Raw genomic sequence first — 71,497 nt, forward strand, 5'->3', positions numbered from 1 at the left:
TGCTGAGGAGGCAGGAGAGGCTCCCACCACCACCGCTGTACTGGCAGCCATCAGCCTGGCTTGTGGCTGAGCAGAGCTCCTCCAATGTGAGAGCGCCCTGACCACCAGAGGGCAGCTCCTGCATTGAGCGTCTTCCCCCTGGTGGTCAGTGTGTGTCATAGTGACCAGCCATTCCTAGGCCTGCTGTTAGGGTCAGTTTGCATATTACCCATTTACTGTATAGGATAGAGGCCTGGTGCACGGATGGAGGCCCGCTGGTTTGCCCTGAAGGGTGATCTGGATCAGGGTGGGGATCCCGCTTGGGTGCCTGGCCAGCCTGGGTGAGGGGATGATGGCTGTTTTCAGCTGGTCACACCCCCTTCAGGGTGGGGGTCCCCACTGGGGTGCCTGGCCAGCCTGGGTGAGGGGATGATGGCTATTTGCAGCTGGTCACACCCCCTTCAGGATGGGGGTCCCCACTGGGGTGCCTGGCCAGCCTGGATGAGGGGATGATGGCTATTTGCAGCTGGTCACACCCCCTTCAGGGTGGGGGTCCCCACTGGGGTGTCTGGCCAGTCTGGCGAGGGGCTGAGGGCTGTTTTCAGGCTGGAGGGTGACTGAAGCTCCCAACCTCTCCTTTTTATTTTTTTCTTTTTTATTCTGGGATTTACTTACCTTCTATGGCTGTCACTGGAACTGAGAGCCGGCTTTAGCTCTGAGGCTCTGCTCCAGCTCTGAGGCCTCGGCTACTGAAAGCAGGTATCTGGGTTTGTTTGGGTTCTATAATTGAAACACTGTTGCAACTCTAGCTCTGAGGCCCGGCTGGATGAAAGCAGGTTTCTGGGGTTTGTTTAGCTTCTATATTTGCAACATAGTTGCTTAGAGTGCAAGCTCAGAGGCCGGCAGTGGCAGGCAGGGAACCTTGGCTTCCTCCTTCACTGGAGCAAGCAATCCTCCTGTTCGCTTCAGCTGCCTGGCTGTCAGCCGTCATCTTGGTTGGCAGTTAATTTGCATTTCTCACTGATTAGCCAATGGGAAGGGTAGCGAAGTTACAGTTAATTACCATGTTTCTCTATTATTAGATAGGATGTCTCTATGGATTTGCCCATTCTGGACATTTCATAAAAATAGAATCATATAATATGTGTTTTTTTGAGACTGTCTTCTTTCACTGGGCATAATGATTTATTTCAAGGTTTGTCCATGTTGTAGCATATATCAGAATTTCATTCCTTTTTATTGCCAGATAAAATTCCATTATATAGATATACCACATTTTATTCATCCATTCCTCAGTTAATGCACATTTAGGTTGTATCTATTTTTAAACTGTTGTGAATAATGCAACTCGGAATATTTGTGTACAAGTTTTTGGGTGAATATGTATTTTAATTTCTCTTGAACCCTAGCCAGTTTTCTCAGTGGTTAGAGCATCAGCCCACAGATTGAAGGGTCATGGGTTTGATTCTAGCCTAGGGCACATACCTCTGCTGCAGGCTTGATCCCTGCCCCTGTTGGGGTGCATGGGAGAGGCAACCAATCTATGTCTCTCTCACATTGATGTTTCTCTCTCTCTCTGTCTCTCCCCCTCCCTTCCACTCTCTCTAAAAAAAAAAAAAAAGAAAAAGAAAAAAATATCTTCAGATGAAGATTAACAAAAAAATTTTTCTCTTGGGTATATACCTAGAAATGGAATTGCTGGATTGTATGGTAACTCTATGTTATTCTTGAGACACTGCCAAACTGTTTTCCAAAGTTGTTATACTATTTTACATTCACATTAGCAATGTACATATTTATATTTTCTCCACATCCTCTACAACATTTAATTTTAAAAGTCTCTCTTTTTTATTATAGCCATTCTAGTGGGTGTGAAGTGGTATTCTATTATGGATTTAATTTACACTTCCCTAATGACTAACAATGCTGAACATCTTTTCATGTGCTTATTGGCTACCTGTGTATCTTCTTTCAAGAAATGTCTCTTTTGATCCTTAGCCCATTTTAAAATTGAGCTGTCTTTTTATTATTTATATGAGTTGTTAGGGTTCATTATGTATTCTGGGCACAAATCTTTTATTAGATAGGCAATTTGCAAATATTTTCTCCCATTCAGTGGGTTTTCTTTTCATTTTCTTAATGGCACAAAAGTTTTTAATTGTGATGAAAACCAATTTATTTATTTTTCTTTTGCCTCTTGTGTTTTTGACGTTATATCTAAGAAGGCTTTGTGTAACCCAAGGTCACAAAGGTTTACTCCTATGTTTTCTTCCAAGAGTTTTATAATTTTAACTCTTACATTTAGGTTTTTTGAGTTGGTTTTTGCATATGGTGTGCATGTGGCTATTCAGCTGTTGTTGCATCATTTGTTGGAAAACTTCTTTCCTGGCCTGGCTGGTGTAACTCAGTTGGTTGGGCATTGTCCTGTGCACCAAAAGGTTGTTGGTTCCATTCCCAGTATGGGACATGCAGGAGGTAGCTGATCGATGTTTCCTTTTCACATCGATGTTACTCTCTCTCTCTCTCTCTCTCTCCCTCTCCCTTTGCCTTTCTCTAAAGAAAAGAAAGACTTCTTTCCTCAATTGAATGGCCTTGGCATCCTTGTTGAAAATCAATTGACTATAAATTCTCAATTCTATTCCCTTAATTTCTATGTCTATCCTTAATGCCAACCCACATTGTCTTGATGACTATAGCTCTGTAATTAGTTTTGAAATTGAAAAGTGTGAATCCTCCAACTTAGTCCTTCTTTTTCAAGATTCTCACTATTACAATTCCATATATTTTTAAAATATATTTTTTATTGATTTCAGAGAGAAAGGGAGAGGGAGAGAGAGATAGAAACATCAATGATGAGAGAGAATCATTGATTGGCTGCCTCCTGTACACCCACTATTGGGGATCGAGCCCGCAACCCCGTTATGTGCTCTTGACCAGAATTGAACCTGGAACCTTTCAGTCCCCAGGCTGACGCTCTATCCATTGAGTCAAACCAGCTAAGGCTGCAAATCCATATTAATTTTAGGGTCATCTTATCAATTTCTGCAAAAAAAAACCAAAAAAAGCTAGCTGAAATTTTGATAGAAATTGCATCATTTTTTAAATCCTCACCCAAGGATATGTTTTTCATTTATGAGAGAAAGAGAGGACGGGAGAGAGAAACATCAATTCGTTGCCTCACACAAGTGCCCTGACTAGAAATTGAACCCACAACCTGATTATGTGCCCTGACCAGGAATCCAACCCAAGACCCTTCGGTGCACAGTACGATGCTCCAACCACCGAGCCACACCAGCCAGAGCAATGCACTGAATCTCTAGATCAAGAGATTTAGAGCCAACTTAGCACTATTAAGTCTTCTGATCCATAAACATGGAATGTCTGTTTATTTATTTAGATCTTCTTTTATTTCTTTCAATAATGTATTGTAGTTTTCAATAGACAAGTTTTGCACACTTTTGTTAAATTCACCCTTAAGTATTTTAACTTTTTCAATATTACTGTGAATGAAACTTTTCTTAATTTTATTTCAGATTGTTCATTATTAATATATGAAAATACAATTGATTCTTGTATATTGATTTTATACCATGCAGCCTTGCTGAACTTGTTTATTAGTTCTAATAATTTTCTAGTTGGTTCCCTAAGATTTTCTATATACAAGATTGTATTCATCTACAAATAGAGGTAGTTTTGCTTCTTTCTAATTTGGATACCTTTTCTTTTATTTTCTTAACTGATTGCTTCGGTTTGAACCTCCAGTCCATTGTTGAGTAGAAGTGGCAAGAGCATGTCTTGTTCCTGCTCTTAGGAGAAAACATCTAGTCTTTTGCCAGTAAGTACGATGTTAGCTGTGGATTTTTTAGAGATGCCATTTATCAGGTAGACGACTCACCCATTTTTTAAGGCTTTCGCTTTGCTGTGTGAATCATTACCTTTTTACATGCCAATCATCCTTTGGGAATTCTCTTGGTAACATCTCCCAGTGGCAACTTGGGTCATTATGAAAGTGTAGCCTCCAGAAATAAACCTCTCCAGGTGAGTATTGCTCAGCTGGCGGAGGAGTAGGGGGGTGAGATATCTAGTTACAATATTGCTACTCATGCAACTTAACCTGGCTCTATGATGACTGTAATCATACTGTACATTCCTAAATGACTGGTTTTTAACCTTGTCAGTCCAAAGACTCCCACCTCCCAACAATTTTTTATTGAGGTAAAGCATTGTGTCAACTTGGCTGGGCCACACAGAAGGATGTGTTTTAGGTAGGATTAATATTTAACTTCCCATTGCAAGCTTTGAGAAGAGCAGATTACTCTCCAAGATATGCGTGGGTCTTTAACCAGTTGAAGGCCTAAGAGACAACTGACCTTTCCTAAGGGAGAACTCCACCAGCAAATGGCCTCAGATTCCAACTGCAGCATCAGCTCATCCCTGGGTCTCTAGCCTGCTGGTCTACCTGGCAGATTTGGGGACTTGGCAGCCTCTATAATTGTATGAGCCAATTCCTTAAAACACCCCCTCACACACACACACACACACACACACCTCCACTGCCCTGGCTTAGTTGGTTGGCGTGCCATTCCATGCACCAAAAGGTGGCAGGTTTGATTCCACTTCAGGGCACGTACCCAGGTTTCAGGTTTGATCCCTAGTCTTGGAGTGTGCAGGAGGCAACCGATCCATGTTTCTCTCTCACATCGATATTCTTTCTCCCCCGCCCCTTCTTCTCTAAAATCAATGTTTAAAATTACTTAAAAAAAATACCACCCATGGCCAAAACCGGTTTGGCTCAGGTGGATAGAGTGTCGGCCTGCAGACTGAAGGGTCCCAGGTTTGATTCGGGTCAAGGGCATGTACCTTGGTTGCAGGCACATCTCCAGTAGGAGGTGTGCAGGAAGCAGCTGGTCAATGTTTCTCTCTCATCAATGTTTCTAACTCTCTATCCCTCTCCCTTCCTCTCTGTAAAAAATCAATAAAAATATTTTTTAAAAATACCACCCATGTACATAGATATCTCGATATCTCTCTGTGAATATATATGTATATCCTATCAGTTCTGTTTCTCTGAAGAACTCTAATACAAGCATATACTCAGAAAGGTGCAATAAATGTACAGCTTGATGAGTTTTCACAAGCTAAACATGACAGATCAAGAAAAAGGACATGGCCATCGCCCCAGGAGTCCTTCCTCTGCCTCCATCCAATCACCAACCCTTGAGGTAACTGCTAGCCTGACTTCCAACAGCATGGTTTTAAAACCCTATAAAAATGGCATCATTCAGAGAGGCTAGATTAGCACCTCCTTAGATCCAAGAGCCAGTGTACCCAGTGGTCAGAGTGGGACCATCCAATTACAACTCCGCAGATCCATAAGGGACACATTCAGGGGCAGACTCAGTGAGCACCAAAGCCCCACTGAAGCAAGTCTTGCCCCAGAAGGGTGTCTTCAGCACAGAAGTTCTCCCACCGTAGACACAGCTGATTCTCACAGCCAATTGGCCTGGAGGTCAAATCCTCCCAGTGTTATCTACAACAATCAAGGCTTAACTACAACAAGACTGTGCACAAAGACCACAAGGGGGTGCACCAATAGTGTCTACCTCAGGTAATTGGGGAGGCTGAGCCACTGGGCCCTATAGGACACTTAGCACAGAAAGCCACTCTATCGACACAGTGAAGCATAAAAAATGCCGAGACAAAGAAACAGGACACAAATGACAGAAATGGAGGAAAGCAAACTCCTGGATATGGAGTTCAAAACCACACTTTTTAGGTTTTTCAAGAATTTTCTAGAAACCGCGATAAACTTAATGAGACCATCAATAAATCTAATGAGACCCTCGATGTTATGATAAAGGACCAACTAGAAATTAAGCATACACTGACTGAAATAAAGAATATTATACAGACTCCCAACAGCAAACCAGAGGATCGCAAGAATCAAGTCAAAGATTTGAAATACGAAGAGGCAAAAAACACCCAACTGGAAAAGCAAAATGAAAAAAGAATCCAAAAATACGAAGATAGTGTAAGGAGCCTCTGGGACAACTTCAAGCGTACCAACATCCGAATTATAGGGGTGCCACAAGAATAGAGAGAGCAAGATATTGAAAACCTATTTGAAGAAATAATGACAGAAAACTTCCCCTACCTGGTGAAAGAAATAGACTTACAAGTCCAGGAAGCGCAGAGAACCCCAAACAAAAGGAATCCAAAGAGGACCACACCAAGACACATCATAATTAAAATGCCAAGAGCAAAAGACAAAGAGAGAATCTTAAAAGCAGCAAGAGAAAGAAAGTCAGTTACCTACAAGGGAGTACCCATACGACTGTCAGCTGATTTCTCAACAGAAACTTTGCAGGCCGGAAGGGAGTGGCAAGAAATATTCAAAGTGATGAATACCAAGAACCTACAACCAAGATTACTTTATCCAGCAAAGCTATCATTCAGAATTGAAGGTTAGATAAAGAGCTTCACAGATAAGGAAAAGCTAAAGGAGTTCATTACCACCAAATCAGTATTATATGAAATGCTGAAAGGTGTCCTTTAAGAAGAGGAAAAAGAAGAAAAAGGGAAAGATACAAATTATGAACAACAAATACACATCTATCAACAAGTGAATCTAAAAATCAAGTGAATAAATAATCTGATGAACAAAATGAACTGGTGATTATAATAGAATCAGGGACATAGAAAGGGAATAGACTGACTATTCTTGGGGGGGAAAGGGATGTGGGAGATGCGGGAAGAGACTGGCCAAAAATCGTGCACCTATGGATGAGGACAGCGGGTGGGGAGTGAGGGCGGAGGGTGGGGTGGGAACTGGGTGGAGGGGAGTTATGGGGGGAAAAAAGAGGAACAAATGTAATAATTTGAACAATAAAGATTTAATAAAAAATAAAAATGGCATCATTCAACACGTACTCTTTTGTGTCTGGCTTCTTTCACTCAACTGCACGTGGGGTAAGATTCCCTGCATTGGTGCCTGTCGTAAAGAGCTCATCCTTCTTGCTGTGGAGTATTCTGTTGTGCGGCTCACCTCAGTTCATGGTCCATTCAGCTTTGATGGATATCCCACTGTCCCCAGTGCGGGAGGGTCGCAAATGTGCTGCTGTCAGCATGCTTGCACATGTGTCTTAGTGAACATGTGAAACATCCTATTTGGGGATGAACCCCAAAATGTAATTGTCAGAGCAGCCTTTTAATAGCAAATATTTTATGCTTCCTTTTATTTTAATTTTCTGAAATGAAATTCATGGATGATAATCTACCCACACACACATGTATGTCATTATCTTGCCCAGTCTGCAATATAAAGGAGATATAAATAAGATTCAATTTATAATAAAATCCTGTGTGTTTCAATGTGTGTGTGTTCAATTCTGTGTGTGTTCTCAGGCACAACTGCTCAAATTATAGTAACCAGTATCTACTCATAATGAATAATTTTGAATTCCAGAGACATAAACAGATCAGACCTTCTAATACACAAGTAGTGCAGGAAAATGATGGGGAGAAGGTGCAGGTGGAGAGTAAAATCAAAACAGGCCCGAGTTATCTGTGTGTGAAAAGAGAAAGAGAGCAGGAAGCTTTCCTGGGGCAGGGAGCATACAACACCCTTGCAGCCTGTCAAGGGCAAGAATAAGGAAACGGAGCCTCCGTGTGTAATGAAAATTCCCACTTTATGACGCTGGGCAGGGCAATGATGTGGTCACAGAGGAAACTCATCTTCCTTAGAATCCCCCTGCTCAACAGAGCGGCACATTTTGCCTTCAGAGGTAAAGGCGACCGCATCCCTCATTACACAGAGGTGAAGGTGACGGGGATGAATCACAAAGGAAGCTTTCCATCCACGCCAGGAAGAAACCACGTGTGCATCTATGAGGACAGTTACTGAGTAAAGTTGAGAAACAGCAGGCAACCCGCAAATAAATCATCTCAACATGTAATTTCCCAACATGGATTCAAAACAGTTATCCCTAAGGAAATTCGGTGAGATTTCTAGCATCTCTAATTTACTAATATTTGACTCTAATCCTATACAAATGGAGTTCCATATCTCCTCTATTAAATATTTACAGGTGGTTTCTCTGTTTTTCATTAACTGCATTCATGCTCTGAAACCCTTTCCCTCTAAATGTGTAGTTGGTGATGGCCCAGTACATTGACTAGATAGGCAGGGTAGAGAGAAACGTATTCAGTAACTGAGTTACTATCCTTATTGCATTATTGCTTCCCTGTCAATTACAACCTTTGCTTAAGTTACGTTTTTTATAGAACTTCTTGTAACAAAAACCTTTGAGTTTTGTGATGCAATAAAGCACAACCTATTCATATTTGTTGTGAGTTTTCATCAAGTGGACACTTGAAAGTTGTGAGGGTTGTAGGGCAACTTTCAACAGTGCGAGACTGTCTGTGCATTGTGGGATGCCCAGCACCCTTGGTCCTTGGCCTCTAAATGTCTCGAGAGCCCCCCAGTTGTAGTGAGAGCCAATAAAGACCCCATGAGTTTGTAAAATGACCCCTAGGGAACTCCTGACTTAAACCTGCTTCATCTCAACCCGGTCTTCCTCATCCCAAACTCAGTTGGTGGCATTCGGGTTCAAGTACAGGCGTTGACATTCACTTTTAATATATTCCATCTTCTTATATCAGGCCCATTGGCCCTGTCTCTGTAGGTCTTTGGCCATCCTGGTTCTGATATCCACTGTCTTATTGCCCTCCTGGCCACACTGTGAAAGGCCCTCTATCCCCCTTAAAGTGACCAATAGATGTGCTGGACAGGATGGGGCTGGGGACAGAATCCCATGACATTCCAACCTAGACCTTCGCTCGGCCAGCAGTGAGCTGGTCCTGGCATCTTCTGGCTTCTGGTTATTTATTTATTTTTTTGACATCGTAGGATGCAGCTCTAGTTTCATTGACTTGTTCTTGGAATGCTTAAATGTTAGAACTCCAATGGAGTGGAATGAGTGAAACTCTGAACAGAGAAGTGACTTGTCCAAGGAAACTTGGCAAATGAGAGTGAGAGCAGGCTGCCCTGGGGCTGACCCACCCCAGGCCCCAGGAGATTTAAATTCCTCTGATGGCTACTCAGAAGCCGAGTGGACTGTGCACTGCTCTGATCTGGCCTAAAAAGGGGTGGAATCCAAGGGCCGTTCCCAGCCAAGCCCACAGTGTCCACAAGCCCATTTCAGCATCTGGCTTGTCTCTGGAGAGTGGGCAGGGATCCAGTGCTCTGTGGAGAGGGTGGGGTGAGCAGTCCCATCTGATTAGACACCAGCAGCTGCCTGCTGAGGCATCTGGGACAGAGTGGTGGACAGAGCCCTGGAATGGGTGCCCTGCACTCCATCCAACCCCATGCACAAGCTCTCTATGCTCCAGTCCTCAGTTTCCCTAGCTGTAAAGTGAGCCAAAAGAAGAACCAGGCTGCTTTCTAGAATATTCCAAAGACATTGTCTTTTACCCTAAGATGAGAGTCATGGAAGGTGTTTGAGCAGAGGAGACAAGCCATCTCACTTAGGTTGTAATAGAATGTTCTGGATTCTATGTAGGGTATCAGTTAGACCGATGGGGGAGGCTCAGAGCCGATGGACAAGTGAAGGGGTCACTGCAATAATCCAGGCAGGAGACGATGTATTTCAATGTGGTGATGATGGTGATAGCAGGGGAGGTGGTGAGAAAGGGTCAGGTTCTGGATCTAGCCTGTAGGTAGCACAGTCGGATGTGCTAACTTATTGAATGTGAGTATGAGAGAGACACCCAAGATGATGGTGGGGGTTTTGCCCTAAGAAAGGAGGAACTTGTCATTTTCTGGGCAGGATGGCTGTGGGAGGAGCTGGTTTGATGAGCGAGAACAGAAGGTTAGCTCAGGGCCTACAAAGTTAGAGTTGCCTCAAACGTCCAACTGGGAATGTCAAGTGGAACATCATTAAATAAATAAACCCTGCTGCCTTTCTCCAAGGAGCACATGACTTCCACGGCACGCCCTGGACTTTCTGATGGTAGCCTGGTCAAAACTCGCTGTCTGCCCCGGGAGCGCCTAGCCCTCCACCACTCCTTCCTCTCCCACCGGCCTCTCCTTGTGCCTCAGTTTCAGCCACACTAAATGGTAGGTACTTTCTCCCTGAGATGCTCTGAGTAGACCTGGAAACCCCAAAATTCTGAGCACTCAAGGCGGCCTACATTTAAAGTGAGACCATCCCGGCATGTAAAAATCCATTCAGTTATGTTTGCATGATGTGGTAACAGTCTATTTTATTTAAGTGGATTCTTATGCTTACGGAGGGCTCCAGAACCCATCCCTATGGCGAAAGGAAAGGGATTATTACTGAGCCACTTAGTCTCTGATCCTGTTTCTTCATCTGTGAAATGGGCAGGTCTTTGCCTGGGTCGAAGGGAAGAGATAGAGTGAGGTTCAGAGCTGTCTTCCTGCCACTGGCTCTGAGTTTGACAGGCTCCTGGGTCAGTTTTCTGGGGTCCGGCCCCAACCACTGATTGTGTTGGAAGCAACTCCTCAAAACCAGATGGCTCTGGCTCCTGGCCTCCAAGAAACCAAGGGCTAGAAATGGGCAGTGGCTTTCCTGGGTCACAGAGCAATGCAGGTCTGAGCTGGGGCTGGGACCCAGGCTTTCCTGACCCCAGTCCAGGGCATTGTCTTCACTCCTCCCAACCCCAACCACATGCTCACACTCTCTGGAGCTATTGACCTAAAGCAGTCCATCCTCCCAGTCAGAGAAATAACACAGCTACCTACCCCATGTTCTACCTGCCCAGAGCCTCCCTCTCTTCTCTTTCCTCCCTCCCTGGACACTCTCCCTGTCTGTCCTGCTGCCCATGTGTTCGGCATTACATCAGAGAAGGGTCTGGACCTCTGGTTTCCCGCAGGTCCATGGACCTAAGTGCAAACTTATTATAGAGCATTGGCTGTGTTCAAATAATCTCATATCCAATCCTCTTAGCAACCCCAAGAGGTAGACACTATTATCTGTCCCATTTTACAGATGAGTAAACTGAGGCCCCAAAAAGTTTAAAGGCAAAACTGGGATTAAAAAGTGACCATCAGGCACTTCACCACCATGCTATGCTGACCAGAATTCTCGCCCTGGTCAATTCCTGTGGTCACTGTTCCAGGCAGCCCCCTCAGCCCTAACCACTGCTAGTCCCTGGTCCAGGAGAGCCAGGCCCCTGTAGGTGGCTTGCAGGAAAAATATGCCCTTGCTTTTTAAAGCAGGGAATGCCAAAGCGGGGCCAGGTCAGCATCAGGGCAAGAGACTGGGGCCAGGCCAGTCATTCCCTGGTACCTTCAACCCCAGGCTGAAGCCTGGCTGTGCCAGGGGCTGGGCTGAGCCCTACAAGCCAAGGAGGGGCTGCCCCCAGGGAAGGCCAGGCCCTGCAAAACAAGCCTCCTCCCTCTGCCAGCTCAGCCTGCCCAGCCCTGCTGGGGGCCTCGGTGGCAAAGCCATCCTCCTGGGACCCAGGCTGGGCTTCTCAGGACATTCAGCCCTAAGCGTGTGAGGCCCCCAGCTCTGCCCCCCCAGCTCCAGCCTTCTCTCCTGAAAGACACCCCTGTTCTCTCCTGACACATCTCTTGGCCCGTTATTTGTCCCAGGAGCAAGAGATTGAGAAAGGAGCCCCAGAATGCCTGCAGGGACTTCAAATTGTTCCCGTAACAACTGGGGAAACTAAGGCAGCAAGCAGGGACGTGACTTCCCCAAGGTCAGCTAGCTAGTAAAGTGACAGGCTTAAGACTCCAACTCAGATCTGCCTGACTCCGTCCAGCTCTCCACACACGCAGGGCCTCAGAGAGAAGGTGGGAGGAGGTGGCAGGGCACTGCGTGTGCTGGAGAAGAGGAGGGTGTCAGCAGCTCCCCAGCCCCTGCCAGATGTTCCTGTGATGTCAGGGCCCACACATTCCTGATAAGGACAGAGTTAGGAGAAGGCTCTTCAGGACTCAAATTATTTCCTTAGAGAATGGGGGTGCGGGGGGAGAGGGTATGAAACATAACCAGACAAGCCAAGGTGAACAGTTGCACCCATTCCCACCTTACTCCCAACACGTGAGCTAAAAACTTAGATGGGAAATCTGGAGTGTGTTCATCCATCCATCCATCCACCCATCCATCCATCCATCCATCCATCCATCCATCCATCCATCTATCCATCCACCCATCCACCCATCCATCCATCCATCCATCCATTTACCAAACATGTATAGGACCAGCTACTCTGTTCTAGGCCTAGTGCTGAGTGTTTCAGGCTCAATTGTGAGCAAACCAGTCCCAGTTCTCCTGGAGACAGACAAGTCAAGAAAAAGTAACAAAAATGCAGAAACATGGCCAGGTCTGTGTTGGGGCAAGGACAGGAGACATGGGTGCCCAGAGGAGGAGGAGCCTGGTCTCAGAAGGCTTCCAGGAGGAGGTGTTAGGTCGAAGCTGAGCTTTGAAGGATGTGTAGGAGGGAGCCAGGCATGTGCAAAGGCCTAGAGGAGCTGGAGAGTAGAACTCCCAAAGCAAGGCTTAGGGGAAGACGAAGCATGGGCCAGCCCACGGAGATCCTCCAGGGCCACCGCGCTCTGATGTCTGTGCTCCTGAGTTCCCTGGGACCTGCTCTGACCCAGACAAGTGTCAGGAAGATGCCAGGAGGTGCTGGGGACTGGGCCAAGGACACTCAGCAGGGATGGAATGCTGAAGGCCAGGCAGTTTCTTTGGAACTTTCTAGAATAGACCCCAGAGCTTTGGGTGAGGATTAATAAAAACAAAACAAAGCAAAAAAAATGCTGGTGGCGGTGATGAATACTTAACCTCACGGAGGGGACTGGCCTGGATCAGACCTTCACAGGTACCATTTCTAACTCTCATCGCACCCTCTTGCAGAGGTGGCTGGGGAGGTTGATGAAACTGCCGAGAGCCACACACCCAGTCAGAAGCAGAGTTGGAGTGAGACCCACGTGTGTGTCTGACTCCAGCTTTAGGCAGGCGTGACAGGCCTGAGTGAGATGACTGTGTTGGGGCCTCAGAAGCAGACCCTGAGACAGGATTTGCGCAAAAGTGGCTTATTAGGGAGCGTCTCCAGAAAAGATCAGGAGACCAGGGGAGAAGTGAGACAGGGCAGGGCAGGAGGTCAAGCAAGGGCCTTATCAGCCAGGTAGGTCCCCTGCTGTGTAGAATGTACAGAGACTGGGGTCTCCCTAGTACCCTGTACCCAGCCGACCTTGGTGAGGGCCAGGGGTGCAGCCCCCAGGAGTGGGCAGGGGCATCAGTTCCTAGGCACTTCGCAGCCCTGGGGCATAGGCTTAGGGGCTTCTGACGGCCTGAGCAGCCACCACAGGTGTGCAGGTGCAGGCTGCTAGAAATGAGCGCATCTCAGGAGCTGGTGTGCAGGAAGCCGGCAAGAGACCCGAGGTGAGGACAGAGCACAGCCTGGGCGCTTCTGCTTCAGGCACGGGGAAGCCAAGCTGCCGCCCAGTCCCCAGGCCAGTCCCTGAGGCGCCTCATCCACTGCACCAGCCCACCTCCGCGCGTTTGTACAGGTTCATTCAACCAATAGCCACCAAGGCCCGGCCATGACCCCACCACGGGCTAGGCTCTGGGAACAGGGTGCTGAATGGAACAGCCTTGCGTGGTCCCTGTCCTCATACAGCAAAGAGCCCGGCTGTGGACACAGATGCCAGATCATCACTATGAAGAGAGATGGGCTCTGAAGGGAAAGAATGATTCTCTGCGAAGAGAGGAACTTGACCTAAACCCAGAGTGTCAGGGCCGCTTCCCGGAGGCAGTGACGTCTGAGTGGGTGCAGAGAGGAAGAGGCTCATGCAGAGAGTGGGAACAGCCACGGAGGCTTCCTGGACTAGGCAGGTCTCAGCCCAGGAGCTACAGTGAGAGGCCGGCCCTGCTCCGGACAGGCGGACAAGCCACCTCCCTGGGCTGAGCCTGTTTCCTCATCTGTACGATGGTGCGGAAGAGGCTTGGACTTCCAGCTCTGACCTTCGGCTCCAAACATCCTCTGAGAAGTGGGAACCGCAGCCATCTCAGAACTCTCAGTGACCTCTGTCCCCATGACCCAGACCTTCCTGTCTGGGCCCTCCATAGCCAGCCAGTGACCTCAGGGCTTATCAGGGCCCTAACATATGACGAGCATGACGAGTATGACGTCTGTGTTGCAAAACAACTGCCTGTTCCCCAGAAGTCTGTCAGTTCAGTGCCCTCGGTCAGACAGCTCTTCTTACCTGCCGAGGAAATGCCAGGCTCTGGGGAAGCTGAGCTGGGCCTTTTCAGAAACAGCTCTATTTCTAGAAAAGCTTGACCTCACTTTGGTAGCAAACCTGCGTCCTGGGTTCAGAGCTGACAGTGCCTTGGAGTAAGTCCGTGGGCAGCCTGTGACCTTATGGCCATCCTGTCTAATCCTTCTGGGGCCTTTGGTTCTTCAATGCAAGCAAGCTCATTGATTCGATAAATATTTACTGAGGGCCTACTATGTGCCAGGCACTGTTCTAGGCACTAGGAGAGAGCAGTAGAAAAACACAAGCCCAAACCATCCTACCCTTGTGGAGCTTACATTCTGCTAAGGGAGTTGACAACGGACAAATAGACAAACGCACTACAGTGTCAGGTAGTGAAAAGTGTTTGGAAAAAAATGCAGAAGGATAGAAGCTCCTAAATAAGACAGGGAGGTCAAGGAAGTATTCTTTGAAGAGGTGATGTTTCAGTAAAGACCTGAAGGAAGTAAGAGAGGAAACGATGTGGTTGTCTGGAGCAAAGGTATACCAAAAAGAGGAACAGCAAGTGCAAAGGTCCTGAGGCATGAAAGTGCTTAATGTGTGAGAAATGTCAAGAAGGTCACAGATGGGAGAAGGAGAGTGTGTTTGGCAGTGGAGCTGCATTCAGGAGTGCTGTGTGTGTGTGTGTGTGTGTGTGTGTGTGTGTGTGAGAGAGAGAGAGAGAGAGAGAGAGAGAGAGAGAGAGAGAGAGACCTGAAGATTCATAGTCTTTCTTTTACTTTCCTCTCCCCATCTTGGCATCATCAAAATTAAGAGAGGAAAACTCACGGATGATTAAATGGTTTAAATGGACACGTAAAATAATACCTCAGTGAGCACATCATGTGCATCTATTCAATTAACATTGGAAACGAGGTGAAGCCCTAGGGCCTGGGAACTAATTTCTCTGGGGGCTCCAGCTCCGTTCTTGTCCTCCCCGCAGGCCAGAGGCTTCTCTGGGTGGAAGGGAGAGGAAGACGGACACTCACAGGGGTGAGTCAGAGCTTGTGCAGAGGGGCTTTCTCTGTTTACATCCTCCATCCTCCGGGCACCTGTCACAGGCAGGCACACTTATTGTCCTATTTTGCAGAAAAGGGAGAACTGGAAAGGAGAAGATTTGAAACCTGGGTCTAGTTGGGTCTCCTTACATCAAACTTAGAGTTTTTTTGCTAAAAATGTTCCCATGTTCACTTTCTGTAAAAGGCCAGGTAGTCACAAGGCAGGCCTGACAAGCTCAGTGACCAAAAGCGATCACACAGGATGAACTGATCACAAATTCCTCACTGGGCAGGTGACTGTGGGTGGTCACGTCCCAGGCTCACATCTTCCTTAGCAAAGGCCAAGCCTTACCGTAAGTGCGCTCTGCCTCAGGATAGCATACCTTTGAAATGTCAGTCATTTTCTTTTCCTGCCCTTAAAAGGCATAACCACCGGCACCAGAGCCCGAAACCACCAGAGCACGAAACCTTTAACCCCTCATTGCTATCTTATTCTCCCGCATACCATCTCTACGTGCTGTAACTGTTCACTGTAAACTCGCCTCTCCTCACCAATGTAAAAGAAGTATGTGTTTCAACGTTTTCTTTACACCCAACCCTAGAGATATCCCCACTTTGCTTTCTCCAGCCTCCTTAATCTACCACCACGGGGTTTCATCTTCTCCTTTGATTCTTATCTTGCATAAGATAAGCTGCAGAACTGTCATTATTTGGAGCAGTTGAGATCTTGCTCTTCGGCATATCTTGTCGGTTTGGCTCAAATACATTCATAAAAATTCTCTACAAGTTTGGACATTTCTTTCGTTTGAGGTTTTGTGGGCCATACTCAACTATGCCCTTGGAGTGGGAAAGCAGGTGACATGTAAATGATGGTGTGACTGTATTGTGATGGGGAAAGTTGGTGTCATCTTCCCCACTGAGCGCCGGGGGTGGAGTCCTTATGATATTTCCAGAAAAAGAGTTTTCTGAGACTCACTCAGGAGGATGAGTTATTTTTATTCATGTGAAATTACACCCTGGGTTTCCAAAATCCCATTTCCCTTAGTCCAGTCATAGAAGAAGTGTAGCGGGAGCTTCGGTAGAGCTAGAAGCAAAGCCAGGGTCCAGAGTTGCAGCCGGGTCCAGTCCAGCATCAGGCTGGTTACGGTCCGTTCGTCCATTGTGTGTGGGGTCCACTCATGGGTGAATGCCAGGAAGTGGAAGCATGAGAGCCCACAAGCCAGGAGCCAAGCACAGCACGCGAAGAGGAACCAAGAGCACAGAGGAGCTAGTTCCTTTGTTTAGGGAACTAAGTCTCCCAAATTCCTGTGTGCTTGCTGTGGCCACATGCATTCTGGCCAATGACCTGTTCCCGGGTATGACCGACAGACAAGTACCTTCCCAGTGTCATCCCAAATTTGCTGCACATGCGCCCACCCTCCTCCCTTCCCCGTTGCCCCTTTTCTGTTATTAGTAACTAGGTTAATTACAATGGTATCACAAAAGTAGGCAGCGGGCCCACCAGGAGGCTGTCTTGCTGATTGCTAGGGGACCTGGTTTCATCAGAGCTTCCCCTGAAACCTGGCAGCTAGTCATTAAAGGCCGTGCGACCCTGGGCACGTCCCTGGTCCCTCTGAGGGGATGTTCTGGGTGAGGTTCAGTGATGAGAGGGCATGCGATTGACAATGGTGAGGGAGGGTCAGAACTGCCGGTGGGGCAGCCCCCAGTAAGGCACACTGTTCTGGTTCCATCTCTGAGTCACAAACAGCCAAGAACTTTGTGGTGTAAAACAACCATTTTGTAATGGGCCCAGATCCTTCAGGTCAGGAATTCGGATCCAGAACAATTTGGGACAGTTTGTCCCGATCCATGATGTCAGTTGGGAATACTGGAAGGGTGACTCAGTGGCTGGAGGCTGCAAGCATCCTCACTTGGGGGGCTGGAGGCTGATGCTGGCTGTCTGAGGGGCTGTCTCCAGAACACCCCCATGTGATCCCAAGGGGTCCCTCTCCGTGTGGGCTAGATGGGCTTCCTTAAAGCACGGTGGCTGGGTTCTAAGAGAGCAAAGTAGAAGCGCATTTTTACATCCTACCTTTGGAAGCCACACAACGTCACTTAAGCCAGGCTCTGTTGGTCAAAGGAGGAGGAACATAGACCCCACTGCTCAATAGATGGAGACTTAGGGTCACATCATAAGAAAAGCATGTGAGTTTATTCCTTAGGTATTTTATTCTTTTTGTTGCAATTGTGAGAGGAATTGCTTTTTTCTGAAGTTTCATTGTTAGTATATAGGAATGCATTGGGGTTTTGTACGTTAATTTTGTATCCTGCAACTTAACTGTATTTGTTTATTGTTTCTGGTCATTTTTTGGTGGCGTTTTTAGGGTTTTCTATCTATAGAACCATGTCATCTGCAAAAAGTGACGCTTTTACTTCTTCATTCCCAATTTGGATTCTTTTTAGTTTTCTCTCTTGCCTGGCTGCTCTGGCTAAAATTTCCTGGACTATGTTGAATAGAAGTGGTAAGAGTGGACATCTTCTCTTATTCCTGATTTTATAGGAAAAGCTTTCAGTTTTTCACCAGCGAATATGATGTTAGCTGAGGGTTTGGCATATATGGCCTTTATTATGTTGAGGTTCTTTGCTTCTATACCGGTTTTATTGAGTGTTTTAATCATAAATGAATGTTGTACCTTATCAAATGCATTTTCTGCATCTGTTGATAAGAACATATGATTTACATCCTTTGTTTTGTTAATGTGGTTTACATGTGCATTGATCAATTTGCACATGTTGAACCATCCTTGTGCCCCTGGAATGAACACTTGATCGTGATATATTATTTTTAAATTTATTGGTGTATCTGATTTGCTAGTATTTTGTTGAAAATTTTTGCATCTGTATTCATCAGAGATATTGTTCTGTAGTTTTCTTTTTTGTGTTATCCTTGTCAGATTTTGGTGCCAGGTTTATGTTGGGCTCATAAAATATGTTAAGAAGTATTGCCTTTTCTTAAATTTTTCGGAGGGGTTGGAGAAGCATAGGTATCAAATCTTCTTTGAATGTTTGGTAGAATTCACTGGTGAAGCCATCAGGACCTGGACTTTTGTTTCAATTTCCTCACTGCTTATTGTTGTGTTTTTTTTTTTCCAATTTTCCAATTCTTCAGTCTAGAAAGGTTACATGTCTAGAAACTTATTCATTTCTTCTAGGTTATTGAATTTGGTGGCATATAGTTTTTCATATATTTTAGTATTTTTTTTTTGTATTTCTGTGATGCCTGTGGTAACTTTTCTTCTTTCATTTCTGATTTTGTTTACATGAGTCTTTTTAGTGAGTCTAGTGAGGGGTTTGTCAATTTTATTAATCTTCTCAAAGAACCAACTTTTTGTTGTATTAAATTTTTGTGTAGTCTTTTTGTTTTCTATTCCATTCAATTCTGCTCTAATTTTTATTATTTCTTTTCTTCTACTTACTTTGGGTTGTTTTTGTTCTTCTTTTTCCAGTTCTTTAAGGTGTAGTGTTATATTGTTTACTTGGGAATCCTCTTGTTTCTTGAGATAGGCCTGTAATGACATAAATTTCCCTTTTCTTACTGCTTTTGGTGCATTCCAGAAGTTTTAATGTCATATCGTCATTCTCATTTGTCTCTATATATCTTTTGATCTTACCTTATATTTCTTCTTTGACCCAATCATTTTTTAGTAGAAATAAACTTAACAAAGGATATGAAGGACCTATACACTGAAATCTACAAAGCATTATTAAAAGAGATTGAAAAAGACACAATGAAATGGAAAGATATTCTATGTTCATGAATGAGAAAAAGCAACATAGTTAAAATGTCCATATTACCTATAGCAATATAAAGATTTAATTCAATCCCTATAAAAATCCTCAATGTCATTTTTTAAAGAAATAGAACAAAAATGATCAGATTTATATTGAACCACAAAAGACTACAAATACCCAAAGCAATCCTGAGAAAGAAGAACAAAGACGTAGGTATCACACTACCTGACTTCAACTTATACTCTCTACAGAGCAAGCTCACCCCTTCCCCCATTTCCTTCCCCCAGGAGAGCTTTCCTGGCCTCTCTTCTTTCCTGAGCTCCAAGGGCCCTTTGTTTGCCTCTGTAACTTGTTTCCTGAGCCCATTTCTTTTATGGCTCACTTATTCTATCTCTGTGACTTTCAATCTTTTTCTTCTGTGTCTTTCTAAATAAAAGTTCTTTTATAGTTTGTGTCTTGGCTCTGAATTCTTTCTTAGCTAGAACTCAAGTACCGAGGTTGCTGAACTGAAGTCTGGTCTAACTTCACTCATCATTAATGCCTGGTTTTTCCGCCGCTAACACAACTAAGATGGCCGAGATGATGATCCTGTGATACTTCTAAATTAATTTTTTGTGTGCACTGTTAGAAAAAGCTGGCTATGAAATTAGGCAAAATAAATGGGAAACACATTTAATTGGCCTCCTGAAACTTCAAAGAGAAGATTTAGATAAATAGATCCTTCTATGATGTCATTTAGGTGTCAGTCCAATTCTTTGAAGCATTTAAAATAATGGTTGTCCTTATTTTACAAGGGCGAAGGCCATTTGGAATTTGACTTGTCAAGGACAAATATAAACTGTAAATGCCTCAGGACAAACATTGGATCTAATTGTTCTTTTAGAGACCTGCGAGCTCTTCTCATGGCTACAAGGCTTCTGTGGCTGTCTGTCTGTGTGTCTGTATATCTGTATGCCGTAAATGTGAGATAGCTTTCTGCCTCCTGATGGTTTTGTTAAAATTAATTTAAAGGCAAATGCCTGCTTGTAAGAATTAGATATTTGAAAATTCTCAGTAATTTTAGCAACCAACCTAAATGTTTTTTCAAGTTCATGTGATCTAAGATTAATCTTTCGTAATAAAAGCTAGCTTAAGTTTGTTGGTTCAAGTAAAACAGACATGTCTTTATTTTGTCTGGGTTTACAAAAGCAAGTTTATGTTAACAATTGACTTTTATGTTTTTAGAGGTTATAAAATATCCACACTAAAGTATGCTACTTGACTTCTTAGCTTTCAGTAGACTTTGAGGTTTTAAGGGTTAAAATCTTAATATATGTAGAAATGAATAACTTTGTAGTGTTTCAGAAGGGCCTCTGGAACACCTCAAAAGACTCAAAATTTCATGGGAAGCATTGTAAAACAAGTGATGCAAACTTCTAGGGCATATTGTGTGGGTAAACAATGGTTGTAAATTAAGTGAAGAGTCGGGGCTACAGAAACCCAAGACAGCAACTTGGTTCTTCCCTGCTCCCTGCCTCCCTATTTTTCAGTTTTTGCATTCTTTCATCACAGTGCATTTAAGCTCGACTTAGATGAAGAACCATATGAACCAACATTATTTTTGTTGTTGTTGTTAATCCTCACCTGAGGATATTTTTCCATTCATTTTTAGGGAGAGTAGGAGGGAGCAGGAGAGATAGAGAGAAAAACATGGATGTGAGAGACACATTGATTGGTTGCCTCTCGCACATGCCCTGACAGGGGCCAGGGATGGAGCCTGCAACTGAGGTAAGTGCTCTTGACAGAATTGAGCTTAGGACCCTTATTTTATTTTATTTTTTGAGAGAACCATGGGCCAGTATTTTAAAAAAATAAAGTTGTTGGGGTGACATTAGTTAATAACATTACATAGATTTAAAGTGTAGATTTCTATAACACGTGTTATAAAATAAAAGCATTGAGGAAAGAAAGAAAGAAAGAAAGAAAGAAAGAAAGAAAGAAAGAAAGAAAGAAAGAAGAAAGAAAGAAAGGAGAAAGAAAGAAAGGAAGAAAGACAAAGCATGTGAGGACCCCATCGTGAGTCTGGGCCCAGCGTCCTTGTTGGTTCCAAGGCAGCATCAGCGATGGATGTCCTGGGAGCCCGTACTGCCCAGACCCCTCCCTCAGACCCACTCAAGCCCTTTTTGGTCAAACCCAGCCCATGTTCAGTCCTGCAGTGGAAACATTCACAGTCGGCGTGGTTAAGCCTTTTTCTTACAAACAATGAAGGAAACAAAAGCAAACACCCCACCCATGCAGCTGCCCTGGTGACCCCACATTTGCAGGAAGATTAGCCAAGCAGATAGGGAAATGTTGAGACAAAACCTGCTGGGAATTGCCTCCCCAAGCCAGAGGATGTGATTATGTGTTGAGCGCTGGAGGGTGGCATGGCGGTCCTGGCTTGGACCCACATAGTGGAGAACCTCAGATGGTCAAAATTGGGCCCCTGAAAGAGACAGGGGCACACTAGCATCACATGCCCGTGAGCAGACTTCAGCGTGGAAGGACTCATTGAGATTGGGTTGCTGAGATCCTGAGGCGTGTGTGTGTGTGTGTGTGTGTGTGTGAGCCAGACCAGCCCCAGTTAGATTAACAACAGCTTCCTGATCCAGCTTTTTCCAGACTTCTACCTCCTCCTCTGTCTGATACTCACCCCAGCAATGGGAGGGGAAACCAGGGCTCAGAGAAGGGGAGGGGCTTGCCTGGGTTCTCCTAGTAAACCAGGGGCTGAGCTGGGACTGGAACCCCAGGCCCTGCCTCCTTCCACCAAGGCGATCAGGCAAGGGCCTCTTCTGGCTCAGGATCCCTTGTTTAAACTGGTCTAATCTATCCTATATAATAAAAGGGTAATATGCAAATTGACCCTAACAGCAGACCGACTGGGAATGACTGGTCACTATGACACACACTGACCACCAGGGGGCAGACGCTCAATGCAGGAGCTGCCCCCTGGTGGTCAGTGCGCTCCCACAGGGGGAGCTCTACTCAGCCACAAGCCAGGCTGACGGCTGCCAGCACAGTGGTGATGGCGGGAGCCTCTCCCGCCTCCTCAGCAGCACTAAGGATGTCCAACTGCGGCTTAGGCTTGCTCCCTACTGGCAAGTGGACATCCCCCGAGGGCTCCCGGGCTGCCAGAGTGATGTCTGACTGCCAGCTTAGGCCCAATCTCCCAGGGAGCAGGCCTAAGCCAGCAGATGGACATCCCCTGAGGGGTCCCAGACTGCGAGAGGGCACAGGCCAGGCTGAGGGACCCCCCCTCCCCCAAGTGCACAAATTTTTGTGCACCTTGCCTCTAGTATATATATAAAGCCCGTGGCCATGATGACCAGGATGACCAAACAACTGATCCATTCCCCTGGCCCTCAGGCTCTGATTGATCAGGGGATGGTTGATGGGGGGAATCGGGGTCCCTCAGACTCCAATCAATAGGTGGCAGCAGCGACTTGAGTGGCTGGAAGGCAGACCCCTTGGTCCCTCCTTCTGGAGTCCCTCAGACTCCAATCAATTGGTGGCAGTGGTGGGAGCCTCTCCTACCTCTGTGACAGCAATAAGAAGCAGTGAGCCGAGTGGTAAGGAGCAGTGAGCAGGTGGGCGGTAAGGAGCGAGGGGTCCCGGACTGCGAGAGGGTTTTCCAACTGTCAGCCTGCAGGCGGACATCCCCTGAGAGATCCCGAACTGCAAGAGGTTGCAGGCTGGCTGAGGGACCCCTCCCCCAGTGCATGCATTTCATGCACCGGGCCTCTAGTTATTAATAAAATAGTGCCACCACCCACTCCTGGCACTTCGTGTGCTGAGCATTTCTCACCCAGCTAACGACAAAGGTGCTGGCACCCACATTTTCCAGAGGAAGACATGTGACTGTACAGGGAATAAACGGTTGAGCTGGGATGGGACCCTAAGCCTAGCACTCACACTTAGGTGCACATCTACGGGGAGGGAATGGCCCCCCTGAGGACGCTGAGGATGCTGGGGATTTCCAGCGCTTGCTCAGGTGCATTGGAGCTTTCTGTCCAGGTCCTTGGCAACTAGAACTCCCAGGACCCCCAGCCAGCTGTGGCTATGTCAATAGGAGTTCCTTCAGGGTGTGGAAGTAGCTGGGCCCCATCTGAGAGAGGGATTGTTCCCCTGGCATCCTGGCAGTTAGAGCCAGGATAAATTCTCCTCGTTTTAATAGATGGGCAAACTGAGGCCGAGGGAGGAGACCAGGTCACCCCCACTTCTAGAGAACTTGAGGGTGAGGAGCAGAAGCTGCAGCTTGACCCTGGCTGACTCCCTACCCACGGCTCCTTCTCCAGGGCGAGTGGGATGCATGGGGATGATGTAGAAACAGGAGTGAGCCAGCAGCTTTCTACTTGCAGAGTCCAGCTGGTCAGACAGTCCTCATGACTCACCCCCACATCCTGGTGGCTCTGAGGCTGCTCTGGCTCACCCCCCCTGGCCCAGCCTTGTTCCTCAGAAGTAAGGAGGGCACCAGACCTGTTAATCCTACCCCCCTCAACCCATTCCCAGGAAGACACTGTTCTTTAGGGAAAGGCAGGGTGGGCAGGGCGACCATGTAATTTATTGTCCAAACCAAAACACTTTGGGGAGCTATTAATAATGATTTGGGGATAGTAGGCATTCACTAAGACCGTCCTAGGCAAACAGGGATGTCTGGTCACCCTAGTGATGGGTTGTTGCTTAACTTAAGTTATTAGAAGCACAAATGTCAGACACCGAGGCACCAGCTACAGGCTAGGGCCAGAGAGTTCTGAGGCAGGTAGATTTTTGAGAATTCCTCAAGTCATGGGGCAGCCCTCAGGGCATTCAAATCTATGTGTAGAGGTTTGCAACACACACTCTGAATGAAATGACACTCACTGGGTTCACAGCCTGGTTTTACCTCTTATGGCTGTGTGAGCTCAGGCCTGTTACCTAACTTCTCTGACTCTCAGTTTTCTCATTCATAAAACTAACCGACCCCTATAGGACAACTGTGAGGATGAAATTAGATAACCCAGAAATCTTCACAACAATGCTGGCATGGAATACATGCTCAGTAAACAAGAGGCCATTGTTATTTTGAGTTAGTTTTATTTGTTATTAATTAATTATGCCATGTACCAGGAGGGGCAGACCTGCAGACCTCACAAACAGCCCTCCCCTCCAGTTGTACACAGTCCTATGGGAGTGAGGGCCAGGTTAAGGGAGTGAGTGCTGAGCATGAAGAACAGACCAAGGGTTTTCTGACTTGGGTGGGGGCATCAAGGCAGGCTTCCTGGAGGAGGTGGCCTCTGGGCAGAGTTGTATTGTAGTCCAGGCTCTTTGGAAGATTAAGATCATAGCTCCTGTTTCTAAAGAGCTTCTGGTGCCTCCTTTGCTCAGTATGAGTACCAGAAAAAGAGAGCTCATTGAAGTTTGGCTTTTTATCTTCATAACCAACTTCCATGCTCTCTTTGAGATGTCAAATATCAAATTCTTTGCCCTCCAATGTTCTTTTGGAGTCCTTCAGCTCACAATGCATCTGCCTAATGTTTTGTCCTGGCTGCAAGGAACATAAGGCCCTAGAGTTTGCAGAAGCATGAAAGGAGGAGACAGGGTAAGATGGGGCAGGGTGCAGTGGTGAATGGAACCAGTGGTGAGCAGGGCAGCTTGACCTGATGTGGGGGGTGGGATTGCTGCCTCTGGGCCTCTTGAGTCCAGGTCTGGGCCCATCAGTTTTAGTCCTACCTCACCGAGGACTACTTTTGTGCTTTCTATGGACATGGCTGGACACAGTGGCCCTCTGCCGTGAGTCTACACTTGCTCAGTCCAGAAGCTGCCTAGCAAGAGTGATTTTCAAATCCGAGTGAGTGCTGAGCATGAAGGACAGACCAAGGGTTTTCTGACTTGGGTGGGGGCATCAAGGCAGGCTTCCTGGAGGAGGTGGCCTATTGAAAAGAATCCTATTGGTGATCCTGGGTCACATGTCTATGGCCTCATCAAGCCAGCATGTGGCCAACAGGCCTGTGATAAAACAGAAGCAGAGAAAACAATGGGTGGGGGCCTTGGACTCTTAGCAAAGGGTCTACGCTTTCAGGAGGAGGCCACAGCGTGGGCAAGGGCTGAGAGGTGGGGAATCTGAGGCTTTGTGTGGAGAACCTGAGTGGAGAACGTTTATGTCAGCCCTCTAGTGGCTGCTTGAAGGGTGGCTCCCCAAAATGGAAGTCACGAGTGAATCAGTAGCAGAACCAGAGCTCAAAACCCCTTTTCTCTCCCAGCCCACGCGTGAGTGTCTGAGGCATAGGAGGGAGTGGGGTTAGGGAGCTGGGAGAATGAAATCAAGAAATAACCACCTTCACAGGGGCGATAATGACATTTTAATTTGAAAATTGCAAGGAGACAGGGCTGTGGAGACATATGCAAATTTGTATGCAGATGAGATGTAAATGGGCCTGCCTGCTCTTGCTTGACACACCTGGATGTGGCTCAGTGACAAATCCTAATGGGCACTGCAAGGCTGTGTGATTGATGATCAAAGCCAGCTGGGATGACAACTGCACTCCTCTCCTGGGAGCTGGGAGAGAGAGAAGAGTGTTTCTAGAGCGCCCTCTGATGGGAGACCCTGAGGCGTGGCCCTATCTAGTGCAGGAATGGCAAGTTTGGGACACATCGATTACCTCTATCCCTGCTGGCATCCGTGGCAGACATGATCAATCAATCATAGAATTTTTTCTTACCAAGCCAACCAGGTGCTCTAGGCAGTCCCTACTTATTGATCAATGTTGGCATTCATTCATTCATTCATCCATCCATTCATCTCATAAATTTTGTTGAGTTTTTCCCCTGTGCTAAGGATACATTGAACAGGCAGATTCAATTCCTACTCTCATGAAAATCACAGTGTAGTAGGCAATATAAGCATTAATAAAATACTACAAAATGGCAATTGAGGTAAATACCATTGGAGTACATGGTTTTTATAGAAGTACATGAAGAAGAAGAAGAACATGTTTTTATAAGAGAGAGTTTTGACACATCCCGGGCAGCCCGGAAAGGTTGACCCTGTTGCTGATCTCAGAAGGCTAAGGAAGGCTTAACTGGTTGACCAGGGAGGAAGGGGGAGAAGGTTCCCAGCCTTGAGACCAGGGAGAGCTTGCAAGCAGACATTGTCTGTGCCACACCCAGATTCTCTATGATCACCTTTTGTTTCTTTGTATCTCTTCTCTGGCTTTAAGGAAAAAAAAACCCACAAAACACCTTTATAGTCCACATTACCACACAATTCACTCATTTAAAGTGTACAGTTCAATATTTTTAAGGTAGTCAACGATACATACAACCACCACCGTCACTTTTGAAACATTTTCATGACCTGCAAAAGAAATTCTTTCCCCTTTAGATATTCCTACCCTCCCACCCACACCTTAGCTCTGAGCCACTGCTAATCTGCGTTCTGTCTCTATAGATTTGCCTGTTCTGGACATTTTATAAAATGGACTCATACACTGTGTAATCTTTTCAGACTGGCCTCTGTCACTTAGCCTAAAGGTTATATGACTCATCCATGTTGTGTATGTGTCAATACTTTTATTTAAAAAAATTATTATGGTAAAATATCTGTAATATAAAATTTGCCATTTTAACCATTCTTAAGTATATAATTCAGTGGCATTAAGTATATTCACAATGTGCAACGATCATATCTATTTCCCAAACTTTTTCATCACCCCAAACAGAAACTCTGGTAATTATTGTTAATTATCATCCTATATAATAAAGAGCTAATATGCTAATTAGACCAAACAGCAGACAGATGAACTATCCGGACGACCTTCTGGTCGAAGCGGTGGCTGCGAGGGGCCGAGCCCCTTGCACGAATTTCATGCATCAGGCCTCTAGTTAAATGATAATTCCTCATTCTTCCCTCTTCCCAGACCCTGCCTGATAACCTCTAACCAATTAATGTCTCTATGAATTTGCAGACCTCACAAATTATAGATATTTCATATAACAGAATCATACAATATTGATCTATTTTGTCTTAATTCACTTAGCATAATGTTTTCAAGGATCATCCACATTGCAGCATGCATCAGAACTTCATCCCTTTTTATGGCTGGATAATATTCCCTTTTATGTAAATACCACATTTTGCTATCCATTCGTCTGCTGATGGACACTTGGGTTATTGCAACTTTTAGCTATCGTGAATAATGCTGCAATGAGCATTGGCATAGAAGTATCTGCTTGCATCTCTGTTTTCAATTCTTTGGGGTATGTACCCAGGAGTAGAATTGCTGGGCCATTCTCTGTTGACCTTTTAGAGGAACCGTCACACTTTTTCACAGCAGTTACACCACTTCACATTCCCACCAACATTGCACAAGGGTTCCAATTTCTCTACATCATCACCCACATTTGTTATTTTCCGCTGTTTTGATTGTAGCCATCCTAGTGGGTGTGAGGTAGTATCTCACTGCGGTTTAATTTGCATTTCCCTAATGACTAATTGCAGTAAGCATCTTTTCTTTTTTAAAAAAATATATATTTTATTGATTTTTTACAGAGAGGAAGGGAGAGGGATAGAGAGTTAGAAATATCATTGAGAGAGAAACATCAATTAGCTGCCTCCTGCACACTCCCCACTGGGGATGTGACCGCAACCAAGGTACATGCCCTTGACCAGAATTGAACCCGGGGCCCTTGAGTCCGCAGCCAACGCTCTATCCGCTGAGCCAAACGGGTCAGGGCAGTAAGCATCTTTTCATGTGCTTGCTGGCCATTTGAATATCTTCTTTGAAGAAATGTCTATTCAAGTTCTTTACACACCTTTTAATTGGACGTTTATCTTTTAGTTGTTGAATTGTAAGAGTTCCTCATATGTCCTAGATGTCAAACCCATATGATTTGCAGATATTTTCTCTCATTCCGTACATTGCCTTTTCTCTTTCCTGATAATGTCCTCTGATAGCCAAATGTTTCTCATTGTGATGAAGCCCAGCTGATCAATTTTTACTTTTGTTGCTCGTGCTTTGGTGTCACATTATTTTACATTTATTTGCAAAGGTCCCTCCAATTCCTGTGTGGAGGACAGATGAGCGGGGCCCAGGTGGCTGCAGGAAGACCATGGAGGATACTGAGATAGCCACCCACGGGAGAGGGGATGGAGGCTGGGATGAGGGTGGGGAAGGTGGACGGAGAGAGAAATGGAAGGTTAGAGAGCGATTGGGGGTCGATTTAGAGGCTCTGGGGCAATTCAGGGAAAACTTGCAGGTTTCCAGCCTGGGCGCTTGTATGGATGGTGCGTGAACAGAGAGGGAGGCAGGACTAAGAGGGAAGATCAGGAGTTCCACATGCAAGATGACCAATTTGCCATCATCCTTGGTCTGCTCCCATCCCTCCCCCACCCCCATTTCACAGATGGGGAAAGTGAGGCCTAAGGAAGTACAGTGGTCCCTCCAGGGGCCCCCATCACACCCTAGGCAGCAGGGAGTGAAACTATATATAGGAGCCCTCTACCAGCCGGAACACTTCCTCTGCGTGGGGTCACAGGCTCTGGCCTCAGAGAGCTATTTTTCAGCTGGGAGAGGGTGGGGTTTCAGGCCAGATGAGCTTGTCCTGGGCTGGTAGCCAGTTCACAGCCCCCAGAGAACAGAACAGCTCTGTTCCATGAGGGCTGCCTGTACCCTGACCCCGGCCAGCTGTCCTGTCTGGGTCTGATGTGGGCAACTTGAGGGTACAAGGGTGTGGGGTGCCTACCTCAAGAGGCTGACAAGATGGAGGCTCCTGGATTTGGCATTAGTCAGAACCAGGTCCAGATTCGGAGGCTTCCCCTTCTCCATCCCTTCCCTTGCCATGTGGCCTTGGGCAAGCCTCCGCCCCTCTTCAGGCTCCAGCCTTTTCGAATGTAAAATGGGGACTTCCTAGGGTATGACTCTTGGGCACTTCAAAGTTGCAGTAAACGTTGGAAGAGGAAATGGATGGAAGAAAAAGTCCTTTGAAAACTGTAAAGTGCCCACACTTCTGTTTGGACCCAGTCCTACTTGTGCTCCATGCCACTGCCCAGGGGACGTCTAAGGCTTTGCTCCTTCACAAGGCGGCCACCCTCTTTCTTTGGAGAAGGAAAAGATCTGGCGTGGAGCTCAGGGACCCAGAGCTCTTACTATCCTGGCCCAGCAGGCTTGACCAGCCCATTGGACAGATGGGGAAACTGCGGGGCAGCCATCTGCTCAGAGTCACCGGGCTGGTGAGCCTGGGTTCCAAGGTAGGGCTCTTTGAGTCCAAAGAGGAAAACTACCCTTATCCATTCAGTGTCCCCATTGGACGGGTAGGGTAAACTGAGAGCCAGAGCGGGGAAGCAGCAAGCCTGGGGTCACACAGGCAGTCGGAAACAGCGCAGACGCGGCACGTGAGGCCCTGAACCCCAGGCCGTGCTCCTTCTACCACCCCTTGCCCAGCCCCTAGAGCTTAAAAAGGGGCTCCTATCACTGGGATATTCATAGTTACTGGCAGAGCTGGGGCTCCTTGTCAGCCCATATTCCTCCCACCAGAACAGGCTGCAAACTTTCTCAAAAATTCCACAGAGACACACTCTACCCCCACATACTCTTTTTACAAATTTTTATTTATTGATTTGAGAGAGACATCAATTTGTGTTCCACGTATTGAAGCATTCATTGGCTGATTCTTGTTTGTGTCCTGACCAGGGATTGAACCTTGGCATATGGGACGACGCTCTGACCAGCTGAGCTTCCCGTCCAGGCTCAGAGCAGCCTCTCAGGGGCTGAGGCTTCACTGACGCAGAGCACTGTTGTCACTAGTGGGGAATATCGGGGGAGGTCCCCCCTGGGCCCCCACCATGGGCAGGTTAGGGCCAAAGTCAATAAACCAGGTCTCTTTGGACTTCAGGAGACAACTGGGGATCCAGAAAACTAATTAGGAAGTCTATACGATTCAAAGAGTGAAAAGCTCTTTGGGAATTTACTGGTGGCCTCTGGAGAAATTTATTCCTTAATTTGTCGGTAATGGAAGCAGGGACTGGCTGGGCTGATACCTAATTACAATACTAGATGCCATTTAATGAGCACTTACTATGTTCCAGGCACCTTTCTAAGGGCTTTCCGCATATTAACTCATTTAATACCTACAGCAAGCCTTTGAGGTCTGATTATTCTCGTTTTCCAGTGAGGGAAGCAAGGCCCAGAGAGGTAGCATAACTTGGCCACGATTCACAGCTTGTGAGTGGTGGAGCCTGGGCAGGAACCTGGTCCGTCCAAGTCCAGAGCCGTGTCACTGACCACTGGACCACACTGCCATGTGTGCTACAGGAAACCGAATATGAGTGCTGCCCAAAGGACCACGCCCAGCCCAGCCCAGCCAAGGCCCCTGGGGACAGGGCAGTGGCCAGGCACAGCAGGACTGCTGAGGGGACAAAGCCTGTGGCCACTGCAGACCCAGCAACCGGCCTCGGCTTGTCCACGGGTGAGTTAGAAGCATCAGTTGTATCAAGTCTCAGCTCTGCCACTCGCTGGGTGTCACTGGGCAAGGCCCCCCACATCTCTCTGAGTCTCCGTTTCCTCCTTATTAAAATGGGGTGAAGTTAGCATTGGCTTAGGATTGTTGTGAAAAATTCAACAGCCCTGGAAAGCTTTTAAAGGGCTTAGCAGTGAAATAAATCAGAGAAAGGCAAGTATCACATGATCTCACTCATATGTGGAATCTAAGTAACAAAATAAACTGATGAACAGAGAGGATCCAGAGACATGGAAGCATGGAACAGAGTGCGGAATCTCAGAGGGAAGATGGGGGTGGGTGGGCGGGAGGTAATGAACCAAAGACCTTGTATGCATATATGCATAACCCATGGACACAGACAATAGGGTGGTGAAGGCCTGGGGAGGGGGGTGGGGCAGGCTGTAAGGGGCCAATGGAGGAAAAAAGAGGACATATGTAATATTTTCAACAATAAAGAATTATTTAAAAAATAAAATAAAATAAAGGGCTTAGCAGCATGCTAGGCACAGAGAAAATGCAGATGAATGTTAGCTATTAGTGTTATTATTATTCATTCTTTTTTGTTATTATTATTACATTTCATTTCTGGACCCCTTTTCCCCAGGGGCTGACGTGAGTGAATAGGTTGTTCTTTTTGGAGACAACGGATGCACAAGATGGCTTTGGGGTCCCCCTCCCTCCCAAGGATTCTTGGATCACCCATCCCCCTCCTCAGCCCCCCTCATCTATCGCAGTAGCTCTAGTCTCTCCTCCGAAGTCAGTTTCTATCCTTGCACCCCAGGTACCCTGGCTCCCTGCCTGTGGTCCCCACTTGCTGGATGCTGTTGCTATGGCAACAGCACTTAAGAGCCTTTGGCCCCCCTCTGAGGTGACAGGCCTAGATGGAGATTGGCCGATCAAATGTCTCCTGCATTCTCAGGCCTGCCTGGATGGAAGACAGGAGAGAGGAACGTAAGAATGAGAGCTGGCTTGGGGTGGGGGGCTAACTCAGCCCTCAGCCCCCTGTGTGCAGACAGCAGCCCCCATTGCTCTGTGTCGCATCACAAACACCTGAGCAGTTGGTTACAAATGCAGATTCCAGCCACAGATGGCCCCAAGGGTCTGATTTTAATGATCAGGAGGGGGACCTCCCACCCCCTCCCCCCACCCCCGGCCAAGGAAGCTGCCTTAGATCAGCCCTGCTGCTGGCTCAGAGGCAGACAGGCCCCAAACCACACTTGAGTCTTGGAAGTCCTGCAGTCACTTTGGGCGTTGAGGTTTGTGTGGCTCTCTCTGCTGTGACAACTCCTGAGAAACCCATTTTGTCTTCCTGGGCCTGCTCCAGTCCTGCCTCCCTCCTTCCACAGCCTCATCTGTGGGAGGACATGTGCCGCACCCTCTTCCCACAGCCAGGAAAATTCCAGGCTAGGCTGGCAGAGGCCATGCTGTTATGCGTCCTGGGCAGAGACCGGGCCCACGCTCTCTCAGGACAGTGACATTCAGGGAAGGGTTGGCTTATTCTGGGCGGGTGGGAAGCTCACTGTCTTCTACGCTAAGATCAGACGTGTAAAGGCCTCTGCCTTTGTCCCCCATCCCTCGGCACCACCTGCTGGCGGGGCCATGCCTCCTACCCTTGTCCGGTCCCTACCGCCAGCAGAACCCAGGACTCTGGGCACCACAGGCTGTGCCTAAAGGCAGGTGAAGCCTTGGGGTGGAGGGTGGGGGGTGTGTCTGAGGAGACATGGTGGGGAGGAGAGAAGAGAAGACAGAGAACATCAGGGAGTCGGGGGTTCTCCCTGGAGGGCAAGGACCAGGCTGTGGGGGTCCTTGGATGTGAGGTCTGTGGCGGTTGGAGTTGCGGAGTGAGATGGAGAGCAGAGGTGCAGCAGGCATCCCCCCCTCCCCTCTCCCTTCCCCCTCCCCTACCTGAAACACTAACTGGTCTCCGGCAGGTCAACGGCCAAGGCCAATGGCACAATGAGTTGCGTGCAGTGATTTGCTTGACAGCACCCCCTTTATTCCTTTCCCAGGCTCATCTCCCAGTGGTTCCTGGGGTGACAATCAAACACACATGCACCTGGGGTCTGTTCAGTGGGATCCTAAGACCAGGAGCCACTCCCGAATCTCTCACTCATGGTTCCGTATGAGGGCAGCGATGCCCCTTGTGTCCCAAGGGGAAGCTGGGTGCCCCTGACATCCAGCTGGGCACGCGGCCTGCCTATGGCGGAGCCCTCTGGAAGGGTCTGTACTGGGGCGAGGGAGCCAACCCCACGCTCTGCCGCACCCTGCCCTGACCTCCCAGGGTCCGGACTTCTCAGAGGTTCCTGGTGCCGGTTCTTGGCCCCTCGGCACAGGCCACGCACACACCCAGTGCTCAGGAGCCGCGGCCTGATGGGCTTGGTCCCTCAGCAACAGGCCCAGCCCGCACCCCTGGAGCCTGGTACGGGGGTGGGGGGGTTCTGCTCCCAGCTAGAGGGAGGCAGGGGGGCTTGTCTGGGGCGAGTCCTCCAGAGACGTCCGTGAGTCTGTCCCCTCTGAGGAGGAGCTGCCCCCGGTGGGGTGGGGGACCTGCCTCTGCCTGGGGAGCCGCTGCCAGGAGAAGAGGGAGGTGAGAAGCCGCTCCGGGGCAGGATCCAGGGGCTCGCGAGGGCCCTTGCCTTCACCAGCCTCTGTGGCCTGGCCGGCGTCCAGGGGCAGAGGGCCTGCCTGGAGACGTCTGTTCTGCCCCCCTCTCTCGGCCCGAGGAGGCCAGCGGGGTTTTGGTGACCGATCCAGGCCTGGGTCCCGCCGTCCCTTGGAAGTGACTTCTCCATTCACGCCTTGGCCCTTGGCGGCGGTCCATTGTAGTTCCAGCTGTGCCGCGTGGGCACTGGGGCCCAGTGGGCACGGACAGCGGGCCAGTGCCTTCTTCAGGAGGGTCTGGATCTCCCCGTGTCTCACCCGGGCCTCCTCCCACAGGTCCTGGCCCAGGTCCTCCCGGCTCAGCGAGGCCACCTGCAGCCCCATGGCCGTGAGCTTCTCAGCAGGGAACTCGGACGACAGTCGTTGCAGGTAGCGGTGGAGGCGGCGCTGGCCCCCGGGGCTGGCCTTTGGGTCCTTGCCCAGCCTGAGCTGGGTCATCAGGTCCTGACAGTCCATGTGGAACCAGGCCATCTGGGAGACAAGAGAGGGAGGCGGGGTTCAGGCTGGGCGTGGGGCCAGGGGGGCTCCGTGAGGACAGGATGGGCCTCTCCGAGCAGAGAGAGGACTCGAAGGCTAAGCGTGGCTGGATTGGCTGGGTTACATTGGTAACACGCCCCCAAACGTCAGCCCCCTCAGGTGGCCGTGATTTCCTTTGCTGATGGTGATGACAGTGGTTCCCTCTCTTCCCCAGGCACACACCAGCCGCCGGGAAGAGTCCCCAGCACCCTGGGAACCTCAGGCACCCATGGGTCAGTGGGGACTTAGGCCTCCCTGGGACTCAGTTTCTCCTTCTGTAAAATGCAAGGTGTACTAGGTGATCATAAAAACCTTTATGAGAGCTGAATATTCAGGTTCTTGGATTGCATTAGCCCCTTAGGAGTGGTACTCTGGGAGGAGTCTGGCTAATGTTATTGAGCACGGCCAGGCTCTTTGTGTCTCCCGCTGATCACACGCAACTGTACCAACAGCCCATTTGCCAGAGGAAGAAACAGGCTCAGAGACGTGAAATCCTTTGCCCAGGTCACACTGCACGTCAGGGAGGAGCTGGGATTTGAACTCAAGTGAGTATCATCCAAGCATCTCCTTGCGCAGGAGAAACTGGCCCAGGCGCGAGATCATCAGCCAACCCAGGCCCAGCGGCCCCCTCGCTCCAGCCCCTCTGCCCCATTTTGGGGTTCTGCTGTCCCTGCTTCACCTGCAAAATGTCTGCAGGCTGCAAAGGGGCCAACATATTCCCAGCAGCTCGTGAAAAACATCATCTTTCTCTCCATTAATTTAGAAGCTGACAGCGAGCTGTTAGGCTGTGGGGATTGGAGAACCATTTTCTCCGAGGAAACCATCTTTCCGTGGATTAAGGGAACTTGTCTTTAGATAAATGGCTTCATATTCGCGGAAGCTCACGGAGCTCATGGCTGGGAAAGGGCTCCATAAATCTCCCTTAGCGGCGCAATCGTGTTATTATTATTTAGTGCCAAAGCTGCAGCACGCAGGCTCTCCGCCCAGGGCTGGGCCCAGCACTGAGCTGTCCTGTCTGTCTGTCTGTCTGTCTAGGACTCCATCTTCTAGGCCGAGCTGGACAGAGATGGATAACACCTCAGAAATCATCTCGCCCCAACCCTTGCTGTGCAGATTAAAATTCAGGGCCAGGGAGGAGAGGGGGCTTGCCCAGATCAAGCAGCGAGAGATGGCCATGGTGGGACTTCAGGTCAGCTGGACCTCATGTACGATTTCTAGTCCTGGGTCAGACGGCATGTTCCCACACACATCCACAGCCCTCCTCCTCTGCCACCTGGCCAGCCCCCCCAGAGTTCACCAAGCCCCCTGCTGGTCTTGCTCTGGGCACGGTGGACCAACCCGTGCTGCCTCCGGAGCTCACCTCACAGGTGGCAGACAAGAGAAGAGCAGGTGATGAAGTAACAGGATAATTTCAGATCACAAAGGGCCAGGAAGCAATAAGCACAAGGTGATGAGAGAGAATGGGGGGGGGGGGGCAGGTACAAGGAGGTCAGGAAGGGTCTCTGTGAGGAGAGGACAGTGAGCTGAGCACTGAAGAAAGACAAGAAGCCAGCCAGTCGAGGGGAAGAGCATTCCAGCTGAGGGAACAGCAAGTGCGAAGCCTCAGAGCTGGAGCATGTTCGGTTTCTCCAGGAAGGGCCAATGGGGCTGAAACTGACGAGCAAGGGAGAAGGTGTGGGGTTATTCACAGTCAATCTAATTCTCTCGGCAAGGAACCTGGCAAGGCTGGCACTAGAGCCAGATGATCGGGTTCGAATCTCAGCTCTGCCACTTCCTAGCTGTGTGACCCTGGGTGCTTTGACCTCTCTATGCTTCCTTGTGCACAAAATGGGCATAATAATAGTACCAGCCTCATTGGGTTAGTGTGACCATCCAACTATGTGCAAATGACTGAAACCAGGGCACATAAGAGCCACAGAAGCATTATTGTTACCATCGTCACTGTCATCGTCATCATCATCATTATCGACGAGGAGCTGAGGCCCAGAGCAGTGAGACCGTCTTTGAAGTCACACAGCCCATCTGTACATATAAAAACCTAAGCTACTGAATGACTGAACCACTGGTTGACTGGTCTCTATGACACACACTGACCACCAGGGGGCAGACGCTCAATGCAGGAACTGGCCCCCTGGTGGTCAGTGCACTCCTATAGTGGGAGTGCTACTCAGCTGACTAATCCATCCAGGTGGTCCACCAGCCCGGCGGCAGCCACTCCCTCCCTCAGTAGTCCTGCAGGTATAATCTCCGGAGAAGGGGCCAGGCACTGGCCTGCCTTCACAATCCCGACAGCACCGCTGGCCTCCTGGAAGTGGCCTTGGGTACTGCAGCTGCTTCCCCTCCCTAGACGCTCCACAAGGAAGAAAGGATATAAAAGAGGCCGCCAGGTGGCTCCCAGCAACTGGCGCAAAGGTCAGCGGGACAGATCCAGATCCTGGGCCAGCAAGGGCATCCCACTGCTCGCCCAGAGGGCCAATTGTGTCCCGCCTCCCCCCATCACCCCCCTCTCGGGACAGGCACCAGACGCAGGGCTCATGGCTGGCGAGCGCTGCTATGGCAGCCAAGCCTCTCCCAATCAGTACTGACTGGGCATGAGCCTGTGGCAGGCACAGTGGGGCCGGGATGAGTGGGAGCAGCAGGCGGCGTTGGACTTCCGGTTTCAGCCCAATCCCCGCAGGCCACACTGAGGGACCCCACCTGTGCACAAATTTGTGCACCAGGACTCTAGTACAAGCGTAAGCTGCCTCGCTCTCTAAAGTCTGTACAGCTGGGAGTAGGAGATTCCTTTGCTGTCATGGCCCACATCTGCCTCCCTTGCCTGCTGCCCCAGGGAGACAGAGAGTGGCCATCCTCCCAGACCCCCTGGCATGATTGACCGGAGTTCTTCCCACTGCCCTCAGAAACATCCTGTGTTCTCTGTCCCCGTGTGATGGGCAGGCCTGACAGCTGGGAGTCTGGGGTCAGGCTCTTCTCACGCTCTGTCCTCAGTGGTGAGGGGCAGCTGAGGTCACTGGGCCTGGGCCGGAGAGGGGGGTTCTTGTTCCAACTGGGTCACAGCTCTCCCAGGCTAACACCCATTCTCCTAGGCCTCAGTTTCCCCATCAGAAAATGGGGAACTTGGGAGAGATTTAGAAGAAGCGAGGGCTCTAAAGTCAAATCCTGCTTGACCATCAGCCCTCTGGGGGACCGTGAGCCAGCTACTTTCCTCTTTGGGCCTCAGCTTTCTCATCTGTAAAATGGAAACAACGTTGGCACCCCTCCCTCATAAAGATCTGGTGCGAATCAGTCAGGCAAGGTTCGTGCAGCTCTTACAGGAGGCTCTGGCATGAGTACACAGTCAACACGTAGACTATCCTCATAATAATCACCTAATCATCATCATCATCATCATCCTGGCTTAGACGTGGCTAATTGGTTGTCATTCTCCACCTACCTCCCCACCTTTGGAGAACAGAGAGCATGTTATAGGGCATGGACACATCTATGTTCACATTCCAGCTCTTCTTTTCTCCATCTATGTGGCTTTGGGCAAGGCCCTTTCCCTCTTTGGGCCTCAGTTTCCTCATCTGTAAAATGGGCTAATCAACCTTGCCACATTGGGTTGCCAAGAGATGATAGATGCAAAGTAATGGAGTTCCTCTTGCCTCTCACCCCGATACTCTGTGTTTGTCCCCACCCCCACCTGACCATGGTAGTCCTACCCTCTCCTCCACCCTCCTGGCCAAACTCCAGGTTCCCAGCTAGAACTGAGGCCCCTGTTCCGAACATGCCACCCTCAGCCAATGGTCCCTCCCTCCTCTGCTGGCGCCATCTGTGCAGGCAAGGCATGGGAGAGAGCACTATAATGGTGCCATGGGCTTGCTGTGTGATCTTGGCTAAGTGACAGCCCTTCTCTGATGCTGTTTCTCCAAATCTGCAACAGAGGGGTGAGATAAGATCAAGGTCACCCTCAGAAATCTGTGTGTGGGGAGAAAGCCTGTGCTGATTGGATTCTCAGAAATCCCTAGGCTCCTTTCCCTAATCCTAATGTTTAAGAAGCAGGTGAGCCCTAGGTGGTTTGGCTCAATGGGTAGAGCGTTGGCCTGCGGACTTAAGGGTCCCAGGTTTGATTCCGGTCAAGGGCACATGCCCGGGTTGCAGGTTCAATCCCCAAGTAGAGGGCGTGCAGGAGGCAGCCCATCCATGATTCATTGATGTTTCTATTTCTCTCTTCCTCTCCCTTCTTCTCTGAAATCAATTTAAAACATATATTTTTTAAAAAATAAGAAGCAGGTGATATGTGAGGGTCACTGGGAGGTTGCCTGGTGTAGTGGGTTAACTGGGTCGGGGACCAGCTGGACTTGGATTTAGGTGAGTGACTTGGCCTCTCGAGCTGTGCTTCCCAGCTGGAAAATGGAGGTGATGGATTGATGGAATGAGCGTGCAAAGAGCCTAGTGTGAGCCTGGGCTGCTCCCTGCCTCCCAGCTGGAGGGTGGGCCGTGCCGGTGGGCTGCAAGGCTCACCTTCTTGCAGAAGTGGTAGAGCTGGAGCAGCGTCTCCAGATCCGTGCGCTGCCGCTCAGCCGCCATGTAGAAGTGGGTCAGCTTAGCCTGGAAGGTCCGCTGCGTGGAGGCGAAGGCAGCCAGCTCCGGGGGCTCTGTTCCTCCCGCCTCGCGGGCCCCTCCCGCTGAGGCTCCCAGCTGGGCCGCCTGCTTGGACAGCTCCAGGCCTTGCCGGTACTGGGCCTGTGTGAGGAGGGGGCCATCGCTCAGCTCCTGCCTTAGCTGAGGCCTCCCACGGCCCCGCTGCTGAGCGATGAGGTTTCCCGTGCCTCAGTTTCCTCATCTATCCAACGGGGCCCCAGGCCTTTGCTGAGGCGGCACACTTCTCCTAGCTGGGACCCTGCTTAGAGTCACCCTCTTCTGGAAAGCTTCCCGGCCCCAGAGTCTTCGGGTCCCCACAATCTCCCCTTTGTCTGTTTCCCTGTTTGGCCCCCACCTCCATCCCCCACTGTTCTGGGAGTTCCCCAAGGGATTCTGAGATGAGTCGGCTTTGGACTTGGGGTCCCTGAAGCTTCCAGAGGAGATAGCATCTAAGCTGAACCCATTATATATCCAAGCCGGTCTCCTCACTGTCTCCGGAAGTCTTCACACACTTGCCCACCTCCACACCTTGGCTCTGGCGCGGCGCCCCCTCCCGCCCTCTCTCCGTCTGCTCCAGTCCTGCCCCTCAGTCTCAGGGACTCACTGCAGCCTGCAGGAAGAAGTCCTCAAATTCCAGGTGGGCTTTCTGCACTGTCTCCAGGCTCCCGTCCTTGGGGGTCAGCGCTTGCAGGCGCCGGCTTCCTTCCTGCTCCATCCAGTTGCTGACCTGGGGAGGGGAGGGAGGTTTGGATACGAGGGGCTCAGGTCCTTGCACCAGAGCAAGTGCCTGGCTGAGGCAGGGCCTGGAGCAGAAGCCCCCATGTCCCAGGCCGCCTCCCCTTTCACCTGGTGGATGGCAGCTTCCAGGCGGCCCATGCGGACACAGAGCTCGAGCCTCCCCAGGAGGTGATTAGATGTGGTGACCAGGACATGCAGCTGTTCGTCCACAAGGCTATAGAGGGCAGTGGCTTCAGCCAGATGGCTCCTGGGAGGCAGTGGAGGGTGAGAGAAGGCCCAAGATGTGCCCCCCACCCCAATACTCCTGCCCAGTATAGGCCTGCCTCGCCCCCCATCTTCCAGCGAGTCTGTGGCCCAGACCTGGGTATTCTAGCTGCTGATTTGCTGTGTGACCCTGGGCAGGTCCGAACACCTCTCTGGGCCTCGGCTTTGGTCTGCATGGGACTGGGAGGACCATCAAACACAGCAGACACCAAATGATACTCTCTTATCTAGGAGGGTATGAACCAAACTGAACAGATCTGGGTTCAAATCCCAGCCCTGCTACCCTGTAGTCATGGGACCTAGTGCACATTTCTCAAGCTTTCTGTGCCTCTGTTTTTTCATCTCTCAAAAGTGGAGACGACAGAATCCACGTCACAGACTGCTTGCAAGGGTTAGATGAACTAATTCCTAGACTCTCAACCCTGGCTACATATTAGAACCTGCCCTGGGAGCTTAAAAAATCGCGATGCCCAGGCCCATCCCAGGCCAACAGAGTCAGGTCTGAACGCAGCCTGGATCCCAGTGCTTCCTAAACCTCCCCAGGAGCCAGGCCTGAGAACCAGCTCTCCTGCATTCAAAGCACTTCACGCAGGGCTGGGCATACAGTGTTTGCTGGCACTTGTTATTTCTGCTGCAGTGAGAGTGAGTAGCTGTAACAGCCCCCCACCAGTCTCCATTTTACAGATGGGAAAACAGGTCCAGAGAGAGGGACTGACTCTCAGGTATGGCAGTCTGAATTGGAACCCAGTCCATGGCTTTTTCTGAACATTATTTTTAAAAACGGTCAAAGCCAGGAATACATAAATGGATTGCGGACGGGACCCAGGCTCGGTAACACTTGGGTAAAGGGAGGCTTTTCCGACACCCCTCAAATCCCACCCACCATCCTCTGCTCGCGGGTGGTGGGGGGTCGGGGAGGAGAGGGGTGTCTTACTTCAGAAGGAAAAGGAAAAAGGAGAGATGGAATGAAAGGAATGCCTGCTCGTCTCGCTCTGGGCCTCCCCATCTGACTGGTCCCTGCCCTTCCAGGTGAGGGCCCAGGCTGCGTGAACCTGATGGAAAATGCCAGCTTGCCAGGCGGAGGGAGGAGGGGGGGGCGGTAGGCGAGAGCTGCGGGGACCCAGCGGCAGAACAAACACGCACAGCGGCTCACACGGGACCACAGCGCCCCCTGGTGGACCTTCCAGTGGTCAACGGCCTGGAGGGGCCTCTGGTGACAATAGGGGCCTGGCGCTCAGCCAGTGAGATGGGATATTCTGGGAATCACAGCCCCACCAGGCCACGTGAGGGGCAGGGTGAAGACTCCACACCTGGTACCAGGGCCCTGCTGCCCAGTGCGCATATCAGCATGACTTTGCCTGTGGCACAGCTCAGGGTGGTGTGTTCAAATTTCTGGGCCAAGTTGCCTGGGCTCAAGCCCTGGCCCCACCACATCCCAGCTCTGTGACCCTGGGCAAGTCGCTTAGCCTCTCTGAGCCTCAGGCCCCTCCACTGTAAAATGAGAATACTGCTAGGTCCACCACATGGGTGGGAATTAAACGAGTTACTATTTGTAAAGCCTTTAAAACAATATTTGCTCATACTACGTGCTATTTAGGTGCTGGTTAAATAAACAAATTGTCCTTGAGTTTATGCAAACTTTGTGTTCCAACAGAGATAAAGAAATTTCCAATTACTGACTGATTTAATTACTGATTTGCCCCTACACCACCCCTAAATTTAAGAAAATTGGTACTTTCTAGCAATTGCTTTTGCTGTGGCTCTGAGACCTCACACACCGTGAGGTTCTCCTGGCCAGGCTCAGCTCAGTGTCTGGGTGAGAGAAAGTGCCTGGTCCATGAGTGTGACCGGAAACAGGCAAGGCTGTCCTCCAATGCCCACCCCGTCTGAAGATGACTGGGGCTGAAGGAGGGCAGCAGAGAAGGGACAGAATATGGGCCCTGCACACATCCCTATCCTGGGCACATCCCTATCCTGGGCATCTGCTGGGCCCACCCTATGTGTCCCCAGCTCCAAACCCCCATCCAGGAAGCAGGTGGGGTGGGAGAGGAAAAGATGGGCGTCCGTACCTGACATCTGGGTTGAAGTCCAGCCTGCTGGCCTCCTGCTGCAGCCTGGCCAGGGTGGCTCCACCTTCCCGCTGGAGGCCCAGCAGAACCGGGTCCCTCAGCACGGCCTCCATCAGCTCCTTGGACTTGTTCAGACACCTGGAGGCCTCCTGCCAGTGTAGGGAGGTGGCCTGAGACCCAGTCCCCACTCTCCCTCTACCACCTTCCAGGGCTGCCCACACCCTGGCCATGCCCAACTGCCCCAGTTTGGCATACAAAGTCCTACAGAAAGCCTATCCTTTATCTCTAAAACATCTCCTCAGGCCACTCTTCTCATTGCCATGGCAAGCTCACTGGTCCAAGTGCCATCATCTCTTGTTGGCACACCCATCCCAGACTCCTCACTGGTCTTCCTGTTACACTCTGGCTCCCCCTGCAGTCTATTCTCTACATAGCAGCTGGAAGGATCTCGGTGAAAATTTAAACATCCTTCTGCTTAAAATTCTCCAGTGGCTTCCCTGCCTGCTTAGAAGGACATCCCAATCCAACTCCTCCTTGATCCAGCCTCTATCCAGAAGATCTTCTAGTTTTCTCCTCCTCCCTTCCCCCAATCATTCTGTTCCACACCGGCCTCCATATTATTCCTGAACATACCAAGCATAATCCCACCTCAGGGCCTTTGCACATGCATGCCCTCCACCTGGACCCCAATCCCCCTCCTATTCCCATGCAAGCTCCTTCTCATCCTTCAGGTCTGAATTTAAATACCATCTCTTCAGGGAGGCCCTCCCTCCTTCCCCATTATTTTCAATCTTATTTTCATAGCATTTGGCATAATTTGTAGCTACATGTCCATTTCTTTGTTCACTTTTTAACAACTACTTCTACCGCTACACCATGCACCCCATGAGGGCGGGACAAATCAGTTTGCCCAGGCTGGGTCTCTGGGTGCACATAGTGAGTACCCAGTAAATATTAGTCAAATGAATGAATGAAAAACAGGGATGGGCCCAGCCAGCATGGCTCAGTGATTGAGCATCGACCTAGGAACCAGGAGGTCATGGTTCAATTCCTGGTCAGGACACACGTCCGAGTTGTGGGCTCAATCCCCAGTAGGGGACATGCAGGAGGTAATGATTCTCCCTCATCATTGATGTTTTTATCTTTCTTTCCTTCTCCCTTTCTCTCTGAAATCAGTAAAAACATTATTTTTTTAAAGTAAAACAGGGATGATCATGCCCAGCCTGTCTGTTCCCTTCATTGAGTCCTTGGTCTGAGGAATCTGGGGTGTGGTGAGAGTTTGCCACCCATGCCCCTGGCTCACCTGTGCCCCTCCAGGGGGATCACCCTTCTCAAACTCCTTGATGGATGCCTGTAGGAGGGAGGAGGCCTGGCGGAGGTCAGCAAGGAAAGGGTCTGACTGCTGCAGGACAGAAGTGGGGGTGTCAGCCTGAGCCAGTGAGGAGGGCACCTCCCCCACCCAGGAAGACACAGCAGGGGCCCGAGGTGGTGGTTCTCAAACTCCAGCTGCATCAGAACCACTGGAGAGCTCATTAGTGTCCATGCTGCTGGCCCCCCGTCCTGTGTTTCTGCCCTGTTCCCCTGGGTGGGGCCTGAGAACGTGAATTTGCAACAAGTTCCCAGGTGATGCTGACACTGCTGGTCCAGGGACCACACTTTGAGAACCACCGATGCAGGGAATGAGAGAGGGAGAAAAAAGACAGGTCTGCACTGTCCCAGGCCAGTGGGGATACCTTGGGGGAGGGGAAGGCAGGGGGAGAGAGTGGGCAGGGGAAAGGGGGACACCCTCTGCTGGGTCCCACTTGAGCCCAGCTCCACCACGTACTCGCTGTGAGGCCTTGGGCAAGTTACTTAACCTCTCTGTGCCTCCGCTTCTTCCTCTGTAACATGGGAGCACAGTAATTCCTGCCTTATAGGCTGCTGTGAGGATCAGCGTTAGTCTTCCTCTTTACCAGTTTTCTATCCTGGGTCTATAGGTAAGATTTCATTTAAAGGGAAGGTTTTAAAACAAAAATGTAGTTTGAAAGTCACTCGATTAATTGGAGAAGGGAACTGGGGCCCAGGGGATACTAGGAAAGGAGATTTTTCAGTACCCTGTGCCCCACTTGAATTTTAAACACACTGCCTATTTTTAAACAGACGTGATTTTTAAAAGAAGAGGACCGCATTGTAAGCTGTTCGTAGAGACCAGTGGCTCTCAGCGGGGAGTGATTTTGCCCCCTCGGCGACATTGGCAATGCCTGGAAACATTTTGGTTGTCATGGTCAAAGTGGGCAGAGGCCAGGGACGGTGCTCGTCATGCTACAATGCACAAGCCAGCTCTCAACAAAAAAATGATCCGGCCCCAAATGTGGACGGCGCTGAGATCGAGCAGCCCTGGTCTAGAGAACACCCTGGCGGACACTGCTGGGCGGGGTTCCAACGTGGCTTATGCTGGTAATCTTCTGCGTACTGCTGTGTGAGCCACCCTGTCCAGGGTGTTAATTTGGGCCAGAGGAGTTGAGCTCACACGGGAAAGGAGCCCCTCGCTGGCGGTTTCCTTATTTCCTCCCTCTTACAAAAGGGAACACGTCTGCTTTCCCCGTCAGACCCTGTGCTCCCGAGGTGTGGGTCCACAGAGCAGACATCTGTATTTATTTTCAGTTGATGCAGACAGCTCTTAGCATGTGCCAGACATTCTTCTAAACTCCTTACCCCCATTAACTCAATTACTGCTCACAACAACCCCCGACTATGATTACCCACCCCATTTTATAGACGAGGAAGTGGGCTCAGAGAAGGTGTATAAGTTACCCAAAGTCACACAGCCAAACTGGGATTGGAACCCGGGCAGTCGGGCCCCAGAGCCTGAGCTCTCAATCACTCCATACTGCACCTTCATTTTAAACTTTTGTCGAATGACTAGTTTTGAACCTGACAGTGTGGATGGATCCATGGGCAGGATAGTGAAGGGAGGAAGGGAAGGAGTGAGGGTACAGGACTAAAGGCTGTGACGGTAGACACCTGGAAGAATTGCACCCACTCGCTGTGGCAGTAGGGGAAGGAGCCTTCCAGGGCTGTGGGCATCTGGCTGGGGTCCACGTGGTGGCTGAGGGCCTTTAAGGAGGTCAGCACCTCCACCTGCAGACAAAAGAAGTGAGTCAGGAGGACCGGGGACTCAGTGTGGGGACAGATATTTGAGAAGGTCCTGTCCAGATCCCAGCCCCAGCACCATTCCACCTCGCACAGGTGAGTCTGCCCCTGGCTGTAAGAGTTGCTTTCTGGGCAATGGATTTTCTCTGGGAATTCTGAAAAATCAAAATTCAGAACCAGACCCCAGGTGAGGAATAGCAAATAAACAGCATTTGCCATACCCTTCTGCTGCCTTGTGCCCAAGGCGGACATCATTAATCAATCACAGCACTTGCTCCCTCTGAGCTCGGCTCTTGCCCAGCCCAGCTCTCCAGGCAATCAGACAAATTGACTGAAGCTGGCCCTAATTTCTTTGTAATCCTGTACCATTCTCTGGTGACCCACCAAGGTGCCATCTCCTTCTTGAGGCTGTCGCGAAAGGTCACCAAATCCTAGCAGCAACCCCTAAGACATGGAGAAGGGACTAAGTGACTGCTTCTCCCAGGCAGTGAAGTTGGAGGTTTATGCTGGGAACAGCTCCAGACACCTAAGCTTGGGGCTGGGCAGGTTTGTGGTTTGGGGCCCCACTAGTTATTGCTGGTCCTCCAAGTGTGGTCCACAGACCAGCAGCACCAGCACCACCTGGGAGCATGTTGCAGATGCAGAGTCCCAGGCCCCAAACAGAACGACTTCATTGGAAATTGCACTTGGACAAAATCCACCAGTGACTCGTAAGCACATTAGCTTGGAAGGCATTTCTGTAGCTCACAATGTGCCCGTCACGAACCAGGAGGGAGGGGCCCTTTAACACCATCTCCTGAAGCAGGGCAGAGCACTGTGACTGCGGTACCCCGCACTCTTTCCTGCAGAGTCCAAATCAGCTCTGCCCCTGAGGCTGAGATGCTCCGAGAAACTAGGGAGAGAACTACAGGAAAACCGGGAGGAAAGGACACCTCTGCCTCCAGCTTGCTGTGTGGCTGTGGGCCTCAGTTCCCCAGGTGCAAAGGAAGTGGGGAGGGTTTGGCTAGATTAAGCTTCTCAGAAAGGTATCCTGCATGTGCAGCTCCCGATCACGTGGTGGTGCCCACCAGGCATTGCGAGGATTGCCAGGGGCAGGGACCCAGAGTTGTAGCTCGTGGGCCTTGTGTGTATTGACCTTATTTCAGGGCCTCTCTTCGCTCGGGATGTCTGCAGTTCTTCAGCCCAGCTCAGTGCAAGCCCAACACCTCCTCTCTGCTCGGCTGACGCTGCCTGCCCCTCACCTGGACGTCAGGTAATGTCTCCAGCGGAAGAGCAGTCTCCTTCTCCCCCAGGAAGAGTATGACGTGGATGGAGGCTGGGTCCAGAGCCTGTACGAAAGAAGCATTTCGGGGCTGCTCTGCCCAGGCCTTCACGGAGCCCCTGAGCTTCCCCTCTAAGACACAAGCAAATAGGCCACAGGGCCAGGGAGGGGGAGGGGGGTTGTGCAAGGCTGGGACCCTTGTAGGGTATGTGTGGAGGGTGTCATTGGACGTCAAGAGGTCCAAGCTGGGTTGCAAACTTCCCAGATGATCCATCCCCTCTGGGCCTCAGTTTCCCCATCTATACAGTGAGGAGGAGGAGATCAGATCCTGAGGTAAGCTTAAGCCAAAATTCTATTTACTCTGCTGCCCATACCAGCTATGGAGGAATTTCCTCCCTCCCCTATTCTCAGTTCATGAGGTCCCTGTGACCTAAGTCTAAGCCAATCATTGTGTTGCATTTTCCTGACACCTGAGCCAATCAGGGTTAAGGAGACACAAAGCAACTTTTGCTGGGACTTCTGGGAAAAGGTTCTCTCACTCTTTCCTACTGGACTTGAATCCAAGACCATGTAAAGTCAGACCTTCTGGGAGCCAGATTGCCACGAAGAGAGGGGCCTGGCTGAGAAGGGCACCCTCCCAGGAGAACAGGGCCAGAAATGGAGAGAGAATATTTGAGTGACATATTTGAGTCCCCGAATCAAGCCATACTTGACGTTGGATCTAACTCCTGGACGATGGAGTCACGTGAACCAATGAAGAACCTTCCTCTCTCAGCCTGTTTGGGCTGGGGTTTCTGCTAGCTGCAACGAGGAGTCCCTGTCTGGGGGCCTGGACCCAACTCTGAGCTCCCAGACTCCATGCATGAATACCAGAAAGCCCTGGTGCTCCCAAGACTTTCTAGGTTGATGCTGTCCACCTCTCACTCACCTGGGTGGCTTCCAAGGCATTGACCAGGACAGGGTGTAGAGGCTGCTTCCTGGCATCTATCACCACCGCCAGCCCCTTGGTTTTATCTTCTGGCCTGTGGGTGGTAAACAGAGCTGGCAGTCTTGCTGGACAAACCAGGCCCTCTAGGGGGAAGGGCCTAGTGGAAGGTGAGGGAAACTGGCTGCTAGGAGCTTTAATTAATTGGTAGTCTTCATCCTGCAGGACTAAGATCCAACGCCCCTTCCTCCAGGAAGATCTCCTGGATTTTTCTCCAGAGCCCATTGCTCTCTCTTCAATGCTCCCACAGAACCTCACACAACCCTCTCTTACACCCTCATAATCATAAACTATAAGCACTATCCCAGTTGCAGTGGGCAAGTCACCCAGCACTCACCTACCCCTTTTGTGTGGGCAGAACTCTCATTTTGTTCAAGAATCCAAGTTCCACCATATGACTATGCCCCCCACCCCCTACCCCCCCACCACAGGGGCTAGTTTCTGATTAGTTGGGGCCAACAGTAGGGATCTAATTCCTCTGGCCAATGATAGGTTTCAATAAGGGTCATGTGACATATTTTTGGCCAATGAAATATGAGAAGTTTGCTGGGGAACTTCAGGGAGAGAAGTCTCCCCTTTAAGAAGTTTTTACAAAGAGCTATAAGGCAGAGACACAGAATGGTACATTTCCTTACCAGATAATACATTTTAAATGGGAATGTGTTACTTGCAGCCAAAACACCCTAACTGGTTCACATCGCACTTTTCAGCAATCACCTTGGATTTCCCAAACTGGCCAATTGTCAGAACTTGTTAAAATACTGATCCCTCAGCCCCAGGCCCACCTGGTCCACCCAGACATCTGGTTGTAAGAGGTGGGGCCAGGGAATCTGTGGGCTTCCAAGTGCCCTTGGCTATTCTGACCATCAGGCAGGTTGAGAAAATAAACCCACTGCCTTCAAGCCTTACCAGCCAGTTCACAGACAGAGCCAGGGGTGCCAGCGTGGGGCGGAGCTGTGGCACGGCCTTGGTGCATGGTCACCTGGGCACGCTGTTCCATTTAGCTGGGAGTCCATTGCCCGTCTGCAAATGGGGATACTAGTTTCGGCCTCAGGGGAGAGCAGTTTGTTTCCACACCTGCCTCAGCCACCAGCCTAGAGGCTCCTAGGGCACAGGACTCAATGTGAGGAGCGTCTGGGTCCCTAGAATGTCCCAGCTTGAAGCCAGGCACAGAGCAGATGCCCAGCAATATTGATTCAACGCAGGAGAGAAAAGCAAGCCCAGCACACAGGAGCCCCGAGGACACCGTCTTCCACAGTTTACGTTGCAGCTCACCCCCACCTCTTGTGCCCACACTTGGTCCCCCCTTTTTGTTCAGGTGAGCCTCTGAGAGGGAGGTTACTGCCCCCAGATCACACAGCAAGTGAGTGGGATTGCAGGGTTTTGTGTCCCACACTGGCCACTTCTCAGCACTGAAAAGGGGGTCCCATCTCCCTGTCAGGTCAGAAATGCCACTCCACCTTGGACAAAAGGAAGAAAAATCTCAGTGGCCAGCTGGTGGAGGTGGTGCCTTCCATGGGGTGGAGTGCATGGAGAAGGTTCCATCAGTCCCTTCACCCCCTGTCCCTAGCAACAGAACCGCTAGGTTGGGTTGGGGTCAATACCCATAGCTCTGAGCAAACATCACTTTTGAGACCATCTGACTGGGGCTGGGACTCAGAGGAAAGGATGGTACCTCTTCCCTAGCCAGTCCAACATGAAGTCCAAATGGTGGGGTGGGAGGTTAGAAATCAGCCTGGGTCACTCATCACTCACTCACTCACTCACTCACTCACTCACTCACTCACTCATTCATTCTTTCACTCTCTCATTCATGTATTCATTCATTCACTTAGTCACCCTCCATTTGTTCAACGAATATTTATAATTCAGATGTCAGCTCTCAATTACCACCTCCTCAGGGAAGCCTTCCCTGATGTTCCAATTGGAATTAGTCCACTCACCCCTCTCGCTCTACAACTGTGGTCCTCAGGGTGGTCCACAGTCCAGCAGCATCAGGATCATCAGAAAGCTTGTTAGACGTGCAAATTCGCAGGCCCCTCCCCAGACGTGCTGAATCAGAAACTCTGGAGGCGGGTCTCAGTGCTGTTTTAGCAGCCCCTCAGGCTGATGCAAGCTCGAGTTTGAAAACCACTGACCTACAACAGCCCTGTGGTTCCTTCGCCACACTAAGGCTCCGGAGAATTGCTTGCCCATGGTTCGGTTTTTTGGCACATCATCTGTCTCCCTGACCAGCCTGGGATCCCGCTGGCGGGGACTAAGTGTGTCCTGCTTTGTCTCCACCATCTGGGGACTGGCTCTGGGAACAGATGACTGGATGGAAGGGTATGGGTCTCTCCACTGGGTGCCTTGTCCTAGGCCCTGGGCTGAGAGGTTGGAAGGATGGAGTGGCCAACCAGCCCAGCCTCTTACCTGGGGACAGTGCACAGGTAGGAAAGCAGCTTGGTGACCTCTGAGGCTGTGCACCATGGTGCCTCCCAGCCCCCCTGGGGGGTTGACACCAGAAGCAGGGGTCGCCCAGCCCTGTCCCGACCACCTGGAGGAGAGAGGACACACATGTGCAGTGAGAACTTTGGTGCAACCCTCTCTACTGGGACCTCTCTGTGGCCTCCAGGCCTTTGCCCACACTGGTCCCTTCCTACCCCCACCTCCACCCCCACCCCCACCCCCACCCCCACCCTTACCCCCACCCCCATCCATTAATTCTAAACTCTTATTCATCCTTCAAAACCCAGCTCAAGAGCCACTTCCTCAGAAAAGTCATCCCTGAATTCCTCCTCCATGCAGCGGTGGCCTCGCCTCCTCTGGACTCCCTCTGCCCTGGGCACCCTGGAGGTAAAGCTCATGGAATCTGTCCTCCCACAGTCTCCTGTATGGCCCCATCGTAACAAGTTTTTTTACATTGAGTTGTAGTAACCTGTTGAATTTTCTCCGCCACTAGAATAGAGACTTTTTGAGAGCAGAGAACACATCAGACTTGCTCCCTGCTGAATCCTCAGTGCTAAGCTCAGGGCCTGACACACAGCAGGTGTTCAGCAAATACTAATTGCAAAGGTGAATGAATATTAAACAGAAATGATAATGCCCTCTGTGCTGGATGCTGTTAACGCCCCGCCCAGACCCCCTCATCAAGTCAGGGCACTCATCTTCCATGGCCATACGTATCGGCTGTAAATGGCTCACAGATGCCCTCTTCTCTGAAGACGTGCCCTCGGCTGAACTGAGCCTGGGCTCATCCTGCCTCCCATCCCAGGATCAGCCCAGGTTGATGACTAACAGATGCCCGCACAAATGGCCAGTTGCCTGCACCTTAAGATGGAACCAGCTCTGTGGGATCAGGCCACATCCTTGCTTAGCTCCTCCCCCACCCTGACCTGCTTCCCTCACTCCCCTTCTGAGAGTAACCTTCAATAGGATTGCTGTCTCTGGCTCAGTTTCTAGGGAATCTGACCTAAGACAAACACCTTCCCTGCCTTATTGAAAGTAGAATGTATGTACATGAGTAGATGAATGGGTGGGTGGAAGGATGGATGGATGGATGGATGGATAGATGGGTGAGTGGGTAAGTGGGTGGTTAGGTGGATGGATGGATAGATGAATATTTGGATGGATACCTAGAAATTGCTTTTATGCAGGGTGGGGCAAAGGTAGGTTTACAGTTGTGAGTACATGAGACACAGAGTTTATTTTTGTATTATTATTTATTAATTATTGTATTATTTTCCATATGAACAACTGTAAATCTACTTTTGCCCCAGTCTGTATAATCCAACATCTTCTTTGGAAAGATGAGAAAACTGACGCTCAGTCCAGGACACAGGTCTCCAGAGCTGTCCATGTCTTCCCCCCACCCACCAACATGTGGGGATGCCCAGGGACCTCACCCACCCACCCCACATACCCTCCCCCTCCACCTGCCCCTATGATCCCGAGGACCTGGCAGGCACGCTGTCCTGGAGTGGATGATCTCCACACTCAGAGCCCCGATCCTGGGCTCGGGCCCTGGTGGCTCCTCATCCAGAGTGGGGCCTCTTTCTGTAGAAGCTTCTGGGAAACCAGCCTTGCCTCCAGCCAGTGGGCCTGAGTCAGCAGCGGGGCCAGATGTTTTGGTCTGAGTTGTTCCAGCTGGGGAAAAGCAACAACAAAGGAAAGGGTGTTAAGCAGAAGATGGATTTTTCCCGGGGGGGGGGGGGGGGCGGGTGCGGGTAGCGGGGGGGGGGGGGGAGGGTGGGAGGAGAGGAATGTCCTTCTGACTGAGAATGATAGCTTACAACTATTGATCTCCTACTGTGTGCCAGGCTTGTGCAAAGCTCCTGCCTTCTGATGTCTCTTTGAACCTCAAAACAACTCTGTGATGCCCGGCTGGCATGGCTCAGTGGGTGAGCATCAACCAGTGAACCAGGAGGTCATGGTTTAATTCCCAGTCAGAGCATAGGCCCCGGTGGCAGCTCGATCCTCAGTGTGGGGCTTGTAGGAGGCAGCTGATCAATGGCTTTCATCATTGATGTTTCTATCTCTCTCTCCCCCTCTCCCTTCCTCTCTGAAATCAATAAAAATATATTTAAAACAAACAAACAAACAAAAAACCCAACTCTGTGAGGCAGGTGAGATCCCATTGCTCAGAGAGGGAGAATTGAACTTGGAGAAATGAAGTCCTTGACCAAGGTCACGCAACCTGGAGTGTGGACTCAAGCCATCAAAACACAGTCATAACCCCTTGCTCAATTCCAGAACCAAAGCCTTCAAGCCTCTTGACATGCCACCTGGTTCTCTGAACTGCTGAGACTGAGCAGCCAGGGGGGTCTCTGTCCCTAACAGCCTGCACCACCTTGTCACTCGATCCAGTCAGAGAACAGTTCCCCTGTCCAGCTCTGCAAGTGGACACCTTACCTTTCTCCAAGCACTTGGCTCGGTTGGGTTTGGGTGAGTAGAGTGAACACAAGACCTTCCAGGGCCCGTCATGCTGGAGCGAGGCTCTCTCTGGGGGCACGGGAGCTTGCCTCTGCCCCTTCAAGAATGAGAATTTGAGTCCAAGAGATGGAGATCTGGAAGAGGAGGTGTTTTGACCAGGGCCAGTCATGGGCTTGGGAAGTTTCCCACTTCCCTGTTTGGTCCTCTCTCCCATCTTGGTCTCAAGGGCTGGCCCAGCAGGAGGAGAAGCTGGGCACAGCTGGGGACAGGATGCTTGTTTTTGCCCAGGCCTGAGCTGGACCACATTCTCTGGGTTTCCCAAAGGTCCCTGCCTCTTGGAGGCAGCTGACTCTTCTGAGACATCTGTCCTGAGGCCAGAGGCACAGCGCAGTGGGTTCTCAAGGACGTTGAGGTAGGGCTCCTGGGGCTGGCCTTCTAAGTTGTGGGAGGGGGCTTTATGGTTGACCTTTCTCCTCAAACTCAAAACGCAGGGATCTTCCTCCAAGCTGGCTGGCTTTGCACAAGCACACTTTCCCAGGGGAGGCCCCCCACTGGCCCCTGAGAGAGGCAGCATGCTTTGAGACAAAGGGATTCCTTTAGTTCCAGATAGCTCCTCCAGTGCCCCCATAGGACACCCACGGAATGTGTCCACCTCCCTACTCACAGGCTCTCCTCTGCTCTCTTGGGAAAAGTCCAGGAGAGCCACATACTCTCCCTCTAAGTTCTGGCTGGCCACATCGTCCATCCTGAAGGCCACCTCCCCAGGCCTGGCTTGCTCCACCTTGATAAGTCCAGGGTACTTAATCTCATATGTCTCGTCTTTACCCTTGGCCAAGCTCTGGCCAAGCAGCACCTGGCTGCCTGGAGACCTGGCCTGGTGCAGCTCTTGGGGGCCACTCAAATCCAGTGCCTCTAATTGAGGGGAACCCCAGGCCTGGGAGAGAACAGTCACTGCTTGGGGTTTGTCATCCACAAACTCTGGGCTGGTTATCTTGGTCCAGGGCACAGGAACAATCCCCTCTTCTGAAGCTACCAGGCAGTTGTGTAGGGGACTTCCCTCAAAGTCATTGTTGAAGGCCTCCAGCCACTCCTGGGTGAACAGTGTCGGGTAGGATGACACGGGAACAGGCTTCGTGTCCACTGTGCGGAGGTCTAACGAGAGGCACTTGATCATGATGCAGACAGACTGCTCCTCCTGAGGCTCAACTTGAAGGTAGAAGTCACTCTGGCGCAATAAGAGGGGATTGAGAGGGGCCAGGTGGACCACAACCTTGTCCTGCAGGCACAGTGGCCAGCCCTGATGCAGGAAGAGGCAGTGTGTATAGGGGGCCTGCAGAGAGAAGGGGATGATGTCAGAGAACCTGACCCTGAAAAACCCATCTGAGGATCTGCTCCCTTTCCTCTCCAAGAAGGAATCTTGAACAGGTTGGGGGCTAAGGTGAGGCAAGAGAGGTGCCTAGGATGTAGCATCTAAGGAAGCCCCGCTGTCAGGGTCCTACAAGTCGCACAGCCCTGAGAGTGAGTGCCTCTGACATGTACCTTTGATGCCTCTTGTCTCACCCTGGTCCTAGCTCTGACCTTAAAAATACTTGCTAACCATTAGCAAGTCCATTACCCATGAGGATTGCCCTACTGACTCATGCTCCCTTCTCCTCCCCATCTATTAAGCCTGAGCCTTCCCCGATAATCTTATATAATCTGGCCGCTGTGATTGGTCCAGGGATGGACACAAGACCCAAGCCTGGCCAATCAGGATCCTTCCTTGCAATTTTTCTATCTGCAGCTGATGGGAAAGAACTCATCTTCCCCTCCAGGAGATGGTTTGAACCCAAAGCGGTCCTGGGCTCCAGTCTTGCGGGAACACTTAGCCTCTAAGAATGACGCTGGCAAGCAAGGAAAAGCAGAGACGGAGACAGAAGGTCCTTAAGGAAATTCATCGGTGGATAAATTTGGGTCAGAGGCCAGAGCAACCTGTCCCTGTCTGAGGAAGGACCCATCATTTGCAGTCAATGAGTCCTGCCTAAAACACTTTTCTTTCCATTTCGCCTCAGGAGCTGCCTCCCTGAGATCTGGGTTTGAAGGGATCTGGGAAGAAAGGCCTCAAGGGCTTCAGAGAAGGTCTGGAACATTCTCTGCTATTGCTATTAAAGCTGTTCTACTTCAGCCAAGGCAGCCTGGCAATGCCCACAATGCCAACCCCAAGGCAGGCTCCTGGGGGCTGGGGAACCCACACGACCCTTTATCCATGCCTTCCTCCCTGCTAGTGAAAGTGCAAACACAACGGGCTCCTGGATGTCAGAGAGTAAAGGGCCAGTGGCCCTCCTGCTCCATTTGGAGGGCATTCTTTGGGACTTACACAGGCTGCTTCTCGGACTTGCTCACATAGGCGCTTGGCAGGGATCAGGAAATCCAGGAGGAAGCTCAGCCCGTCCCCCCGGAAGTCAGCGTCCAGGAGGTGGAACACCTGCCCCAGGACAGTGGGCGCTGTGGCCTCAAAAGGTGGGTAGAGGCCTGCCAGGGCGTTCTGGATGGCTGCGTCCAGGGATGGAGGGTCCTGGGGGGACAGGAGAGGAGGATAAAAGTGATAGAAGCAGTAATTACAGGGGTAGAAGCCACTTCCCATGACCTTCCAGGCCCCACATGACTGAGGCCCCTGTAACTCTCTGACCTCCTCTCCTGCTCCTTCCCCTCACTCACCTCCTCCAGCCACACTGGCTTCCTTCCTGTTCCTCCACTCGTGACCATCCCACCTCAGAGCCTTTGTACCGGCCGTCCCCTCTGCCTAGAATACTCTTCCTCAAGACATCCTCATTGCCTCACTTCCTGCAGGTCTTTGCTCAAGCATCATTCTCTAGTCCAAGGTGGAATGGAGGAATGAAGGAAGGCATCCAGGTCAGGGTCAGAGGGAAAGGGGAGGTCAGCATCTGCCAATCCCACCACCTGGATGACATGCAGACCTGCATTTTGAAGCTGAGCTACCAGTGAATCTGAGCCTAGATCAGACAACCCCAGTCAGTATGCAAGGGCCTGAGTGATAATAAGTGGCTGTTTTTTACTACTGAGTTTTGGGGTGGTTTGTTACACAGCAATAACTAATTGATCCAAGTCTATATAATTAACATATGAGTTGCAGATTCGTATATCCAGCTGCTTTCTGGACACTTCCCCTAGAGGTCTATCAGACACAGACCATCAACATATTAAACTCAACTCAGAACCTTCCTTAACCTACTCCCCCCACACACACACACACTCCCCACTGTGTCCCCACATCAGCAATGAGCCCACCATCCAATCAGCTGCTAGGCCAAGAAGTCTGCTTATCATGCTGCCCCCTTCTCCTGCCTCCCCTGCCCACAAACAGCCCTCGGCCATGACCCGTACAGTCTTCTCGCCTCCAACAGCTCACCAACACACCCGCTCTGCTCTGTTCTGCTCCCCTGACCCCGCCCTGACCCAGGTCCCCATCACCTGTTCCATTGAATCACCTCCTCATTGGCTTCCAACCTCTAGTCAGCCCCACTTCCAGCCACTCTACCAGGACCCCCGACTTTCTCAAACGCAAGCCTGACCTCCTCAGTCTCCTGCTCAAAACCTTAAAGGTTCCCCAGGGCCTTCAGAAACCATCAGCCTCCAGGCATCCAGGCCCTCCGTGATCTTGCCACTGTGCGTCTCTCTGGTCTCCCCTCCAGCCTCACTGCCCCTCTCATGCGTCTGCCAGGATGGCGCATGCATTCCCTCGCTCACCTCCAGGCCTTTGCACATGCTGTTCCTTTCCCCAGGATGCCTTCCACTTCTGTTCCCTCTTCATCTGGCTAACTCCTTCTTATCCTTCAAGATTCAAGTCCACCATCATCTCTTCCCAGAGATTTTCTCTGACCCCTTCCCTGCCCCCGCCCCCCCGCCCCTGTACCCCCTGGGTCAGGTGTCCCCTTTTCTGGGTTTCTATGGTGCCCCTGTCATAGCAATTCCCACACTGATTGTTGACTCTCTCAATGGACTCCAGGCTCCCTGAGAACAGGAATGGCAAGCAGAATAAGGGGATCGGTTGATCTAAAATAAGGAGATTATCCGGGATTATCCAGGTGAGCTCAATCCAATCACAAGGGTCCTCAAAAGTGCAGGAAGGCACAGAAGAGGCAGGAGCCACAGGGAAATGTGACCGTGGAAGAAGGATCAGAGAGATGCGACACTGCTGGCTTTGACAATGGAGGAAGAGCCAAGGAATGCGGCCGGCTCTTAGGGGCTGGAAAACACAGCAGGTTCTCCCAAGAGGCTCCAGAAAAGAACGCAGCCTGCCAACGCCCGATGTGAGCCCAGGGAGACCCCGTTGGACTTCTGCTCTATGGATCTGCAAGACAGTTGACTCGCGTTGCTTTAAGTTACTACGTTTGTGATCATTTGCTTCAGCAGCAATAGACACTGACTCAGCAGGCACTGGCTCCTATTGCTCTAGGACAGAGGTTCTCAACCTGTGGGTAGCGCCCCCTTTGGCGGTCGAACGACCCTTTCCCAGGGATCGCCTAAGACCATCCTGCATATCAGATATTTACATTACGATTCATAACAGTAGCAACATTACAGTTATGAAGTAGCAACGAAAATAATTTTATGGTTGGGGGTCACAACATGAGGAACTGTATTTAAAGGGCCAGAAGGTTGAGAACCACTGCTCTAGGGTCTTCAGTCCCTGGCACAAAATAGGCGCTCAGTAAATGTTGTGGAAAATGGAACCAAATGTTCCCCTCTCAACCACAGTTTTTCCATCTGTAACATAGGCAAGTTGGACAAGGGCAGAGGTTTCCATCCAGATACAATAACAGAATCCATGGATATGATTTTCAACCTTTGAGAAGCATATGGAGGCCATTCTGGGCACCCCAGCTTCGAGACCATCTATCGAGGAATGTATAGGAAGAGGAGAATAAATAAGAATCATCATGTATATAGTAGGGGTCCCTGGAGACAGGGAAATAACACTGGGCCTTAGAGGAGGAGGAAGAAGGCATTTCTCGAGCCCAGCAAGATGTCAGGAGGCTGTAAAACAGGGAACACTAGCCCAGGGCATTTAGACAAATGTCAGTTCACCGCTGTGTCTTCAGTGCCCACACAGTGCTGGGCACAAGACAGCCCCATCACTGCTTGTAGAATGAATGAATGGATGCCTACAGCCCCCTTCTCTGCAGGAAAGAGGCACCTGGCATTGTCCTGGTAGTAAGTTCAGGTACCTGATGCCAAAAGTGCACGTGCCCAGGAGAGGGTGTTTTCACACTGAGGGGGAGGAGGGTCTTTATTTTTTTAAAATAAATATTTTATTGATTTTTTACAGAGAAGAAGGGAGAGGGAATAGAGAGTTAGAAACATCGATGAGAGAGAAACATCGATCAGCTGCCTCCTGCACACCCCCTACTGAGGATGCGCCTGCAACCAAGGTACATGCCCTTGACTGGAATCGAACCCGGGACCCATGAGTCCACAGGCCAATGCTCTATCCACTGAGCCAAACCCATTAGGGCGGGAGGAGGGTCTTTAATCTGGCAGACTGGCTGGCTCATCTGGCCTGGAAGCCTCTTCCAATGCTCCCCCGCAAGCAAGGCTAAGCTCCAACAGTGGTTTATCCCCAGCCCGTGCACTCCTAACGATCGCGGTGGGAACGGGAATAGGGAGTTAGAGGACCACGTCTAATATCCATGAGCACAGACTCACTAAGCCGATCAGGCAGCACGTCCCCCGCCACAGGCCCTCCCCACACCACCCGCCTTCCCTGGGGCATTGGCCCCCGGGTTCCACATCACTGTGCCACCTGGGGCAGCTGCCTTCCTTCTCCGGGCCTCTTTCCTCGTGCGCACATGGAGTTGGCCTAAGTTTGTTTCATTTTGTTTTTGGAACTTTGGTCATTCACTGTCACCTTCATGAATGTTAGCATATGCTAGCCATTTTTACTATTAGCACTTACTGTTTTTTTCAAACCCACTCACTTTTTAAAGACTTGCATAATTGTATTTTAAATGGAGACTCTGTGTCACCATACTGGTTATGAGAATGCAGCCAGATTGCCCACGTTCAAGTTCTGGCTCTGCCACTTACTGGTCATGTGACCTGGCAAGTTTTTGTGTGTTTTTTTTAACTCTTCTCTGCCTCAATTTCCTCATGGGTAAAACTGTACCTGCCTAAAAGAGGTGAAGGAGATTCAATGATAAAATAAACACATTCTCTGCATGGGATGGCCACCTAGTAAGCGCTCATTAAGCAATAGCCATCACTGCTACTTTTGTGTTCATATTACAGTTATTATTTTGTCATCACTTTAAATGGAAAAATCTGTATCAACTGGCATAAATACAATGAAACTCCAAAAATAAACCAGCAATGCATTGGGTGGTTTTTATATTATTTTATTTATATAAATATGTTTATATTTATTATTATAATAACTATAGTATATATCTTATATAAAAATATTTATATAAGTATTATAACAACTAAATAATAAATAGTTCTTATGTAAAATTATTTTACTGCTCTGTTTCTATAAATCATTTAAAAATTTTAAATTCTCACCTGAGGATATGTTTTTGTTGTTGTTTTATTGATTTTAGAGAGAAAGGGAGAGAAACATTGATGTGAAAGAGAAACATTGATCGGTTGCCTCCTGCACACAACCCAATTGACAACTGAACCCACAACCTGGGCATGTGCCCTGACCTGGAAATGGGACAACACTCCAATCAACTGAACCACAGGGCTAGAAAATATTTTTTTAAAAAATAATGAAAACAAATACTGCCATTAAATTCTAGAGACAGCTGATCACTTCCTAAAGGCTCAATAATTTTCTCTCTTCCAAAAAAAGGTTGTCCTGCATTAGGAAGGTGGTAAAAGACAGGCAGAGTTCTCTCTGGGTCCTCAGGAGATCAGAGAATTCAGAAGGCACCGACCCTCAACACACCATTCCATGTCATTTAGCTCCAGTCTGTGTCCCAACTGTGGTCTGCATCCCAGCCTCTGGAAGCAATGAGCTAAACCATCTCTTCCTTGATGTGCCTCAGTTTCCGAATCTGTAAGTAAGGATTCTAGTTCTTATCCTGTCTCGCTTAGAGGTTGACCTGGAGATACAAGATAACAGATGTAGGGGATCTTGGGATAAGTAAAAGGCGATGCTGCTGCTGCTACTGTTATTAGTTACTTATTTTTACTCATCCTGTCAGACGAAGCTCAAGTCCTGGCCTCCGTGTAAAGACATCTTCCCCCTCCTGGTCCCTTCCACTTACCGTCACCCCAAGAATAACAACAGTGTCCAGATGTCTACTATGCACCAGGGCCTCTATTCATACTCACTTGCTTAGGCACACGGAGATCTTAGGGGCTAAGCAGAAACATCCCATTTTTCAGATCAAGAAACTGAGGCTGATTTTGCCCAAGTTCCCACAGAGAAGACAGAGCCAGAATCCAACCCAAGTCCAGATCAACCAAGTGCGCCCTCCTCTCCAGTCCTTATGCTGGTCAGTTTGGGGCCACCAGCAGCCGCCAGCCTCAGGGGTGGCCTTCCCAACGGCCCCTCCTGCGCTGTTTCGCGTGGCCCTGGAAAAGCTGTTTGCCTCTCACAGACCAAGGCTCGCAGCCTGGGACGCCCTTGGCTTTCACAAGTTGGCTCAGCTGCCTGCACACACGGTAACCATTTAAGGGGCAGCCAGTAACGAGGAAGCATGTTCCAAGTTAACAGGACTCCGCGCTCTTGGCCAGAGCTTTACCTGCCACAGCCTGAACCCCAGGGGCTCATAAGCTGTCCATGTATTGGGGGAAGCACGCCGTGAAGGGGACCAGGCGGCGGCAGGAAGGAAAGCTGGCGACTCTCCATCCACAGTCGACCTGGCAGCCCAGCCTGGGACCACAGGAACCCAAACACCACCGTCCAGACGTGGGCCCCTCCAAATGATTTCCATGAAACTTAATCGACCCGTTTCCATTCCTTCTCCGTGAGCGCAGCCCGGCTGGGCCTTTAACTGATCCTCGGCAGGAGCCCAGGCAGGAGACAGCATGACGCTGGAAGGGAAGAAGGGAGACAGCCAGAGCGGTGTGCAGCCTCAGCCCCGCCCGGCAGCCCAGGCCAGGGAAGGAGCCCCCAAGGGGACAGGCCTAACCAGCCCACAGGGCTGGCACCTAACAATGCTCACGGGCCTTCTGGACTGACACGGGGACCTCGTATGGAGCCGATGGACCCCCAGCAGTTCCATTTGGGCAAGGGGAGAGAGAAGAGGAAGGTTTCTGTATACTTCTGTCTCAGTGTCTTTGTAATGAGCCTCTATTATGATTGTAATCCTGAGTATTATCTGTATATAGTAAAATAAACACACATGAAGTGCACAGGGTAGTTACATACTCCTGGGACTACTGCCCCCATCGATATACAGGACTTCCACCACCCCAAAAAGAGGCCCCCTCCCCGGCCGCCCCCACCCCAGGAGCAGCCACTCTTCTGACTATTGGAATGTTTTAAAAGAGAAATCCCCACAGTCTGCTCTCCACTGTGGAAAACGGTGTGTGAGCCAAGAGACCATCAAAGCGTGTTAACGGTGGTTCCCCCTGAGGGCTGCAAAGGGGAGAGGCACCATTTAAATTCTCTTCGTAGTTTCACTGGATTTTCCAAACCTTCTGTATCCAGCTTGTAGGACTTTTATAATCGTTGGGGGAAAATACAAGTGCGATGGTGTGTGTTTTTAAGGCTGGTTCTCTTTTGAAATGGTCTCACCAGATGTTGTTAGTTGGGCCTTCTGAGATGTGGCTGAACTTTTCTTTAATGTCCAGGTTTATCGTTTGCTCCAACAGGCAAAATTTTAGTGTCTCTTAGCATCGGCATCTCCTAGCTTGGGAAGGGAGAGTACTGAGAAAAGCCGAGGTGGGCAGTGTCTTAAGGCTGCCCTCAACGCCTGCTCCCCACCAGGGCTGAAATGCCTAGGGAAGGTGGGATTACATCCTTGACTCACTGGGCGACCTGGGTATCAGTTTTCCGATGTGTAAAATGTAGGCATTGGTATCCCGGCTGGTATGGATCAGTTAGTTGGGCGTTGTCCCATGCACCGAAAGGTTGCCGGTTCGATTCTGGGTCAGGGTACATGCCCGGGCTTCAGGCTTGATTCCTGGTAGGGAGCATGCAGGAGGCAGTGGATTGATGTTTTGCTCTCACATATATGTTTCTCTCTCTCCCTCTCTCCCTTCCTCTCACTCTAAAAATCAATAAAAAACTGATGAAAAAAATCTTTTAATGGGGGCATTGGGTTTATCTCTCCCCAAGCGCCCTTTCAGCAGGGCCATTCTAGAATTCAGATATAATTAGACCCAGGGAGAGCCTAAACCAGCAGCCACAAATGCAAATGCCTACAGGGGCCTGACAGGTGACGTGGAAGCCAGGGTGAGCCAAATGTGAGAAGACAGGCCTTCTAGCACGTTGGTGAATGGCCCCAGCAGTCATCCACGGTGTCTGGGAGGCAATAGGGAGTAGTGGGGCCTGAAGCACACTCCTCATCTCGTCAGCTTTAGCCGAGGGTTGCCTTAGTCTATGATCCATTGATATTTTGGTAAAACCTCCCAATTTTTTAAAGGTTGGCCAAAACAAACACATCTGTGAACCAGATACACCCAGTAGGTGCCAGGCTGTGACCACCAGCCTCAACTACCTGGGACACTCCTCTGAATCTCCAGGCTGGAGATTCTAAAGCCAGCATCCTGTTGCTCTGGCTGCCAGAAAGTTCTTGCTCACTTCCAACTAAAACTTCTGCCCGAAATCCTTATTTTTGTGTGGGTGGAGGTATGAGTGAGAATTGGCTTCTCATAAAAAAAAAAAAAAAAAGAAGCTTTCAGAAACTGGAAAAAACATTCCAGTTACAGTAAGCCGAGAAGCAAGTGGGTGTCAGATTACCCATGTTCAAGCCCAGCCCTGTCAGGTCCCGTTGGTGTACCCTTGAGCAGGTCACTTCACCTCTCTGAGCCTTAGTTTTGTGTTTGCTCATCCCTTTCTCTCCTAGCCCTTTGCCCCTGCCCTAGGGTTCACCATCTCTCACCCAAACTACATGGCAATAACAATTATAACTGCAGTTTCTTCTTACTGAGCAAGCCTTCCATGTCAAGCCTATGCGAAGCACTTTCCGTATATTATTTTATTTCATCTTCCAAACAAGCCTATTGAATGGGTATTTTTATTCCCATTTATAGGCTCTACTGCCAGTTAATGGTAGAGCTGGGGCATGAACCTGTGCAGATAACTACCACCTCTTCTGCCTCTTCTCCAGGCTCCCTGACACCACACCAGGCTCCCATTGGCCACCACAGTGGCCTTTGTAACCCTCTACTGCTCAGCAACCTTGAGTGATTCCCCACTGCCTAGCAGCTCAGCCTGGCATTGGTGGCCCATCAGTCTACACCCAGCACACCTTTCCTACTCTTCTAACACACTTTACACTCTAGCCAGGGCTTCCCCATCACCCACATGCTGCGAACCTGAGTTACTCTTGCTATTCATCTGTCCTCATTTACTGTTTACTTAATATTGTTTATTATTTACTTCACACTCATTTTTTGGTCAATTAATTTTCAACTTAAATACATTTATTTGTATCTATGATCACATGTGTATGTTAATTTGGATTATTTCCTAACACTCATCAAGATGAAAAGCTGTAAAATAAAAAATGTTCATCTAAGTGCCATCTAAAGCCTCTCCTTCAAGGTAGTACGCTAAGTGCAATAAGTCAGACAGAGAAAGACAAATACCATATGACTCCACTTAAGAACAAACAAAATAATTCTTCACTAAAGAACAAAATAAATGAACAATAGGTTCATAGATACAGAGAACAAACTGATGGCTGCCAGATGGGAAGGGGGTTGGGAGGCTAGGTGATCAATAATCAATAATATTGTAATAACTATGTATGGTATCAGGTGGGTACTGGAATATGAGGGGGAACACTTTGTAAAGTATATGATTATTTGACCACTATGCTGTACACCTGAAACTAATCTACACAAATAAAAGACAAACATGCAAATTGACCGTACCTTTGCGACACCTTAAGCCACACCCACCAGCCAATCAGAGCGACTATATGCAAATTAACCCAACCAAGATGGCGGCCGGCAGCCACGGAGCTGGAGCAAGCAGGAGGCTTGGTTGCCCCAGTGATGGAGGAAGCCAAGCTTCCCGCCTGCCGTGGTGGCTCTGAGCTCCACTCAAAGCAACAAAGTTTCAATTATAGAAGGTAAATAAACCCCAGATACCTGCTTTCAGCCAGCTGTGGCCATGGAGCTGGAGCGAGCAGGAGGCTTCCCTCCTGCCCACCCTGGCCAACTCTGAGCTCCTCTCAAGGCTACAAAGTTTCAATTATAGAAGGTAAATAAATCTCAGAATAAAAAAAAAGAAAGAAAAAAAGGAGAGGCTGGGAGCTTCCGTCACTGGGGGGCTTGGCCAGCCTGAAAACGGCCCTCAGCCCCTCACCCAGACTGGCCAGGCACCCCAGTGGACCCCCCACCCTAAAGGGGGTGTGGCCAGCCTGAAAACAGCCATCAGCCCCTCACCCAGGCTGGCCAAACCTCCATGGGGTCAGGGTCCCCACTGGGGGGGGGGGCTTGACCAGCCTGAAAACAGCCATCAGCCTCTCACCCAGGCTGGCCAGGCACCCCAGTGGGGACCCCCACCCTGAAGGGGGTGTGACCAGCCTGCAAACACCCATCAGCCCCTCACCCAGGCTGGCCAGGCACCCCAGCTGGACCCCCACCCTGATCTGGGACACCCTTCAGGGCACCAGGCCTCTATCCTATATAATAAAAGGGTAATATGCAAACTGACCTTAACAGCAGAAGGACTGGGATTGACTGGTCACTATGACACACACTGACCACCAGGGGGCAGATGCTCAATGCAGGAGCTGCCCCCTGGTGGTCAGTACGCTCCCACAGGGGGAACTCTGCTCAGCCACAAACCAGGCTGATGGCTGCCAGTACAGCAATGGTGGTGGGAGCCTCTCCTGCCTCCTCAGCAGCGCTAAGGATGTCCGACTGCAGCTTAGGCCTGCTCCCCGCTGGCAAGTGGACATCTCCCGAGGGCTGCCGGGCTGCCAGAGGGATGTCTGACTGCCAGCTTGGGCCCGATCCCCCGGGGAGTGGGCCTAAGCCAGCAGGTGGACATCCTCCGAGGGGTCCCAGACTGCGAGAGGGCACAGGCCAGGCTGAGGGACCCCCCCAAGTGCACAACTTTTTGTGCAGCAGGCCTCTAGTACAAAATAATATTGAACACAACCTGTAATTGAAAAATAAAATCAAAACAAAGAGCATGAAAAAAAATAAGTAATAAAATGAAGTCTCCCCTCTGAAGACCCAGGTGCCTCAGTTTGGGAAGCACGGTGTCCCTCGCTGGCCCTGGGCAAGCTCCCTCTCACACTTCACAGCCCTGTTCCACCTCCAGCTCTTCTCATGACACAGGTGCTTCCAGGCAAAGAGATGGACTCCCACCGCCCATCATGCAGCCTAGAATTCTCAGTGAGTGGACCTGCCCAGGGCTTACACATCTCTCTCCCTGGGCCTGGCAGGCACACAGTAGGTGCTTTGGGGGAATAAATTGAATTGACTCAAGCAGTTTTTCTCAAAGTGTACGATATGATCACAGGTGGCCCAAAAGATGATTTGGGGAGGGCATGAGCTCAAAATGAAATCACAATAAAGAGGTTACTCCAGTTCTCTTCTGGTGCTCTTGATGACACCAAAGAGAAAGTCCCAGTTCAGTGCCAGTATATCTTACACACCTCTCAACACTTAGTCATTACTCCTTTTAACAGCAAGAAAGCAGTCCTGGGGCTTGGAGTCATCCACAGTCAGCCTCATCCAGCCAGAATTTTCTAACATGGATTTGCCTTCGTTGTATTTTTCCCCCCAATTACTTCCTGTTTATGACAAGGGATACTGATTTTTCATGGTCATGACATAAAATTTCCTTTTTAAAAATATTTTTAGGTTTAAAAAGTAAATTTATATAAATAAAAATATTGAGCAAATGATAAGTAGTATATTTTATTATTTGCTATATCCAGTCAGTGGATATGCAAAAATGGTTCTGGTGATACTAAAATTACAGAAATATTGGACTGAATAAACCCTAAGCTCCTTTGTCCTAAGATGCTCTGACACTGGGCTGTTTCCGAACATTTGATAGCCATTAATCAAAGCATCCCACAAAAATTACAGCTGTGGTCAGTGACACGAAGGAGAGATATACAGTGAGAGTCAGGAAAATCAGGAAAGGCTTTCCTGAGGAGGTGACATTTGGGTGGAGATGTACAGCATGAATGGGATTTACTAAGGGTAGGAGTTCCGCCCAGCAGAACAGCATGTACAAAGGCACTGTGGCTGGAGGGAACACGAAACATAAGAGGCTCTGAACCAAGGTCAGAGTGTCTGCAATATAGAGGTGAGGCCAGAGAGGTGGGCAGGTGACAACCTTTAATACTTAAAGACAACCATGGGAGGGAGATCTGCCCATCATTCCCATTCAGAAGAAAAAGTTGCTCATTCTTTGAGAGGACTACCCAAATCTTAGGGTCTGGGCTTCAGCAAGGAGTTTCTGGATTCTAAAAATAATAACTAAGTTAGGTCCAAAACCAGGTAAGGTTTGGCAAACATCACTTGGCAAACATCACAGCTCTGGGGTGGCTGTCACAGCCGAGTTCGGGTTCAGAATTCATGCTGTCCCACTTCTGACTTCTTGGCAGGGTGACTGTGGGCAGCCACCTAAGCCCTCCGATTCCCAGGTCTCCATCTGTGGAGTAGCAATACCAGCAGGTTTACTCTTAGAGTTGGTGTGAGTTACAGGAGCTCCTGCATGTACATTGCCCAGTGAATAACATTAGCTTATGATTATTGCCAAACAGCTCCAACGGCAATGTACGCATACCCCTGCCCTGCTGGTGTATGGATTGAGGAGCCTGCTTTTGCAATGTGTCTATGGTGTGTACGCAGGTGTGTGCCCCTATTTTAGCAGTATGAGAGAGCAGGACAAGGCTTGTACATGAGAGGGCACGTGTGTTCAGCTGTGTGGGTCAGTAGGAGCATGTTTTGGTGTGTATGTGTGTGTGCGTGTGTGTGTATACACATCTCTATACAGCAGTGGTTCTCAACCTGTGGGTCGCGACCCCTTTGGGGGTCGAATGACCCTTTCACAGGGTCACCTAAGACCATCGGAAAACACATATATAATTACATACTGTTTTTGTGATTAATCACTATGCTTTAATTATGTTCAATTTGTAACAATGAAATTGGGGGTCACCACCACATGAGGAACTGTATTAAAGGGTCGCAGCATTAGGAAGGTTGAGAACCACTGCTATACAGAAATCTTCTGTGGGTGATGTGCACACAGTGAAAACCCACACACACTCAACACGGTAGTTCACAGTCAAGGGGTTAAAGCCCTGGCCTGTCTTCACAGCCCTTTTCCAAATCCCACCACCCCTGCGATCTGTGTGAATCTGCCCGGGGCTCCTGGGCCTGTCTGGAGCTGGGTTAGGATTCTCTGAAAACAGACTTTTCTTTCATTCTCTGCGTGCGCGCACACACACACACTCACGCGGGCGCGGGCACGCACACGCCTGTCCCAACCTTGAGGTGCCAGCCCAGGAAGTCACAGTATGTGGGCACTGCCCTCTCCCCGCTCCCCTACCTCCCACCCAGTCCCCAGGGGAGCACCTCGATCAGGGCAATGTGCATAGCTGACTTTCCTGCCCTGAGTCTGAAATAGCAAAAACACCCCAAGTTTTGGTGGCAACTTCCTCCTCTCCGCTCCTCACCCTTAACTCTGCTTGCCCTGCACCGCCTGACTGTGCTCCCACGGCCTTTAACCCCCACCCCCATCCAAACCTGTGTGGGGACGGACAGTGGGCATGTCTGACGCACAGCCCCACGTCTGAAAGGCAGCACCACCCCAAGTTGGGTCCACGGCCCAAGAGCCGGGATTACAGCGCTGACTTGGGCCGTGGGATGGGGCAATATCCAAGTTTACAAGGCATCCCGTCTTACTCGTCCACTTTGCACATGGAGAGCCAGAGGCCCAGAATGCAGAGGGAGGCAGCGCCGAGGGAGGCAGCGCCCAGGGATGGGTCTCTGCAACCTCCCCCCGCCTCCACTACCCCTGCTCGGGGGGGAGGGGGGTCGGCATTGAAGCAGAGCCCTGGTGGGCTTCTAAGGGTCGTCTGAGCATAAAAGGTTGGGGTCAGCGAGGACCCCGCCAAAAGAAGACAGAGGGAGGTGGTCCAGACTTTGGCAGGCGTTACCATGGTGACAGCGGGGGCGGCTTCTCCTCTCCTGGGCGCCGGGGCAGTCCAACCGTCCGCGGGTCCGTCTGTCCGGTGCAGCCCGGTGCCCAGCCTAGCACTGGAGCGGGCTGGCCCGGAGCGCCGATCCCAGGCTCATCTCGGAGGGGAGGCTGGAGAGGCCGGGAGAGGAGGTGCCTGAGAGACCGTGAAACCGAGACTGGAGACGGTGAGAGAGGCAGCGGTGCGGCCCCGCCACCAGCGAGGGGCGGCCGCAGGGGCGGGGCAGGGCGGGGCGGGGCGGGGGCGGCCGGGTCGGAGCGCGGCTCCCCGCGTGGGTCCCGGTGGCGCGACGGCGGCCTTTTGTGCCGGCGCCTCGTCCCCCGCCCTGCCCGCCGCGCGTGATGAGAACCAGGCGCCCCCCTCCCGGCTCCAGGCCGCGCCGGCTGCCAAGGGGAGCTCAGCCGGCCCTGCAGCCGCGTCCCACCCGCCCCTCCTCTTCCCGCCGCGCCCCCTCCGCCTCGCAGGCCGCCCGCTCGGACTGCCCACATTTGCAGACTGGCAGAGCGGGCCGAGCTACCGACTTCGGAATCAGACCCGGTTCCCAGCCCTCTCGTCGTCCACCTTTCAGTTGAGGCATTCAGACAAGTCACGAACTGTCTTGGGCCTCAGTTTCTCCATCTGTAAAATGGGGCTGATTGTGATAGGTGATGACGATGAGCCCTGCCTCTTAGCTTTGGTGGTGAGGAGTCAGCATCCTGTGTCTCCCAGATAATGACTGCCTGTGTGACCTCGGCCAAGCCACTGCTCCTCAGCTTTGAGGGAGACTAGAAACTAGATGATTTCTGGTTGGATGACTAGGATCCGTCAAACATTGTGCCAAGCACTGAGCCAGAATAAATCAGAGTCTCTGCCCTCGGGTGATGTACAACCTAGTGAGGAAGATAGGCAAGAAACACATACACAAGAGAAAAACAAACAACTAAAGGTGGTAACTGCTGAGGAAACAGACAAATGATGGCATTGGGACTGTAAGGGGATCACATTAGAGCTGGTTGTCTCAGAAGGGACAGAGAATCCTAGATCCGAAAGAAAGGAAGGAATCAGGTGAAGAGTGGAGGAAGGGTCGGGGGGAGGGGAGGGAACAGACTTCTAGGCAGAAGGAACAGCATGTGCAAAGGCCCTGAGGGGTTATTAAGCTTAAAGAAATGGTGAGAAAGCAAAGAAGGGAAAATGGACGAGTGCAGTAGTAAGGCTTTAAATTCAAAACCCAAGCCTTATTCAAAGCTCACTCTGCAGAGGTTACCCAGTCTTTTAGCACAGAGAACCTGAGCTAGGAGCCAGCCCATCTGGCCGTGTGACTTTCAGCAAGTCCCTTCATCTTCCTGGACCTCCCTTTGCTGGCTGTTAATTTGGGACTAATAGTCCCCAATAGTTCCACTGTGCCAGGCAGCCCAGAAGATCCCACAGTAGCATTTACTAAGTAATCACATAAGCCCTCCCCAGCCTGCAGGAGCCAGTCTGGATGGACTTGGTATCACGACTCCAGACATGAGTTGGGAGGAAACAGACTTGCTGATTGATGGCAGGTGCAGAATTCCACTGAGAGTTGGGGGAGGGGGGTTGGAGGTTCTAGAGTCCCAGCTTTGCAGTGACACAGAACTGACATGACAGCTAGTATTCTGGGTTTTCAGGAAACAGAGTAACTGAGATAGTTAGGTAGGTCAGCCATGGGTTAGCTGGGTATCAGGCGCTCACAGAATCAGCGAGAAGGCGGGGAGCTGTCCTCTGGAATTTTAAACCCTTGATGACTGACGGCATTACATCCAGACAGACACACACACCAAAGTAGAGCTTCCTACGTGTCAAGTACTTCTCTCAATGTGTAACAGTTATGAGAAAAATGCTACGATTGTCCTCATTTTAAAGATGAAGAAACTGAGGCACACAGACGCTATGCAACTTGCCCCATGTCAGATAGCTGGTACACGGTGGAGTCTGGCACTGGACAAGGCCATCCATTTCCAGAAATGATGTTATTAATTAACCCCCTTGCTGTGCTAACTGAATGACTCTCAAGCCTTCTCTCACTCCTTCTAGATTCAGAGACTTAAAGAAAGATTCTAATCATGTGCCCAAGATCCCCTAACACTGAACATATCAGGACTAGTCAGTCACCTAAAAGGAAATAGATTGCGTAAGAAGGGTGGGAATGGAGGACAAATGGTGTACAAATACATGTTCATTGCAGTCCACCCCTTGGGCCGCTCGACATGCTTTGCACCTTTATTCCCATGCCTGTTCCTCCAAAAATGCTCTCTACTGACACAATACAACTCCGCATGCACCCCAAAACGTGCACACACACATGCATACACCCTCATACTGTGTGTGACCTCAAGAAGGTTCACCTTTTGGAACCTCAGATTCATCCTTTGTAAGACAGAGAGAATACTATTTACTTCTTCACAGGACTACGGTGGGGGTGAAATGAGTTAATTAATGTGAGATGCTTTGCACTGCCCCTGGTACCCAGTAGAATTAACACGACAACCATAAAATGGTGTTGTGTTAGGGGCCAATGGTTGTGAAGCCAGCCTGCAAATACCCAGGCTTACATGTTGGATTGGACTGGATTCATCACGCAGGGACTTTCCAGAGGTTTTTCCAAGGATTGCGCAAGTATTTATTTCCTCTCTCTTTGGTAAATGAATAACTGAGTCGTGCTCCAGTTGCTACACTGGATTTGGAGAAATAACAAAGCCATCACTGGTCTTACACATGGCGGAGTGGAGAAACGGGGAAGCAATGTGGCGAGGGGCTCTGCTACCGACGTGCTGTATAGTTTTGCATAGATCCCTCCCCTTGTGGGGCCACAGCTTCCTCAGCATAAAATGGATATTATAATCCTCCCCTCATGAGACTTACGAAAATCCAATGAAATAATTCATTGAAAGGGCATATCATACATCCCTGGCAAATGGTTCTGATATTGATTCTGATGTTTTATTATTCTGATACTAGAGGCCTGGTGCACGAAAGTCATGCAAGGGTAGGGTCCCTAGTCCTGGCTGGCGATCCGGGCCGATCACGTTACCCACCTCCCCACCTCCCCACCTCCCCGCCTCCTCCTTCCCTCGCTCCCTCAGCGCCCCACCACCACCCCTGGCTGCCCGCCATGTTGTGCGCCACCCCCTGGTGGTCAGCACATGTCATAGTGAGCGACTGAACTCCCGTTCTCCCGGTTGAACTCCCGAGGGGACACTTTGCATATTAGCCTTTTATATATATAGATCCCAGGGCCAAGTATCAAGACATCTCACAGGGGACAGTCTCACTTGGGGAAAGAGAGCTGCCTAATTGAAACAGAAGGTCATGGAATTCAGAATTCATTCATTCAATGAATATTTATTTGTTTCTACTATAAAGATAGCAAAAACTTGGCACACATGTGGACACGCCCTCCTCTCCTACTCATGGGAGACATCATTCATCAGTCATGGAATCAGAATCCTCCTCCACACAGAATCCAGGCAGCTCTGTCTGATTGGCCAGAATAGAGTCAATACCTACCCCTGGACTGCATGCAGAGGGGAGAAGTTCTTCAAAGAAACCAGAAAGAGGAAGATGGAAACACAGGTTAAGTCAACACATGCTTTTTTCATTGCCTTCTTCATAAACCCTGGAAAGAAAAGACATGGTTCTCTCCCTTAGCAGCCTTCTCTTCTTGCAGGGGAAAAGTGAATGTTTAAATGAGCTTCCTGATACAAGATCTGGGGATGGGGTGGAGGAGACCTGCAGACACAGGTACCTCAGACACTGCCCCACCCTCTCCTAGGATGCCCAACATCTGGTGGCCGGGACACAGATGGAGACAATCCATGAGAACAAAACCTCTCGGAGCCCCTGAAACTTAAAACTCGCCTTGTTCAACTGTCCTAAGTTACAGCAGGGAGAACAACCCAGAGACGAACGACACCCAGTGCCACACGGCCCAGCCAGGACAACTACCTGCCATACACGGTCTGCTCCTGAAATTGCTTCAGGGCAAGCATGTCAAACTCGCGGCCGGCGCATGCGGCCCGCCTTCGCTCAAGTCCCTGCTTGCCCACTAACTGCCTGGAGGGCCATGGAGGTTTGCCTGAATTCTCTGCCCTTCAGTCTTCTCAGCTGTACAGTGGAATCACTGACCTCTGCTGTGTCTCCCTCCCCTGCTGGCCATGAGGCAGTAGCCAGGAGCATTTGTCATGTCCTGCAAGGGACAGGAGTCGTGCGATGCATTGATTGATTGCCCATTCTATGCCAAGGACAGTGTGCTGGATGCTGGGGAACACGACAGGCCTTCCCTGTCCCCATATAGCTCACAGTGCAGTAGGGGATCAGATCCTTACAATGAATGCATCACGCACCTCGTGGTGAGGTGGTTAAAGGTGCGGAGCTTATATCAAAGGAACCCAGTAGATTCTCAGGGTCTAGGAAGTCCGCTCTGAAGGCGTAAGCTTAGATCTGAAGAGAGGAAGAATTAACTAGTTAAAGA

At 50.1% G+C, this 71,497-nt stretch overlaps 1 protein-coding gene across 1 annotated transcript; it reads right to left on the reverse strand.

The window, feature by feature from the left end:
• Positions 1-32,481: 32,481 nt before the first annotated feature.
• On the reverse strand, positions 32,482-54,409 carry KIAA1755 (the record flags this gene model as incomplete). The annotated part of the gene is made up of 14 exons (XM_081096543.1): positions 32,482-33,636; positions 38,185-38,406; positions 38,909-39,031; positions 39,151-39,289; positions 41,376-41,524; positions 42,679-42,777; positions 44,379-44,495; positions 45,749-45,835; positions 46,697-46,790; positions 49,166-49,289; positions 50,690-50,878; positions 51,644-52,994; positions 54,021-54,218; positions 54,362-54,409. The coding sequence occupies 14 exons, from the start codon at positions 54,407-54,409 to the stop codon at positions 32,953-32,955; spliced, it is 3,624 nt and encodes a 1,207-aa protein (XP_080952669.1). The 3' UTR covers positions 32,482-32,952.
• Between the last annotated feature and the right edge of the window lie 17,088 nt (positions 54,410-71,497).

This window comes from Myotis nattereri (genome assembly GCF_964212035.1).
Source record: "Myotis nattereri genome assembly, chromosome: 8".
Taxonomy (NCBI): Eukaryota; Metazoa; Chordata; class Mammalia; order Chiroptera; family Vespertilionidae; genus Myotis; species Myotis nattereri.